This window comes from Ascaphus truei, chromosome 3 (genome assembly GCF_040206685.1).
Source record: "Ascaphus truei isolate aAscTru1 chromosome 3, aAscTru1.hap1, whole genome shotgun sequence".
Lineage (NCBI taxonomy): Eukaryota > Metazoa > Chordata > Amphibia > Anura > Ascaphidae > Ascaphus > Ascaphus truei.
Window position 1 is genome coordinate 420,267,828 of NC_134485.1, and position 72,089 is coordinate 420,339,916.

General features: G+C 44.5%; 1 protein-coding gene and 1 pseudogene across 1 annotated transcript; both read right to left on the bottom strand.

The window, feature by feature from the left end:
• Nucleotides 1-5,311: 5,311 nt before the first annotated feature.
• LOC142490813 (odorant receptor 131-2-like) lies at nt 5,312-8,974 on the bottom strand (annotated as a pseudogene).
• Nucleotides 8,975-16,495: 7,521 nt separating this feature from the next.
• Nucleotides 16,496-17,425, bottom strand: LOC142490814 (odorant receptor 131-2-like). Its single transcript, XM_075593237.1, has one exon. The coding sequence runs from the start codon at nt 17,423-17,425 to the stop codon at nt 16,496-16,498; it is 930 nt and encodes a 309-aa protein (XP_075449352.1).
• Nucleotides 17,426-72,089: the final 54,664 nt, after the last annotated feature.

The window sequence follows — 72,089 nt, forward strand, 5'->3', positions numbered from 1 at the left end:
CTGCCCGAGTGCATTGAGGTATTTTCCAGGCAGGGATTGAAGCATTTTATTCCCGCTGGCTGCAATACTGCACAGTATATATATATATATACTGCATTACAATTCATGAATTTATGCCATCTGGTAGACACGCGAAGCATTGCAGCCTATTAAATCCTAATCATTATCATTTAACAGATCAGCCGCCCGTCAGCCAGGCATGAACCCAGGCTGGGAAGGCAAACGCAACGGGGCTCGTCAGAGGTGAGGAGCGGCGCATTCCAGGTATCTGCCAGGTACATACTGGGTATTTGCTCGAATAAAGTGTGTCGGTGCAGTATTTAGATATTGTTTAAAAGACTCAAGTTCATCCATAGATCCCCTCCAGACACACAGCACATCATCGATATATCTTTTCCAAAGCACCAGGTTTGTACCAAATGGGTTGGAGGTCCATATGTTATCCTCCTCCCATATGGACATGAACAAATTTGCATAACTTGGAGCAAACCTGGTGCCCATCGCAGTGCCGCATGTCCGGAGATAGAAGTCACGGTCATGACAGATGAGGCAAATCTGGGAAGTATATACTCTAAAACAATATCTTGAGCATAAAAGAATACCCAGAGGGCTTAGGGTTCAAAAGCCTCAAACTTCAGACCAGGAGGATGAGAAATTTTTAAAGGAGTGGAATTTTATACTAGACGCCTGCTCGGTAGCTCTTATCCAATTGCTCTTTAAGCAAAGAGCTAACACTCTTGATAAATTGGATAAGGAGATTAATCTAATCAAGGAGCAATTGGAACCATTCATGGAGTTAGCCGAATATAAATTATTGGAGAAAAAGTCAATCTCTAGATTGGATAAGACAGAGAAAGAGGTCAAGCTTACCAAACTTAAATTTTTTTCTAGGACAAGCGTGACTATGATGAAAATAGGCAGAGAAACTGGAAAACTGAAAAAACAACCACAAATATTGAAGTGGAAACTAGTGATCAGGAAAAAGATATAGTTATAGTTAACCCTAGAGATAGGCTAGATTCCACTAAGAGTGAGAAACTTGATACTAGTGTTAAGGACACAAAGGGGAGGAAACCCCAAGTAGAAAAACCTGGTAAAAATCCACCTTCTCACTCAAATAAGAATAAAAAAAACCCTGCGAATCAGAATTGGGCGAACTCTAGTGACAATAGGGTCACATATACCGATCAACACCATCCTAGTAATCACTTTCGTGACAGATCTCCAGTGGACAGACCCCATGATGGTCAGTATGCCAATAATCATAGACAAACTTCTTTTTTAGATTATCGCCAGGGTCGAGCACCGTTTCAAGAAAAATGGAGGGGCCCCAGAAATTATCTGGGGAGACAAGACCCAATAACAATAGAAAGGAAAAGATCAAGACCGGAAGAGTCAGAGGAAAGAGAGGAGGGTCAAGGAAGAGAAAGAGAAAGAAAAAGATCAGACAGAGGAAGGGACTGGTAAAGAGCAATGTTTTTAATATAAGTGATGTTCATCTTAAGCAAGTGGAACTGGATGTTCTTTCCAGAGGTTTGAATTTTGCCCCTGTAAGTGGACCAAATAAGTTCAATACATTTGTGGATGTACATAGGTTCTTAAGAAAAATCACTTAAAAAAAGCAGTCATTTCACCTAGTTTAAATAACACGGTAGTTAAGACCCCGCTCACACCCTTTAAGAGACCTTCCACGTTTTACCCTAAAGCAATCAAAGGGAACTATATAGACACATTTGCGGAGATGGTAATTTCTGATTTAGAGACAGCAAGTTCCAATTTTAAATGTCCCAGACAAAATCTCAGTAAAGAGGAGAAATCAGCTATTAAATCCCTTGAGGGCAATAAAAGTATTGTTATCAAGGCAGCTGACAAAGGGGGGGGGGGATGAACTCCTCTTACTACAAAGAGGAGTCATCAAGAATTCTTAATGATTCAACAACGTATTCAAAATTGGATGGTAATCCAACTAATCACTTTAAAGAGGAGTTGGTGGTTCATTTTGAACAGGGATTTCGGGATGAGATAATTACAAAACAAGAACTGGAGTTCCTTATTATAGAGCAACCTAGAATCCCAGTTTTTTTTTTCATCCCGAAAATCCATAAAAACCTTACCAAGCCCCCAGGCAGACCCATAATATCGGGGATACGCTCCCTTACTTCAAATCTTTCACAATTCTTGGATTTTCTTTTGCAAAAATACGTAAAACAGGTCCCCTCATATCTCAGAGACACGTCGCACGTACTTACAACAATTCAAGAGCTAGAATGGACTGATGAGTATTGTTGGGTTACGTGTGACGTAGTCTCATTATATACAGTAATAGACCATGAGATGGGACTTGAAGCAATTAGGAGGGTTTTATATAAAGATATCACTGTTGATGAAAAATTAAGGCTATTCATCTTAGATGGAATCAGGTTCATCCTGACCCATAACTATTTCTGTCATGACCGTGACTTCTACCTCCAGACATGCGGCACTGCGATGGGCACCAGGTTTGCTCCAAGTTATGCAAATTTGTTCATGTCCATATGGGAGGAGGATAACATATGGACCTCCAACCCATTTGGTGCAAACCTGGTGCTTTGGAAAAGATATATCGATGATGTGCTGTGTGTCTGGAGGGGGTCTATGGATGAACTTGAGTCTTTTAAACAATATCTAAATATTAACAACTTGAACTTGCGGTTTACGTTCAGTCAGAGTAGATCTAGTATCAACTTCCTTGACCTTTCTCTCTATATAGAAAATAACATCATTCAGACAAAAACTTATAACAAAGAAGTAGACGCCAATACGTATCTATTGGCGTCCAGTCACCATCATCCTAATTGGCTCAGGAACATCCCTAAGGGACAAGCATTAAAAATTAAACGAAACTGTTCTAATAATACAGTTTATCAACAGCAGGTTAGGGATCTTAAAGACAGATTTCTGGAACGGGAATATAAAATGTGTGATATAGATTCTGCAATCTTAGAGGTAAATAAAGTTGATAGAAGAAGCATTATCTGTAAGGATCCCTCAAAAATCAAACAAAAAGAGCATGATCCTTTTCCAATGTTTATAACCCAGTACAGTGGTCTGGCGCCCGTTGTTTCACGGGTTCTTAACAAGCATTGGGGTATCCTCAAGAGGGACCCGGTCCTTAAGGAAATGATTCCAGATAAGCCAAAAATAGTGTACAGAAGGGCGAAGAATCTTAAGTCCCAGTTGACACCCAGCTGTCCTCTTGACGGCCTTCGAGACCGCCATGTTACATGGTTAAATGACCTAAAGGGATACTACACTTGTTCCAAATGTATAGGGTGTAGAAATAGTGTGAAAGGAAAATCTTTTAAGTCTAATGTAACAGGAGCTGTTTATAACTTAGAAACGTTTATCAACTGTAGGACAGATTACTGTGTTTATTTACTTCAATGCCCATGTGGGTTGCAATATGTTGGGCGGACTGGGAGACCCCTCAAGCGGCGGTTTGCCGAACATATATACAATATCAAGAGGAGTCTTGAGACCCATAGTGTCTCCAATCACTTTAAGCTAGTGCATGATCAAAATCCGGAAGGCCTCACCTGCATGGGCATTGAAAATTTGAAGCCAAATTGGCGTGGGGTAGTTAGGTTGGGCATGCTGTCCAAACGAGAGAGCTATTGGATTTACGTGCTCAAAACCCTGTCTCCTCTAGGCTTAAATATAGACTTTGATTTGGCATCATTCCTGAAGGATCTTTAGGGATTATAATGTCTATAACCTTAAATCTATGTACCTGTATGAAATCCAATATAGTATGTTTATTCATTTTTATTAGAGTTTTAAAGTTCATAAGGAGTGAACTACTATCACTCAGTTTTAGTGTAATTGAATGTCTTGATTGTTATTTAGGACCGATCTGACCCCATCAGCTTATCACTCAGTGTTAGCTGTTTTTTGTCCAGATACTACCAATTACGTTTTATTAACCCCGCCCATTCGGGGGCGGATATTTGTTCCTTGCCTGTACTTAAGCCACTAGTGTACTAGGCTCCCACATCCGCTGAGGAAGTGACATATCGTCACGAAACGCATAGGGAGGAGGAGCCTAGTACAGTGCATGCGAGCCGGTCACCTTCTGTTTTCCTTCTGGTGTGGGAGAAAGCCACGGGCGCTGCGCTGTTGACGTCATCAATCGGCGCGTGACTGTGTGTGCTACAATCCCACGGAGCTGGTTGCAGGGTGCGGACGGCATTCGATAGCGGCACGTTTGCCCTCACAAATTGTAAGTGTGAGCAGTGCTGCTTTTTATTGTTATTAAAGTGTTTTATGCGGAGTACACTAGGCTTTTTTATTTCTCTCACCAACGACCGCTGAGGTGTATGCTGCTCCCGCGAGGGCGCCGGTCGATGTGAAGAGAGACATCTTGTGAACCACGAGGGGTCCGTGGAAATCGAGGTGAAGAAGGAGCCATGTACAGATTCTCTCCCCTGAACCAACAAGATTATATCTTGTAAGTAAGGATTTTCCACCTCTGGTTGGGGCTGTTGACCTTTGATACTGTGCAATGGTGTTTTTGTCTTTTTGTTACAGAAACCACCTGGGTATCATAATCTGAGGACCCATTAATCTAATAGAACATTGGCTGGTGCAGTACTCTATTATCAGGACTGTCACTCTATCCAGGACTGTCTTTTTGGATATGGTATTGTGACCATCAATTTCTAGCGGCGGGGACATTTTCTTTGTATATTTATATTATTAATTAGATTTGGAACGGTCTTTTGTTAATTATCCCCTTGGCTGCATTTGAATTCACACTCATCACTATTTGTTTGGTGTATTCATATCTATTCACTCAAGTCACTTATATTAATTGGATCGAGCGCTGGTAGAGAGTTTTAGTTAGTTGTAGTATGAAATATTATGTATTTTAAATAATCTGGTGCTTCAGGGCTTAATGTAGCTACAATTTGTTCAAAAAATACAATATATTGGGTTTATGATAGGTCAAGACTCTTCCTGGGTCTGTGCAGACCTACAAAGAGGACTTAATTGGGGATGCTACCACTAAAAGTGACATACAGTATACTGCTTGTTTAGAAGGCAATAAACGATCGCCAGACACCTGGGCTGTCAGCCCCAAAAGAAACTATCATTCCTAAGACATCCCTTGTGCATCACAGAAAAGGGGTTAGACACAGGTCACCGCTTATTCTATGCAGGGCTTTCGAAATCTCACAGGTCGTTTCCTCATGTGTATTGAAGCAAGTCTACTAACAGGCAAAGGTGTCACATTCTCTTGACATCATTGTACATTGTAAGGTTGCTGGTGGGTCTATTCTAAAGTGTTTGCATAAATGAAAGGTCTGAGATACCGAGGCAGACACGTGAATAGGAGAAAGTTGGTTACGGGCAAGAAAGCAAAATAATCTTTGAGGTGTGTCTCCGTAAAACGAGAGGTGAAAGCGGTCATGCATAGCAGGAGCTGGAAAGCGAGGAGTATGACCGCTTTCTCAGCCGTGAAGGCAGATTTTCTCAGCCAAGCTTCCGTGCAATCAGCATAATCCTGATGTACGTGTACACGATTATCAGGCCCACCATCGGGGGGCTGAGGATGATGGATTTTATGGTGTTTTGCACTGGAGCCTTCGATAGTCTTGCCTGGCTACAGAACACTTTAAGAGAGAAATACTTTGTCTCAACTGAGGAGCCCAGGGCAATGAAATCAGCAATATTAAGGATGAGTCCCACTGTCCATATGATTGCAACGAGAACTCTGTGGGGTGCAAAGCTCTGCATGTCTTGGTGGGTAGCAAATGGCAACAAAGCGTTCAAGGGCCATGTAAACACATGAAGTGCGCAGCTAAAACAAACTATAATGTGATAAATAGAAAAAAAGAGGAATGAACCCCAAATGCTGGTGCTCTTTCAATAGCAATAATAGAATAAATATATCATAAGGTAAATGTCCTCTTGATTCCCTCGGTTGTATCAGCATATAGGGTAATAAACTAAATTATCTTGTGAATGTCCTTAGTGTGTTTGTATATTGGTCTCACCAAGGGTGCGGGGCTAAGAAGCAGTATATCAGTCCATAATATCTGTGGGAACGTCGCTGCAGCACGTCCCACAAGATACTCACGGAGTCTTCAATAGCTTCCCTCTCAGCACCCTGTGTCTCATACTTTGACGATCAGCTGGCCGGCACTCCTGAAAGACTGTCTGTGTCCGCCTGGTGTTGCTGATTTGTGCCCGAACGCCCGCGTAGAACGCCAATGCTGCGTGCTCCAGCCGATGGGTAATGTAGAAAAAACTCTGACGCGTTTCATCTCGGTGAAGAGACTTTATCTTTTTATTATAAATATTATAAATTATTCGTCTTCACAGAGACGAAACGCGTCAGAGTATTACACTCGGTGTATGTCTATTTTCCTTTGGATGAATAAATCATCTTTTCCTTTAACTGTGCTTGGTTGATTCCTGACTTCGGATAGCAGTGACCGCCATTCCTATTATTTCTTTCTAGCGCAGTATGGCCGCGAGCAGCGGCCATCCTAGTACAGGCTCAGCGCAGGACTACATGCCCCAGCAGCCTCAGGGGCTGCACAGGCAACAGGGCTGTAGTATCCCTGGCGTGAAGGGTGATACATTTTGGCGTGCAGAGAGGCACCAGGCTGTCGGAGACAGGGAGCTGAAGAGACAGGTAGTGTCCGGGTGTCAGTGGCTCCTGGACTAGGCCTAGAGTTACCCCGCAGGCCACAGTTAGGCGCCGACCATTAGTAGTTTGTTACTGCTACAGGGAAGGCCCCGAGATAGGGACACTTCCACCATAGCATCACCGGTGTTAGTACACCAAGGACAAGATGCCGCGTGGTACGTGCGCCCTGGGTATGGGACCAGACCCAGGCCATTGATTCAGAGACTCTAATGGTGAGACAATCCAGCGGGAGTTCCCCCCATGCGGTGGATTGGAGCACGCGGAGCGGAGGAATTCTGAGAGACCTCACATCAGGGGTTCAGACGGATCCTTCTGTTGGGTGGTACCTGTGTACAAGAGTGCCCAGGGAGGTAACGTGCACCAATCGTAATGTGCACCAATGGACCAATGGGACTGACATTGGGCGAAGGACACTAGGGATACAGGTTTTACTGCATCCAAAGTTCTATGGGGATACTCCCCTGTGTTATTATTGTGTGTACTGTGTTGTCTAGGTATTAGTAGAGGTACATGTCCAGTAAATACTCCTTTATCATACCATGTATGTGTATTTATTGCTGTATTGCCCAGGGAGGGGCTTTCCCACTGTGTTAGGATCTTTTTCAGGTGGAGCTCAGGACAATTAAATCAGCAACATTAGGGATGAGTCCCACTGCCCGTATGACTGCAATGGCAGCATGAGACCTCTGTGTGGTGCAAAGCTCTGCATGTCTTAGTTGGTAGCAAATGGCTAAATAGCGTTCAAGAGCCATGACTGCCAGGTTATATGGGGTACCAATAAATGAAATAGAGCCAATAGTCACTAAGACGTAGCATAATGACAAAGGGAGGTATACCATGTGTAGCCCTGTTTCCTAGTGAATACAGTATGCTACCAATGCTGTACAACCTGTTTGGCTCGCAGGGCCTAAGCCTCCGCCACGGAGAGCCTGGGGCGCTCGTAGGAATATTGATAACCTCTTACTTGGTGCAGCGCCTCCACCTGCGATGGCTCCCACCAGAGGGGGAGTGGTTCCTCGCAGGACAAATATATATCACTCCACACACACAGCATGTAAAATAACCAATGGCTTTACTCACACCACCATAACTTTGCATAAGATCAACAGGTGTCCCTCCCTAGAGGAGACACTCATCTACTGCGTCTCACAGGACGCAATGCCCCTTTCACTGGGTGCTCCCACCCCGTGTCCAGTACCCACACTCAGTGTTCCCCCACCCTCAAGTGAGATATGTGTGTGTGACTGCGCAGCCACTATGTCCTGATATAGATATATGGTATAGTTGGTGCACTTGATGATGTTACCTGCACAGCGCTCCAGCGCCCAGGCCTGCCAAGGTACTTCACAAAGGGTCCGACGACGGTTGAATGTCCGGACTGCCGTCCGGGGCGATCCCACCCGGTCGGCGGCTGCTGCGGCTGTTGAGGTCTGAGCCCAAACCTCTGGATGGCTATGACAACAGTCTCTGGGTATACCACTCTCCTGCAGATACTAACGGGAACTGTATCCTATCTGATGGCCTGTCCCTACTTCCGCTTCACTCTACGGGGACTCAGGGCCTAACTGGGCCGGGGTATGTGGCCTAGTGTAGGGGCTGTTGCCTCCCTACACATTGAGCTCCTTCTCCTTCCTCCTCCTAGCTCGGTTCTGCCCAGGCGTGCTCTCCTATGCCACCTCTCACCCTTCCTCCCATTATTACAGCCGCCCTATTGGCTCCCTGGTGTCACCTGGTCTCGCTATGGCTGCTGGGACTCGTAGGCCCGCGCGCTCCACCCTATAGGAACCGCTCCTCTTTCGCGGCCTTTGCAACCTCTTGCTGCGCATGCGCGACCTCTGCTCCCTCATCACCTCCACGGGCTCACCGCGCATGCGCGAATACTAACATGGGGGCGCCCTATCGCTCAGGTCACTGCGGAGCCTCCGATGCCCTGAAGCACTCCCTACACGCCGCAACCTTCCTTTACTCCCAACATGCGGAGATAAGGGTAACCTGGGGGACCTGGCTACACATGTATAAGGCAGCCACCAACAGAGTGAGCCCCAGGATGAGATACCTTGTGTCATTAATGAGCATATGGACAAAAAGGACATAGCGAGTGTTCTCTCGAATATGAGCTGTGGTAAAGTAGACACAGAGTATAATTTTAAGGAAGTACAAGAAGAAGCAGAAGCAGAGGACCACCGAGATTAGAAGAGCCACCCTCACAGTCTCAGCGTTCTTGATGCTATCGATGGACACTTGGGTGAAATTGCTGTACAGAGCCGTAGAGTTCGCCATTCGCCGTAGAGTTCAGCACTTACTTCCTCACCTGCTGTTTCTGTAAGTTTCCCATTAAACCTCTTAGATTGTAAGCTCTTTGGGGAGGGATTTCCTTTCCTATTGTCTGATTTTTCTGCACTTATTGTATAATTGTAATTACCTGTACTGTATTCTTTGTGAAGCACTGAGTACACTTTTGACGCTATATAAATAAAGACATACAATAAATACAATTTGCTGAATGACCGCGGCTCCATTTTCTTGAGGTTTTCAAACTTGTAACAACAACCAAAAAAAGATTATGATCAGCGCAGAACAAGAAATCTATTCCAAGGCATGAACGTGTTGAAACATCATTTTTTATTGCTCTGTTTGTTGTTTAAAAAACAAAACAACATCCATACTTGCAGTAAATAATTAAAAAGCAAAGACAGCTGAAAACAAGAAAACAAGTCCGCAATGTAAAAAGGACAAATCTGATTTGTACAGATAAACACATTATAACAATGGTGAGGACTGTACTGCGTGCGTGTGTGGAGGGGGTTGTATTGTGTGTGTGTTTGTATTTGTTTGTGTGTGTGTGTGTTTCTCCCACACTCTGCGCCCTGATGGCAGGGGTGGAGGCGTGGGGATCCTGCTCTCTTCTATGTGACACTCCCATACCCTTCCTATTCCTCCCTCTCTTGCTTTTCCCTCCTTTGAGGCTCACTGTCCAAATCTTCTCTCCTCTCCCTGTCCATGTGGCGGTCATCTATCGCCCACCTACCTCTACTCATCCCCCTTCTGCATTTCTCACTCACTTTGAATCCTGGTTCTCTTTCTTTCTCTCCTAAGACTCCCCTGTTCTTCTCCTTGTTTGACTTCAACTGCCATATTGATGACCCCTCTCTCCCTTGGGCTTCTCGCTTTATCTCTTTAACCACATCTTTTGGCTTTCAACAGTGGACTGCAGACAGCACCCACAAAGATGGCCACTACCTAGACCTGGTTTTCACTAAAAATTTCTCTCTCTCTCCGATTTCTCCATTTCCCCCTTTCCTCTCTCTGACCATCACCTCATCTCATTCTCTCTCTCTGTTCTCCCCTTCTCCACCTCCATCTACACCTCACTTCTGCAGAACCTGTGCTCTATTAACCTACCAGCTTTAATTCCACTATACACTCCTCCCGCTCCTATCTCAGCTCTGCTCAAGACCCTCACAACCTGGTCAGGAACCACAACGCTGCCCTATCCTCCTCTCTTGATCTACATGCCCTGCTTTCTCTCTACTGTTCTCGCCCTTTGAACCCCAGACCCTGGCTAAATTCCCACACGCGCATGCTACGTTCCTGGTTTCGTTCATCTGAACGCCTCTGGAGGAAATCTCACACTCTCGCAGACTTCCTTCACTACAAATTTATGCTATCCTTTTTCAATTCTGCCCTTTCTCAGGCTTAACAAACCTACTTTTCTTCACTAATCAACATGCACAAATCTAATCCACGCCGACTCTTCTCTTTCTTTGACTCTCTACTCATTCCACCCTCTGCTGCCTCTTCTTCCTCCATCTCACCTCAGGACTTTGCCAACTATTTTAAGGAAAAGGTGTAATCCATACGCCAGCCCATCCCCTCTGTATCCTCCTCCCATCCTACACCTCTTCCTAACTCTCCTCCTGCATTCCTTGACTCTTTATCCGCTGTCACGGAGGAGGATGTGTGTTGCTGATCTCCTCTTCTCCCTCTACCACATGCCCTCTTGACCCCATCCCCTCCCATCTCCTAAAACCTCTTGTTCCTACTATAATCCCTACGCTCACACACATTGTTAACTCCTCCCTCTACTCTGGTACCTTTCCCTCCTCCTTCAAATATGCAACAGTCATACCATTACTCAAAAGCAGGAAGCTTGACCCTACCTGTCTTTCTAACGATCGACCTGTCGCCCTCCTGCCTTTTGCCTCTAAACTCCTTGAACGTCTTGTATTCTCTTGCTTGCTCCATTTTCTCAACACATATTCTCTCCTAGACCTATACAATCTGGCTTCCTTACTGCTCACTCCACTGAAACAGCCTTCAGTAAAATAACTAATGACCTTCATGCTGCCAAAGACAGAGGTCATTACACTCTTCTCATATTACTCGACCTCTCTGCAGCATTTGATACTGTGGACCACCCTCTTCTCCTTCACATTCTCCATACGCTTGGCATTCGCAACAAAGCTCTTTCCTGGATCTCCTCTTACCTCTCCCATCATACTTTCAGTGTCTCTTTTGCAAACACCTCCTCTATTGATCTCTCTGTGGGGGTACCTCAGGGCTCTGTCCTGGGACCTCTTCTCTTTTCTCTTTACACACTATATCTAGGTGATCTAATCACATCTCTTCGGTTCAAATATTACCTCTATGCTGACGACACACAAATGTACTTTTCTACCCCTGACCTTACACCTGCGGTACAGACAAAAGTTTCTGAATGTCTGTCAGCTATATTATCCTGGATGGCCCTCCGCCGACTTAAACTAAACATGGCAAAAACAGAGCTCCTCATACTTCCTCTCAAACCTGGCCCTATTTCCTCCTTCTACATTGCTGTTGGAAGTACCATCATTCACCCAGTTGCCCAAGCACGCTGCCTAGGGGTCACATTCAACTCCTTTCTCACATTCTTTTCTCACATTCAAAATGTTTCTAAAACCTGTCAATTTTTCCTCCGCAATATTACAAAGATACGCCCTTCCCTCTGTTGCTCGACTGCTAAAACTTTGACTCAGGCCCTCATTTTCTCCTGCCTTGATTACAGTAACCTCCTGCTGTCCGGTCTTTCTGCCTCTCACCTGCTGTCTCCCCTTCAATCTATCCTAAACGCTGCTGCCAGAATCACTCTACTCTTTCCTAAATCTGTCCCAGCATCTCCCCTGCTGAAATCCCCCTCTTGGCTTTCTATCAAATCCCGCATCTCACACACAATTCTCCTCACTTTTAAAGCTTTACACTCTTCTGCTCCTCCTTACATCTCAGCCCTAATTTCTTGCTATACACCATCCCGGCTCTTGCGTTCTGCTCAAGGATGTCTTCTCTCTACTCCTTTGTATCTAAAGCCCTCTCCCGCCTTAAACCCTTCTCACTGATTGCCCCACACCTGTGGAATGCTCTTCCCCTCAATATCCGACTAGCACGCTCTCTATGCACCTTTAAGACCAAACTTAAAACACAACTGCCTAAGAAAGCATATTATTTATTTATAAAATGTTTTACCAGGAAGTAATACATTGGGAGTTACCTCTCGTTTTCAAGTATGTCCTGGACATAGTTAATATGACAAATAATACATGGTTACAAATACAGTTACATAAATGAACAGGTATACATTATATACAAGACATTGCATGCACAGTTAGAGAAGATGTATATTACAGGCTTACTGTATGTAACAGTTATAGACCAGATTAAAATGTTAGTTTTGAAAGAACTTAAACTGGTGGTGGATGTGAGAGTCTCCGGTAGGTTGTTCCAGTTTTGGGGTGCACGGTAAGAGAAGGAGGAGCGGCCGGATACTTTGTTGAGCCTTGGGACCATGAGCAGACTTTTGGTGTCAGACCTTAGATGATAAGTGTTGCATGTGGTAGGGGTGAGGAGCTTGTTCAGATAGGTGGGTAGCTTGCCCAGAAAGTATTTGAAGGCAAGACAGGAAAGGTGAACTTTGCACCTAGACTCGAGTGATGACCAATCTAGTTCTTTGAGCATTTCGCAGTGATGTGTGTTGTAGTTGCATTGGAGAATGAAACGACAAATTGAATTGTAGAGGGTGTCAAGTTTGCCAAGGTGGGTTTGGGGTGCCGAGCCATATACTATGTCTCCATAGTCGATAATTTGCATTAGCATCTTCTGTGCGATACGCTTTCTGACCAGGAGACGTAGGGAGGATTTGTTCCTGTAAAGTACACCTATAGTAGTTTGGCATAGGTTTTGGATGTCAGGGCATCAATGTACATTCCAAATGTTAAGTGGGAGTCAAACCATATGCCCAGGTATTTACAACTAGTAACAGGAGTTAGGGTGGTGTTAGTTGGTTCTGATCTGGAGCTCAGTCACTGGAAGGTTTACAAATGTAGTCTTGGTTCCAAATACCATTGTTACAGTAATGTCAGTGTTTAAAAACAGTTTGTTTTGGGAAATCCAGTTTTCGAGTCTCAAAAAGTCAGACTGAAGTATGTGTTCAAGGTCGGAGAGGCTATGACTGTGTGCATATAGGATTGTGTCATCTGCATACATGTGTATTGAAGCTTCCTTGCAAGCTGTGGGAAGATCATTGATGAACACTGAGAAGAGTAGGGGCCCCAGAACAGAGCCTTGCGGGACGCCACAGGTGATATCCAAGGGTTTGGAGTTAGAGCCTGAGATGGACACATGTTGCGATCTACCTGATAGGTAGGACTGAAACCAGTTTAAAGCATGCTTCCCTATTCCAGAGCTCTGGAGTTTGTTAAGCAGGATAGCATGATCAACAGTATCAACAACCTTTGCAAAATCTAGGAATATTGCACCAGTGAGTTCACCTTGTTCCATTCCACACTGGATTTCATTGCAAACTTTTAGCAGGGTAGTTACGGTGTAGTGTTTGGGGCGAAAGCCAGATTGGAATTGGCTAGGGAAATTTGTCTTGCTATAGTAATCGCTTAATTGGGAGTGGACACATTTTTCCATGACTTTGGATAGGATTGGGAGAAGGGAGATTGGCCTGTAGTTTGAGACCGTGTTTTTGTCCCCACTTTTGAAGATTGGGACAACTCTAGCAGTTTTTCAGGTCTTAGGGATATGGCCTGCAGACAGGATAGAGTTGACTATGGAAGCAATTGGTTTAGCAATTGCTGGGGCACCAATGCTTAGGAACCTAGATTGTAGTAAGTCAGGCTATTGGCTGCTTAGTTTAAATTTGATGAGCGCTTGTGTAATCTCCTCTTCGGATACTGGGCCAAATTGAAAATTGTGGGCAGTGTTGGGAGGGGGTGGGGTTATATGGATACTCCAAGGATGAGATTCAGGTTTGTGGTTTGGGTTGCGTTTCGCTACTAAGTTAGTAGCACACCCCACAAAGTAATCATTGAATGCATTTGCCATGTCAGTGGGGTTTGTCAGAGTAATATCCCCCTTAGTGATATTACTTGGTTGTTGATGGTTAGGAGGCTGAAATATATTGCTGATAACCTTCCAGAATTTAGCTGGGTTTGATGTATTCTGGAGGAGATTGTCAGAGTAATATTGTGCTTTTGCATGCCTTGTTTGCCTTGTGCACATGTTCCGCAGGCATCTGTAGTGATTGAGATCCTTGGTAGTGCCAGTTACTTTGTAGCTTTTCCACAAGGTATCCCTGAACTGGTAGAAAGCTATAAGGTCAGTTGTAACCCACGGAAGGTGGGCCCCCATACTCTTATTCTGCGTAGTGGAGCATGGGTATCGCAGAGTTTTAAGAACTCGGATTGGAAATAGTTGAGTGCAGAATCAGGGTCTGGAATTAAGTCGATTCTTTGCCAAGGGTAGTTGGTAAGGTCAGCCAGAAACTGTTGTGGGTTAAAGTTTCTAAATGTTCTAGTGAGGAGAACTTTAGGGCTTGATTGGGGCGGTTTAATTTTTCTTACACAGTACACTATTGCATGGTCACTGAAAATGTCAGGAAGGATGTCAGAGGATTGGATTCTGCTGGGATTTGAGGAGAGAATCCAATCAAGCATATGAGTAGCTCCATGGCTGATAATTAACACCTCATACTTTTCCTAAATGTTTCATTTATGTCTGAAGCACTTCTTCCCCTTGTGTTATTTATATCTTATTATTTATATGATTGTCACTATTACTGCTGTGAAGCGCTATGTACATTAATGGTGCTACTGTATATAAATAAAGACAGACAGACAGACAGACATTTATACATGCATACATACATACATACATTGACAAACTACAATAGATTGGGGTTATGATAGGTCAAGACTCTTTCTGGGTCTGTGACTGTGCAGACCTACAAAGAGGACTTAATTGAGGAGCTACCACTAAAAGGGACATATGCGTTGTTTAGAAGGCAATAAACGATCGCCAGACCCTGGGCTGTCAGCCTCAAAAGAAACTAACATTCCTGAGACATCCCTTGTGCATCAAAAAGAGGGAGTGACACACAGGTCACCGCTTACTTGGATGACTTTATTAAAAATTAGAATTTCATGTGATGTCATCTACTGTGCATAATAAGAATTACATATGTGTAATCGTTGCAAGAAGACAAATCAAAACATAGCACACACTATATGGGTAAGAAGTGCTAAGGATAGATATCTATTTGTCATTCAAATTTAGTTGCCTTAGTCTATTGATATGATTCACATGTGTCTAGGTGTTAGAGAAGGGTATGAGTGTATTTATATAGCAAGGCACCTTTTAAACGTCTTTTTTGAGACAGGCTTTTTCTAAGTCGAAAAAACGTCAATATAGTAGCTGAACTATGACAGGGGTGTGCTTATGCATTTTCGTTTGCGGGTCACATGATCAGAGGTGTGTTGTACGTGACAATCAGGTTTTTTTATAGATGTATTATATTCAGGGCTTTTGAAATCTCACGGGTCATTTCTGCATGTGCAAGTCTACTAACAGGCAAAGGTGTCATAGTTACATAGTAGATGAGGTTGAAAAAAGACGTACGTCCATCAAGTTCAACCTTTGCTAAATTTAGACAACAGATACTTTATTCTATATCTATACTTACTTATTGATCCAGAGGAAGGCAAACAAAAAAACCCCTTAAGGGGAAAAATTAATTCCTTCCTGACTCCAAGAATTGGCAATCGGATTAATCCCTGGATCAACATCCTTCCCATGTATACTTATTTGGTATATCCCTGTATACCTTTCCCATCTAAAAAGATGTCCAACCTTTTTTTGAACAAATCTATTGTATCTGCCATCACAGTCTCCATGGGTAATGAATTCTACATTTTAACTGCCCTTACTGTAAAGAACCCTTTCCTTTGTTGCTGGTGAAATTTCCTTTCCTCCAACCTTAAGGGATGGCCCGAGTACTTTGTACTGCCCGTGGGATGAATAGTTCTTTTGAAAGCTCCTTGTATTGTCCCTGAATATATTTGTATATAGTTATCATATCCCCTCTTAGACGCCTCTTTTCTAATGTAAATAAATCTAATTTAGCTAGCCTCTCCTCATAAATTAGAATGTCCATCCCCTTTATTAATTTGGTGGCTCTTCTCTGCACTCTCTCTAGTTCCATAATGTCTTTTCTTAGGATTGGTGCCCAAAATTGTACTCCATATTCAAGGTGTGGTCTTACTAATGCTTTGTAAAGGGGCATAATTATGTTTACTTCCCTTCCATTCATTGCCCGTTTGATGCAAGATAAGATCTTTTTTGCCTTTGCAGCTACTGCATGACATTGGGCACTATTGCTAAGCCTGCTGTCTACAAGCACTCCTAAATCCTTCTCCATCAAGGATTCCCCCAATCACATGTCACATTCTCTTTACATCATTGTACATTGTAAGGTCACTGGTGCGTCTATCCTGAAGTGATTGCAGAAGAGTGCAACTTTTTTATATATTTGCGAAACACTTCGTCCCTAATACCATAAATTAAAGGACTAAGAAACCGAGGCAGACACGTGAATAGGAGGAAGTTGGTTACGGACAAAAAAGCAAAATAATCTTTGAGGTATTTCTCCGTAAAATGAGAGCTGAAAGAGGTCATGCATAACAGCAGCTGGAAAGCGTGAAGCATGACTGTTTTCACAGCCGTGAAGGCAGAAGATTTGCCAGAGCCAAGCTTCCGTGCAACCTGCATTATCCTGATGTACGTGTACACGATTATCAGCCCAACAAGGGTAAAGCTGAGGATGAGGGTGATTGATCTCATGGTGTTTTGCACTGGGGCTTTAAATAAACTTGCCCAGCTACAGATCACATTAAGAGAGAAAAACGTTGTCTCAACTGAGGAGCTCAGGGCAATTAAATCAGCAACATTAGGGATGAGTCCCACTGCCCATATGACTGCAATGGCAGCATGAGATCTCTGTGGGGTGCAAAGCTCTGCATGTCTTAGTGGGTAGCAAATGGCTACATAGCGTTCAAGGGCCATGACGGCCAGGTTATATGGGGTGACAATAAATGAAATAGAGCCAATAGTCACTAAGACATAGCATAATGACACAGGGATGTATACCTTGTATAAGACAGCCACCAACAAAGTGAGCCCCAGGACGAGATACAGTGTGTCATTAATTACCATATGGACAAAAAGGACATAGCGAGTGTTCTCTCGAATATGAGCTGTGGTAAAGTAGACATAGAGTATAATTGTAAGGAAGTACAAGAAGAAGCAGAAGCAGAGGACCAACAATATTAGAAGGGCCATCCTCACAGTCTCAGAGTACTTGTTGCTATCGACGGACACTTGGGTGATATTGCTGTACAGAGTCGTAGGGTTCGCCATTTGCTGAATGACCGCGGTTGGGTTTTCTTGTGGATTTGAAACTTGTAACAACAAAAAAAGAAAAAGTATGATCAGCGCAGAACAAAAAATCTATTCCGAAGGCATGAACATGTTGAAACATCTTAATTTGTTTATTGCTCGGTCTTTCGTTTTAAAACAAAATAAAATCCATACTTGCCGTAAATAATTAAAAAGCAAAGACAGCTGAAAATAGTCCTCAATGTGAAAAGGACTAATCTGATTTGTACAGACAGTCACATTATAAAGGGCAATAAAATGTCCTTTCTTGTCATTTTACGATTTTTGGATAATGAGTAGAGCTGGACACTTTGCCATTAAAAATTCCCAATAAAACACATGTATAAAAAAAAAGTCCAGTACATAACAAATAATAAAAAAAAAGAATTGTAACTATTAAACCATTAATTACCATGGTAGCTACCTATGCGATCTGAATGGGGATCTAGATAGAATTGGTAACCAGTAATAAAAATAGGATACATAATCAATATTAAAATACACTACCTACCCCCCTTCCAACCATTCTTACAATCACTGAAACCTGGTTAAATTACTTTATCACCGCCCTGCACAAAATGGAAACTGCCCTCTCTTATGGTGGCCTTTCTTTCTCCCACACTCCGCGCCCTGCTGGCAGGGGTGGAAATGGGGGGCTCCTGCTCTCCTCTCTCTGCCGCGACTGAACCCTTCCATTCCTACCTCTCTTGCTTTTCCCTCCTTTGAGGCTCAAACTGTCCAGATTTTCTCTCCTCTCCCTGTCCATGTGGTGGTCATCTATCGCACACCTACCTCTACTCATCTCTCTTCTGTCTTTCTCTCTCACTTTGAATCATGTCTCTCATTCTTTCTCTCCTCAGACTCCCCTCTTCTTCTCCTTGGGGACTTCAACTGCCATGTTAATGACCTCTCTCTCCCTTGGGCCTCCTGCTTTCTCTCTATAACCTCATCTTTTGGCCTTCAACAGTGGACTGCAGCCAGCACCCACAAGGATGGCCACTACCTAGACCTGTTTTTCACTAAAAACTTTTCCTTCTCTGATTTCTCCATTTCCCCCCTTCCTCTCTCTGACCATCATCTCGTCTCATTGTTTCTCTCTTGCTTCTCCCCTTCTCCTGACCTGTGCTCTACTAACCTACCAGCTTTTGATTCTACTTTACACTCCTCGCTCTTCTCTCTCAGTCCTGCTCCAAACCATGACAACCTGGTCAGGAACTACAACTTTGCCCTATCCTCCTTCCTTGGTCTACATGCCCCGCGTTCTCTCTGCCATTCTCGCTCTTTGAACCCAGACCCTGGCTAAATTCCCACATGTGCATGCTGCGTTCCTGCACTTGTTCCTCTGGACGTCTCTGGAGGAAATCTCACACTCTCGCAGACTTCCTTAAATACAAATTTATGCTATCCTGTTTCAACTATGCCCTCTCACAGGCTAAACAAACCTAATTTTCTTTACTAATCAGCACGCACAATTCTAGCTCACGCCAACTCTTCTCTGTCTGACTCCCTCTCACCTAAGGACTTTGCCGACTTTTTCAAGGAAAAGGTTGAATTCATATGCCTGGACATCGCCTCTTTGTGCTGTCACAGAGGAGGATGTGTCACTGCTGATATCCTCTTCTCCCTCTACCACTTGCCCTCTTGACACCATTCCCTCCCTTCTCCTAAAACGTCTTGTTCCTACTACAATCCCTATGCTCAAACACATTTTTAACTCCTTCCTCTACTCTGGTACCTTTCCCTCCACCTGCAAACATGCAGCCGTTATACCATTTCTAAGAAAATAGCAAGCTTGACCCTACCTGTCTTTCTAATCAGCCTATCTCCTGCTGCCTTTTGCCTCTAAACTTCTTGAACATCTTGTATTCTCTCGCTTGCTCCATATTCTAAACACCTATTCTGTCCTAGACCCTTTACAATCTGGATTCAGCACTGCTCACTCCACTGACACAGTCCTCACTAAAACAACTAATGACCTCCATGCTGCCAAAGACAAAGGTCATTACACTCTGCTCATATTACTCAACCGCTCTGCAACATTTGATACTGTGGACACCCTCTTCTTCACATTCTCCATACTCTTGGTATTCATAACAAAGCTCTATCCTGGATCTTCTCTTATCTCTCCCATCAGATATTCAGAGTCTCTTCTGCTAACACTTTGTAACACGTAGCTCACCACAAACGAGGCGCGACCGCTGGGCTGAGATAGAAATTGGTACAAAAACGCAGACCACAACAGTGAGAGCGCGTCTAGAGTGTTGGATAGTCTTGCAGGCCGGATCAGGGTAATAGAAGACAGCGTAAATTAGATACTTGCCGGGTCTTGGAGTATATAGTAGCGGATCGTTGGGGTACATAGCCGGAGTCAGGATTGGAGAGTGTAGAGTAGTCGTAGAGCCAATGCCAGGGTCAGTGCAGGAGAGAGCAACATCGTCGTGGTCCAATGCCAGGGTCAGTGCAGGAGAGAGTATAATAGTCGTACCCAAAGCCAAGATCAGTGCAGGAGAGTATCAGGACTGAATCCCTTCCAATGATCGAGATAATGTAAGGCGCCTCGAGAGAATTTGGAATCCAGGATAGATTGGATTTCAAATTCGGGCTGACCCTGTACCAATAAGGAAGTGGTGGGGAGAACGGGAATAGAGTGAGGGTTCTGGATCACAGGTTTGTGCAAGGACACATAAAAACTGAGGGAATTCTCATGGACGGAGGTAAAGACCAGCGATAAGCTACTGAATCGATTTTATCAGAAATAAAAATAGAAAATGGACCGAGAAATCTAGGAGCAGACTTCATTGACGGAACCTTTAGCCTAATATTTTTTGAAGACAGCCAGACTTTGTCACCAGGCTTAAATTTAGGAGCCGGCCTACGATGGCCATCTGCTAAACGTTTTTGTCGCTCGACAGCTGATTTGATGTTCCTTTGGGTCCTTCTCCATAGACCTTGAAGTTCCCTGATATTGTCGTCAGCGGCTGAGACCTCTGAGGTAGAAACTGTAAGAGGAAGAGTAGCTGGATGAAATCCATAATTGATGATAAAAGGGGATTCAGTGGTAGATTTGCTACGAAAGTTATTGTGTGCGAATTCTGCCCAAGGAAGGAGGTCCAACCAATCGTTCTGGGAATCAGATACGAAGCACCGAATGAATTGCTCTAAAGACTGATTAGTCCTTTCCGTCTGTTCATTAGTTTGCAGGTGATACCCCGAAGAAAAGTGAAGAGATATGCCCAAATGGAGACAAAAAAGCACCAAAATTAAGATATAAACTGTGATCCTCTTTCGGATACAATCACTGTAGGAACTCCGTGTAAGCAAAAGATCCCTTTGATTAATGTTTCAGCTTTGGGAGAGCTAGGCAAGCCTTTGAGAGATACAAAATGTGATTGCTTGGAGAACCGATCTACTGCAAAAAGAATAGTGTTCATACCTTTAGAATTAGGTAAATCCACCACAAAATCCATGGATAAGTGTGTCCATGGCCGAACCTGGACAGGTAATGGCTGAAGTAGCCCAGTAGGGAGGTTTCTAGAAGTCTTAGTCCTGGCACAAGTTGGGCACGCAAGTAGAAAGTCCTTGACATCCTTCTGCATCCGAGGCCACCAGAAAGTCCGGGAGATGAGATCCAATGTCTTTTTTTGCCCTGGGATGACCTGCCGATTTAGAAGAGTGTCCCCATTCCAGGATCTGTTTGCGCAAGGAAGGAAAAGTAAACAGACGGCCTTCAGGGCCCGTAAGATTATCAGGAATCTGATTTTGCTGAAGAACGATATCCATTAAAGCCTCAAAGTTAGTGGAAGAAAGAGTGAGTTTGGATGGAAGAAGAGACTTGAGTTGATCCTCAGAATTGTCCTCAGATGAAAATTGACAGGACAGAGCATCTGCCTTAACATTTTTAGTCCCAGGAAGGTAGGAGATAACAAAGTTGAACCTTGAAAAGAAGAGTGACCATATGGCTTGGCGGGCTCCCAGACGGCGAGCACCTTCGATATACAACAAATTCTTGTGATCCGTGAGAATTGTTACAGGCATCTCTGTTCCTTCTAAAAGGTGTCTCCGTTCTTCTAAAGCAAGTTTCATGGCCAAAAGTTCACGATCCCAATATCATAGTTACGCTCAGCTATGGAAATCTTTTTGGAGAAAAAAGCACAAGGATGCAACATGGCCTGAGGGTTTGTTCTCTGGGACAAAACAGCGCCTACACCGACATCAGACGCATCCACCTCAAGGGTAAAGGGGAGCTTAGGATCAGGATGCACCAGAACCGGGGCGGATATGAACGCTTTCTTTAAGAGATCAAAAGATTTCACTGCAGCGGAAGACCAAGACGAGGGATCTGCTTCTTTTTGAGTAAGAGCCGTCAGAGGAGCTACTAAAGAAGATAAATTCTGAATAAACCTGCGATAATATTTGGAAAGCCTGTTGAAACTCTGTACAGCCTTGAGCATGGTGGGTTGAGGTGAATCTTGAACTGCTTTGACCTTGGCAGGATCCATCGTGAGGCCAGAGTCCGAAATTATGTATCCTAAGAAAATGGTAGAAGATTGGTGAAATATTCTCAGCGATATACTCTTTCATGGCTTTAATCTCTGGCATAGACAAGGGATAAGAGGCCCCGGTAGGCGGTGTCGTACCTTGAAGTAATTCGATGAGGCAATCGTAGGGACGATGTGGAGGAAGTATTTCAGACTTGATTTTGTCGAAGCCATCCTTGAAGTCCATGTATTCCTCCGGCAGCTGTACCCTTTCTTTCTCTTCAGATACGGTGGTAGCACAAACGCTACTTGAACCTACAGGCTCAGAGTAGTGAGCTATTTAACCCTTTCATTACCTTAGCGGTTAGTCGCTAAGGTAATGAAACTGGCTGCAATTTTATTTTTGCGGCACAGGATTGATACCGTATCTCCAGGGGGCCCTGCAGGTCCCTGGTGGGCCCTGCCGGCCTCCGGTATCAATCATGTGCAGTAAAAATAAAAGAAAATGTTTTTATGCATCTTGCAACATCTTTAGCACCAGCCTTTAGCTGGCACCAAAATATTGCAAGATTTTAAAGCTCGATATGCTTATCACTGCTTAGCGAATAGCAGTTTTTGACAAAAAAAGTGGTTTTGGCCTTTTTTTTTGGCTTCTCGTATGACTTTTTTTGGTCAGAGTGTTAAAGCTCATTATAAAGCCGTTAGTGCACGATAGTGGCCTCTTATCACTGTTAGTGAATAGTAAAACAGGCAATATCATGCTATAAGATCATTTATAGTACTACTGTATAAGCCACTTATCACTATTAAGTGAATAGGCCTCTAAGTGTACAGTAATATAAGAGTTAGGCACGAGTGTTGCAGGAAATTAGAAAGTTGCCCCAGGGTGGGTGGTGGTATGGAATGAAGAAGAGCTGTTCTAGGTGAGGGCAGTGCATCAATAATGTGTATTTCTAATGTTCATATTATAAATGCATAGTTTAAGTGTAATATAAGAGTTAGGCAAGAGATTGGGAATGGATTGATCCTTGTATTCTTGATCAAATAATTTGACTTCAACTAGGCCCATCTACTGGCAGCTTTTGAAATCCTGTATTTCAACTCTACTAAAGTAAGGTGCACAGCCCTATACTTTGTATCTACCTTTCTGATAATGAACCTGCTAATGTAGTGTAATGGGTTTTCCCCCATCCAATCGCATATAGAGTGTATGTGAGGGGGAACCTATATGTTACCAGGTGTGGTGCAGTATACCTGTCAGCTCACAGGAGGTCTGAGCCTCCGCTAGTGAGAGCCTGGGGTGAATCCTCTGGAACGATCTTATTCGGTCAGCGCCTCCACTTGTGTAGGATTCTAGGAGTGTAGAATGTCCCCTACACAGGACCCACATATAGTAACCACGTACACAGGAGTATTAGTATAACCGTTTACTATATGCAGAATCAAACATAACACAATACACATAGCAATAATAATAGTCACAGTGTCCTTCTATGACACTCACAAGCACAACTACCCACAGGCACACTATCTCACAGTGCCTTAACCCCCACACCTTATACCTTCAACAACACCATGTACTCAGAGTCCCACGAGTCCACTTAACAGACCCAGAACCTATAGGCGGAATCAGCGCCTGATGTACCGGTATGTTGGTGCACGATAAATACGATACCTGACCCAGTGCTCCAGCATCTGAGGCTGCAGATTCTTCACAAAGAATCCGCCGCTCTGCGATCTCCTCTGTGACGTCCTGCAACTCTGCCTAGCGGTGGGTGACTCCCGCATGGAGCGATTCACCTTTGGAAAGTCTCTTATCTCTGCAGCCGCAGAGAATGATTTCTTGTACACTGACCCTTCTTGTCAGAGCACACAGCACTGCAGCTGTGTCACTGACTGAACTGACTAAGCTGACTGATAACAGGGCAAAGTCCCTACCTAAGGGGCCTTCCCTAAAGCAGTCACAAGCTGAAGGGGAGTGGGGTCTAGATGGAGCGTAAGGGGAAACTTCTGGCCTAGTGCAGCAAGCTACTTTCCTCCCTACACAAACACACCATCCCCTCTCTGTGTCCCAGATCCTAACTGACACTACCTGTCTGCACACAACATTGTATCTTCTCCAATAGGAGAAGCAGCAAGCTCTATTGGCTGCCTGGCTGCCTGTGACCAGGGTTAAAGTGTAGTCCCCAGAGGCTGCTGGGAATTGTAGTCCTTGGTACAGCTCTTTCCTATGGGGACCATGTGCGGGATCTTTACTGCCCATGTCAGAAGTTGTAATGGCCGCCGCTACTCTTAACTGAGCATGTGCAACTTCCAAGAGCTCTTGCACACATGTAATGGCCACCTCTATGCTTGCCAACCTCTGTGCATTGCACTGCACAGGCGTGAACTCCCGCGCCAACCTCAACATGGCCGCCCCCGTAGCACCGCACACGCAAGTGGGATGGAAACGGCAGGCAGGGGGACTGGAGGGACCTGGCTACAGTAGGTTCAATTACTCACATTTCTAATTAAATTATACTGTAACTCTCTTTAGCAGGGGATATTGAACTCAATCCAGGCCCTCCGTTTTCAACCCTGTCTCATACGTAGGGTGACCACATTTTAAAAAGTTAAAACTTGGAAACCTTAAAAAAAAAATTCTAAAACAAATGACAGCACTTAAAAATATTTTTAATATTTTATATGGTGTATGGTATTTGTCTAATAGCGTTCACAATTATGCTGTATTGTTAATATATTTCTCTTTCCCAACCTCCCACCCCATCCTCTCTCTCTCATCTTCTCCTCCATCCATTCTCTATCACTTTTTCTGACACTCCCCATTCTCTTCCTTCCCCCTCCATTCTCTCTCCCTCCCTACCCATTCTCTCTCCCGCTCCCCCTTTTATTTCTCTCCATCCATTCTCTCTTCCCAATGCTCCCTCCATTCTTTCTCCCCACTCCTCTCTCCATTCTCTCTTCCCACTCTCACCCCATCCATTCTATTACCCCCCTCCTCCCTCCACCCTCCTACTCCTTTATTTTCTTTCTCCCATCCTCTATTCTCCCTCCCCTTCCTCACTCAAGTCTCCCTCCCCCCCTCCAATCTCCCTCCCCTTCCTCCTTCCATTCTCTCTCCCCATTCTCTCTCCTTTCCTCTTCTCTCCATTCTTTCTCCCGGCTCCTCCATCCATTCTCTCTCCCCCTTCCTCCTCCATCCATTCCCTATCCCCCTCCTCCCCCCATACCCCCTCAGTATAAATGAGACCATATGGACCACAAGAGTGATTCTCACCAACTCGTACACTGATATTCACTTATAACCAAACATCTCAGAATCTCTGCCTTTCCCCTGCCTGTGTGTCTCATTTCCTTTGCTACAGCTAGTGACAGTAACACTGAAAGTGACACACACTGATAGTGACACAAACACACTCACTGACAGCGACAGACATTCACTCACATCGTTAGACATACTCACTCACACAATGACACACACACTGACTGACATAGTGACTCACACTCACATATACAGAGACACTTACACACTCACAATCAGTGACACACACACAGACACACACAGAGTGATACACACTCATGCACACAGTGACACATACTCACAATCAGTGACACACACACAGACACACACACACAAACTCCCCTAACCATAACAACTCACTGCATTGCAACCAGAGAGAGAAGAGCTGTGTGATATGTGCAGAGCCACCTGTGGGCCGGAGGAGTCAGTGACCTGCACATAACCTGCTCCTCTCTCTGCTCCACAGAACCGGGACATTTAAAAGTTTGCCGGGACATTTCCTTAAAAACTCGGACGTCTGGTCACCCTACCCATACCGCTACTAATGCCACTTTGAAATTCCAAAAAGGGCTCTCTGTGGCCCATATCAGTATTTGAAACCTGCTGCCCAAACTGGATGAACAAAGCGCATGGTGCCTTTTGCATAAGCCTAAAGCCATAATTCTCCCCAAACATGGCTAACTTATAAAACTCCCAATGCAGCTACAGTATGTCTGTTCAGGGATACTCAATTTTTAGGAAAGAAAGGTCAAAGACCGGTGGAGGGATGTTATTTTATGTTGAAGACTCCTTACAATTTACGCTGCTAAATTGTCCCCTGCCTAAGCCCATCCTCTTTTGAAATCCTAGTTGATAAAATGTGCCTCTCCTTGCCTAAACCTGGTCTTATTGCTGGCAACTACCGCACCCTTGTGTAAGGTTCTGCACTTCTGCAGGTTCAAAATCCGAAGTTTAAAGACCATTCAGAAGTTTCAGTTGAACTTTAACTGAATGTTCGAATTTGGGTGAAAACACCCCAAAAGGTATTGTACGTGTGTGGGTTTTCTTCTTTATAAACTGGTCCAACTTTGAAAAAAATAACACATATCTGTATCAAAGGCTGTAAAACTGGGGGGGGGGGGAAAGCAAACCAGATTTAGCCAAGAAGAAAATACCATTGATTTCAATGGAATGATTTTCCTTTAAGTATTTTTGCCCCAGTTTTGCAGACTGGAGATTGGGTCTTGTGCAAAATCTGTCCCAAAATGTTTTAAGGGGAATTACATTTAAATAAACTGGATTTTTGTTTAATAGGGTGTTGCTTTATAAAAATGCTACTTATTTAAAAATTGTGAAAGATGTACATACAGTACCCAAATTTAAGCACAAAGAGAAAATAGGAAGGGGGTATGAATCGGGTGTTGCTTCTTGTTTTATTTGGCCACCAGTCTTGCCCAAATATTGGGTACAAAAAAAGAGAATCCTATATTTTATCAAACACACATAATTGGCTAAATTAACTTCTATGAATTACAAATTGGCAAAAGATCAATTTTGGATTAAAATAAAATTACACTGGGATCTGATTTTTCTCCGACTAAAAGCACCAAACGTGAATTTAGTTATGATATTTAATTTAAAAGCCTCTGACTCCTATTTTTGGTGAAATAAAAGTTATACTCACAGTGCACCTGTTCCGTTAGCATTTCAGCCCCAGCATACTGTACAGGTAGATATTAGCAGTGCACCTGTTCTGTTAGCATTGCAGCCCCAGCATACTGTACAGGTAGATATTAGCAGTGCACCTGTTCTGTTAGCATTGCAGTCCCAGCATACTGTACAGGTAGATATTAGCAGTGCACCTGTTCTGTTAGCATTGCAGTCCCAGCATACTGTACAGGTAGATATTAGCAGTGCACCTGTTCTGTTAGCATTGCAGCCCCAGCATACTGTACAGGTAGATATTAGCAGTGCTCCTGTTCCCTTAGCATTGCAGTCCCAGCATACTGTACAGGTAGATATTAGCAGTGCACCTGTTCCGTTAGCATTGCAGCCCCAGCATACTGTACAGGTAGATATTAGCAGTTCTGCGGCTGCAGGGGAGATTCTTATAGAAACGCTGCAGTTGTGTAATTTCCAGGTCATCCTAAGGTATTTATCTCCTCCTAACTCCCTATTGTATTCAGCATCATTTACCCTTTGGCTGCCAGACAGGCTGGCTTCACCCTGTTCTGCAATACGTTGCCCACCCCTCCAGCAGACGAAGGGTTACACATGAGTTTTCTCCGGTCACAGCATTACCAGATCTCCCAGATGACACACCGTGTTTTTACCAGCAGGTATTTCCTTACGGAGTATACGCAGCGTTTCACAATGTGTTATACATGACTGCGCTGATATAATACACTTGACTATGTCGCTCTCTCGGGGCTTTATACAGGCTCAGCGGGTTTTTCCAACTTCAATCCGTGTGGATTATTTAAAGTTCCCCGATGTTGCCCGGATGTCCGGTTTTAAATATAACCCCTCCCCCGCGGGATTAACGTAAATCTATCCCGCTGATTGTGTATATTTCTAATCCGTCGTAAATTAAGGAAAAGTACGAAGGTGGAGTAATTCATCGTTAAAATCCCACCTGGCTGGAAGTACAGCATGCCACGTGACGCTGCCATGCCCACGTATCTGTGATTTGAGAGAGAGAGAGAGAGGGTGAAACAGGTTTCTGGCTGCACAGGGTGAGAGAGACAGAGAAACACACACAGTCACAGAGACACAAGCACAATATGGAGACACACACAAAAACTATTTTTTATGTATAAAATGAGCGGTGGCAGTAGCAGCCAGGGTAGGAGGGGCTCTGCCCGTGCTGTGAGACTAGTGAGGTAATGGAGAACTGTTTCAGGCTCAGTTGGCAGTGCGCGCAGAAGAGCCTTGATGTACCAGCGACTGTTCCTGCAGGTACCAAGCGCTGGAGTATGCGAAGTACTGGGCCTGCTTTAACCCTGGTTGAATGTGGGCCTGCAGAACTGCCTGCTGTGGTGCCCATTCAGTCTGTGTCAGGGTGTAACGAGTGCTCGCCGCAAACAGGACGGGACCTCAGGGATGAGGTGGGAATATTGATATACCGACCTGAAGCCGCGTAGCCGCGTCCGGTGTGCAGGTTCGTTGTCGTGTAGCCGGGTCAGTGTTGGAGGGGGGCGGATCGTAGGGGTCACTAGCCATGGTCGAGGATAGGAGAAATCAGCGGAGTCAAAAACAGGTTAAGGCAAGGCAATATAAGACAAGACAAGGCAGAATACTTGCGACCAGCATGACGTCACAAGAAGTTTATGCTCAGCCAACTTCTTGGTGGAAGAGACTGAGCCTAACTAGCAGGAGCGACGAATCAGATGCAGGATTACACCTGCAGGCAGGAGAGAAGCCAGGCCCAATCAGGCGACTGGAGCTTGACAGAGGCGGAGCCTGTGCCCAATCCTCACACAGGGGAACAGGTTGTTGTGGAAATTAGCCCTGTTTAAGAGGAAGCAGGTTGTACTGTAGCATTGATTTGGTTTTATTTTGGTTCTTTTTGCTTTAAACTCTGCTGTCATTGTCACTTTTGTCCTCTGCTATTTCCTTATTGTCATCATAGATCTCATGTAATTCCATTCTGACAGTGACAGAGACTGTTGAGGCTTCCAGAACACAGGATCAACTTGAACTGTTGCGTAAGGAGCAGATGGATCCGGACATGTTTATGCACTAGCAGGTCAGGCTGGTTGTCACGGGAGGGGGATTTGGCACGGTAATAAAGGGGTTACACCCCGGCTGGCCACCCCTACCATCATGTGGGAGGCGAGGGGTTAACTGTAATAATGATTACATGTGTTTTTATTCCCCTGCCTGAATACAATATGTGTCCCCCCCTTCAGTTGTAATGTATGTTCCTGAATAATTGTGTTTCTGCTTCTACACCGTATTCACCAAGCACATACACTAGGATCAGGTCGGGAGGGAAAGGGTTAACAGTGTTTGACTGTTTATGGCCCTTTGTTCCCCTTCCCGCCTTTTTACCCACCATTTGCAGTCCGGTCCCATAAGTCGCCATTGGAGCTCAATAGAAGTCTATGGAGATTTAAAGGTTTTTGCCCGATACCTAGGAAGACCAGCAGATGGCGCCCGAGAGGATGAGCGGAGCTCCCCATTTAAATGAATGGCGCAATGCTTTTCAGTGGGAATACCTCGAATCCGCTCTCTAGAATGAGTTGGATGCCTGCCAACCCGCAGTATACAAAAACAGCTACTGTTTCAATGAAAAGAGCTTGATCACTGAATTGCCGTGGGAACTAGGTTACGGCCAAGTTCACCATCAATTAAAGTGTGTAACTTTTGTTCTAGGGCAGCTAACAATAAAATTATTTTTGCCCCTGGCTTGGGGGGACCCCCTCACTCGACCCCAACAGGGTCCGACGGGCAATGACCGTGAGAAAGGGTCGTGTCCGCCACGAGGGTCACGCCATTGACCACAATGGCGGAGAAAAGCCGCTAGGTTAAAACGGCTAAGTGTAAAAGTGTATAACTCTGATACTCATATCTCCGGTACGGTAAGGGCTAAAGGGCTGGGATTTGGACATCATGCGGACACACTTCCGGCATGATTGCATGGCAATTTCCAGCCCTCTCACCCGAACAGAGAGGATTTAACTGTATAAAGTGTGGTTGCCATTGACTCCAATGGCGGAGTGAAATGCACTGATTTCCCATTGACTCCAATGGCGTATAAAGCCCCATTGTTCCCTATGGGAATTAAAAGTGAAAGTCGTAACTCCGGTTCGGTGGGTCATACAAAGCTGAGATTTGGCCACAATTTAAAGTCACCTCCGGCATGGGGGCATGGCAAATTTCAGCCATTTTGGACCCACCAAACAGATTATATTTAGGTATAAAGATTGTGAAATATGTACTGTATTCCATGCCTACTGTAATGCCCACGAAAGTTACTGACCCATGAGGTATGTTAATGGCCAGGGGGCGACACTATGTCTACAGGGAATACCCTGAACAAAGGCTCTTCCACCCTGATTAAGTAGTCTACGGCGGGGAAGAGCAGGACTTGGGTACTTGTATTTAGTGCCATAATTCACACTTAAAGTCAGAGTTTTCTTGTCCAGATCCCCATCTGGAAGACTTGGAGGCACCAACTCTTTAGAGTGGGGTTAGGAAAATGGGACCCTGGCTGAAGGATTGTTCGCATGTGCCAGCTACCTGGGGGCAGGTACCAGATTGCTTCCCACGTTATCTGGCAAAAGGTAATTGGGTCCAGGTAATTGTCATCCAATTGTGAAAAACGGAAAGTGAATCCCTGCGCTTCTGCCTAATGGGTTATCAATATATGTGAAATAAATATATTTACATGATGTGCAAATCTATGAGATTAAGGTGTAAATATATTTGGCCTAATTGCCTGCAAGTGAATATGTAAGCAACTTGTGGGAGACTAACCCCTCCCTTTTCTAGGTATTTTCTCATTATGGTCCCTGGATTACCACCTTTCACTTCACATGTAGCTCATATTCCAAGTGGTCCATTATAAGTGGCAGGACTACTGAACAACTCAAGTTTAAAAGGAAGGAACTCTTTATCTAATGGATCTTATCCTTCTTCTCTCCTCAGGTAAAAACCATCTCTAAATCCTCTCATTGAAGCCTTTGCTGTGTGTATTATATAGTATATGCAAGTGACAATGCTAGGTAAAAACCATATTTGAATGCTGTTTTCTGTCTACCCCTAATCGAATTAAGGGCCTCATGCAGTAAGCGTTGATAAGGTATTTTTCGGCATTTTATAGCCAAAATTGGGTTTGAGATTCAGTAAGCGTCGATAAGTGCTTGATTTCGGCAGGTTTCGGCGCCGATAATTTTGTTATGGCCAGTCGGCTGCCGATAAGCCTGTTTTCGCCACTGATCGCCACTTTTTTAAATCGGCTGGATTCAATAAAAAAAATCAGCTTATCGGGGCTGATCGGCACTACGAAATTGAGATGTTATGGCCAATTTCTCCCGCCAACTAAAGTTGGCAGTTTGGACGGGAGAACGATCGCTAAGGCTGCCGGAACGGCACTTAGAAAAAAAAAATCTTCTGTACATCAATGGAGTCAATGGAGCGGGGACGTATAACAGTATAGTACTGTTTACGTTTCATTGCTCACAATACAAACGTCATTTGCATTACAGTGTGGGGGGCATTCCCTGCATTGTGTCACAGCTGACGTGTATTATTTGCATAACATTCTACTTTTACATGTTTTCAGCATTTGCGGGTCACATTACTCATCATGTGATGGTGTGGCAAGGGAAAATACTATACTCAACTCTTAAAGGAGAACCTCACATCATATCACACATTTTACTGAACTGAGCGACAATTATTTACATGATGTTACACATGTCACACATGTCACACATACACCGTATATTCATGTTCCTTTACATTACACAATGCTTGTAATGTGTCACGCATCTTTAAACGTTCATGTACATCTGTCTTCTCATGTTTACATCTAGTTTTGGGTACTCCCTATTTTCATGACGTCACTTATTGGACGCTCAATCACATTGCATGTTTACATTGTAACCGTAGCATTACAAGCACTTCAACCTAACTTATACACACATGTACAGTAATTCATCATTGGGACACCTTGTAAACTCATTCTATAGCAACTATCCTCATTACAGAAATGCATGCATATGCACACGACTATTCATTGTTGTCAACATGTGACAATAACATGGCTAATTACACGTTACACCAAACTTTTCCCACGTCAATCTCAGCCTTTTTGTCTAATTACATGACTGACTCTTGCGTTCACAAGTGTTACATGCATTGCACATTACACTATTTATTTTCAAGCAATCTTTGTACAAAGCTTCACGTCACATCATTGGCAAATATCATCATTCCCTGCAGAATACACACAACAAATACTTCTAAGAACAACTGCACACAGCTTGCCACACAAGTACTTTATTATGTTAATGTAACACCTTGCATTTTACTATGTCACCTGACATCATCACATACCTATTTAAAGGACGCCCATTACCTGCTCATTCATTTCAAAATGTTGCGATTGTTTAGGAGACGCAGGAACATTCTTTTCTATGACATGCTTGATGATCAAGAGAATGATATAGGGCAAGGGAGGGACACACCGAGGGATAGTGACAGGGACAGTCACGCGGATACGACAGGGACAGGGAGAGGGACAGGCCGAGGGACAGGTAGAGGGACAGGAGATCAGAGGAGAAGACAGAGGAGACAAGTTGTGCCTCGTCCGCATCTGTACAGGGAGAGAACCCTGTTAGATGGGATGAGTGAGGAGGAGATTGTAAGTCGCTATCGTTTGAGTACAGCAGCAATCTTATCTCTTTATGGGGAGATAAGGGGAGATTTAGATTTTTTCACAGCCAGAGGTCGTGCAGTCCCTGGGCTTGTTAAAATGCTGTGCTCATTACATTATCTTGCTTCCGCGTCATACCAGACAACTGTGGGCATAGTGGGCGGGGTCTCGCAATCTACATTCTCGCGGGCCTTTACCCAGTTTCTCTATGCACTCAATAGACGCGCTAGGAATTATATTCATTTTCCTACAGAGGCAACAGAGTGGCTGGAAGTCAGGACTGGCTTTTATAATATAGCAGGGATACCATCTGTGCTGGGTGCAATCGATTGCACACATGTTGCTTTGATTGCACCTAGTCAGAGTGAGCATGTGTACCGCAATCGTAAGCACTACCATTCACTCAATGTACAGGTGGTATGTGATGCGACGATGAGGATAATGCATGTGGTACCCAAATTCCCTGGTTCCAGTCACGATTCCTCTATCCTGAGGAACTCTTCAGTCTTCCATGCGTTCGAAGAGGGACATTTTGAACATGGTTGGCTGCTGGGTGAGTACAGATTTACATGTTCTAACACAAAACACATTTTTATTTAGGAATGTTGGCATTGTACAATTTGATAACTAATGTCAGCTTATGTGTGCTCCATTCATTATAGGTGACTCAGGATACGGAATTAGGCCGTGGCTCTTGACTCCGGTGCTAAACCCTCAAACTGAAGCAGAGGAGAGGTACAATGCAGCCCATATATCTACAAGATCTGTTATAGAGAGGACATTTGGCCTACTCAAGACCAGATTTAGGTGTCTGGACAGAACTGGTGGGGCTCTTCTATACAAGCCTCAAAAAGTGTCTGATATTATCCTTGCCTGTTGCATTTTGCACAATGTTGCACTCAGGCACAATGTACAATCAGACCTAGCTGAGCCTTTGGTAGACGAGCATCCCACCCATGTAGCTGCTGAAAATGAACAAACAGCCAGTGGTGGCCAGACACGCCAGAATCTCATCAATTCATTTTTTTCTTGTAAGTAAAAACAGATATGTTCCTAGTACTACTTTTATAGTTAAATTATGTTATCTTAACAATAATGTTTCTTTATATAACCTTCTGTTAGGACACAGATGAATATGGGTTGCACACCTTTCTTTTCTCTGCTGTGTGCACAAAGGGATGTGGCACCGGTATGTTATTGTTGCACAGGTTATATAATCCCTCTTCCATTGTACATTAGTTGTGTGTATGTGAATACAACTGGGGTAACAAAGCACTAATATTTTAGCATTGTGTTGTTCCTTATGCAAACACAATACCCATAGTATGCCCATACTCACTCATTCTTCTAGTATGCTTAAATACAATGTTATTGGTGCAGTGTAACATGTACATCCATATGATGTGTACACCAGGCTGCTTAACATGTTGAATGTCATTAAATATACATGGTGTTGCACATTTAACACCAAATACACACTTTGCTGTGTTGCTTACGGTACTGAAGATGGCATGTCAATGTTTGCAATTTACATATTGTTCCATTGCATTATAGGTATATCTCCAGTATGACTGATCACGGTATGTATATTTGCTGACATCTCTCATAAGATGTGCCTACCTCAATCTTCCTATAATTATTTGAAGTAAAAACCCAACATATTGGTTTAAACACAAATGTCATATACATGTACTTTCTGTATCATGTATATGCATTTAGCTACTCTTGAGGTTTCATGTGCATTGTATTAGAAAATGATTACTCACATTTCATCACATTTTATGTATGTTTCCTTATAAATTCCATTAATGTAATATAGAGGTGTTTGGAGAAAAGGGGATAACTGTACTTATTTGTTTACTTACGGGAGATCATTCATCACGGATGAAATTGACTGATCATAACACTCCATGCATGAATGCCTGTAATCACAACAATGCGTACTACATCTTTTATTTAGCAATGTAGGTGTTTATTAATGCTAGGAATTAATAGTCAACATTAATTTAAATTTGTGACATGTGTATGTATAAGTCACACGTGTGTGGATGTGTCCTACATGTACCAAGTGTAAAACTGTTAACAGAAACCACAATTTTGTTGCAAATGTTAATGTAATTTAGCATTCCTAATTTCCCAATATGACAATGTTGGTAATATTTTTGGAATGTCAATCACGTCACTTCATCATTATCATGATGATAATTATCAAGTATTCTTACAATTGTAACGTCAATCACATGCACATTAGCATAGACACACTTTTTAAGACAACTGTTTGTGTCTGTATCAATTTGTGTAGGATCCATGTATAACACCGACAAATGATAACAGCAGCTTTATTATGGTAGCTCATATCATCATATTTACTATACTATTTATTTTTAGAACGTTTAATAAACACAGTAAACAATAGTTAGTTAGGTTAATGAAATATACACAGAAACGTACTTCATTACATGATGTTGATGTAATATTCAGAACATCATGAATTGTAGGGGACCACAACATCTGGCCAATAACATTATTTGCTACAGTCCCAAACCATTTTATCAACATACCCATGTAACAAGAGATTTTTAACAAGAAATGGCTAGTTGGTTGTAAGTGTCCTTTACATTGGGAGAAGGAGTGGCTCAGTGAGTAAAGACACACACTGGCACTGAGAGTTTGAAGCAGGGGAGTCTGGTTCAATTCCCGGTGTCGGCTCCTTGTGACCTTGGGCAAGTCACTTTATCTCCCTGTGCCTCAGGCGGCCAAAAATAAATTGTAAGTTCCACGGGCCAGGGACCTCAGCCTGAAAAATGTGTCTGTAAAGCGCTGCGTACAACTAGCAGCGCTATACATGAACATGCTCATATTATTATTATTGTTACATAGTTTCGACAGTCATACGTTCCATTACACAATAGAATACACAAATGTGTTAGCAGAGTGGGAATGGTTGTTATATATAAAACACACCATGCCATAAAATGCTAGTAGCAATTAAAGAACACTCCATAAAAAGTCATGAGGCACTCTTTTGCAACATCATTATGTTAATTAAGTGCTTATGCAATATAGGCATAAGGGTATCACATTTTTAATTGTTTGTTAATAAGCGCTGCAAGCAATATAAAATTAGTTCCATATGTAGTATAGTAGTCGGTGGCTCCTCCTCACAATCACCTCATATAAAGGTAGACTCTTCTGAAATCATACATTGATCCGATTGTATCTTCCCCGACATCTCTGAAATACAGCAAACACATGATGGTCAAAGATGGCACCTTACTATATATGTATCCGTGACAACGCGTTACACAGCTCTATATGATTGTGTACATACACACGTCACTCACTTATATGTTAGAAGTACAAGTGTACATCAGTATGAAATGTTTCTTTAAATTTGTAGCAGGCATAACTATGTATATGAAGTGAACGTTGCCTGTATACTGACAAATGTGCGCGCACATCTTAGTGTGCGCACGCACTTCACGCTTGGCTCCACTAACTGTTAGCGCATGCGCAAAACAAAGCGTACGTTGTGCGTTCAATACATGTTGAAAATACCAGTAAACATAAAATCTTTATTTCAAATACAATGAGGACGAAACTACATTCGTTCTAAACGAGTACATCTGTATTCTTTTTAAACAGACGTGTTTGGACAGAAAGCACGGCCGATAACACAATGCGCAAATGCAATACGTGTGACGTCATGTTACGCCAGCGTGAAACACACGCTAACACTCCTCCCACTCAATTAACATTCGGCTAACGCCCAGTTGACGCCTACAAACAGTGAGCCGCACGCATGACACACTGCAGTTACCGTTACTATAACAAAACATGACAGCCAATAGGCTTTGAGGCGCACACGTCGCTTGGGGGCGGGACTTACATCCGTAATCCTTTTTAAGGACGCCTTGGCCCATGACAAGGGTCCCACGTCATACGTGGTGGACCCGGTTTTAAATGTTGTAGATGTTGCATGATAACAAAACAGGTATGTGTTAGAGTTATGGTAAAATGTTGCTAATATGTTTAAAGGGATAGGAAAGTACGTATATTTATTCCGTCAGCAATGTGTACTACTCTTTCAGGTTCTACTATATTGTATTAGGAAACAATTTCTTTGTGATCGCTACATGTTATGCAGTCTGCAATGTTACGCTGTATCCACGCATTGAAAGTGAAAATGGTGGTTACAAAAAAAAAAAAAATGTAAACGCAGAGTCAACGCATAACGATTGTTATATTTACCATTCTTCTAGAATTAACTCTTCGTCTGCCTGCAACTGGTCGCTCCAGAAATGCAAGGCATTTTCATCCACGCTTGACCCAAACGCTGAATCCAGTATGACACACATCTCCTCCATGAAGCGCTCATAGGAATCGCCACTGCTTTCTTCAAACAATTGGTCCGGAGGTAGGTTCATTTATTCGGGTACCCATTCCAATGCATTTTCAGCTGAAAGGCTTGCTACATAATCATAGTAGTTTTGTTCTTGTACAATGTGGGTTTCAGGAATGGAGGGTGCAGATATTGCAGCAGGTATCGATTCACACGGAACAGTAGTAGCGGATCCATTGCTATTGGCATTAGGAATAAATATGCCTTTAAGCACAATATGTGTGCCCTCTTTCACGGTGAAATGTTTTTCCTTCGCAATCTTCCAGAAACCATACTTGTCTTCTAGCTTATCCTGCACACGTTCAAAACAGTCATTAGTTGATAAAGTGAATCTTACTGAGGAATTAAAATTGCGCGCATGCCCACGGTCTTGGTAATAAGGATATTTTGCTCGAATCAAATCATAGATTTGGCGTGTGCTCGCTTTGTGTCCGCAAGTTGATAAAATTGCTTCTGATACCATGTATTTATACCCTAACTGCGGATTCTGATTTTTAACGAATTCATCAGCCATTGCAGATTAGCAAAAAAGATGTGTGCAGGTATCTGTCCTTTGCTCATAAAAATGAAACTGCTCAATGGCTAACAAATTGCTGTGTTTCCTTTTCAAGGTCAACAAAAGTATAAACTTTTACTCCTCATTTCAAACGCCAATTGGATCTGTAGTTTTAATTGGTTGAACATTTGTGGTTTCTGATAGCCGCTTGTGGGACAAACATGTATCCTTTTTTTTATCTCGTTTCTGAAAACATTCCTACACTTTTAATTAAGTAACATTGAGTTTTCTTGAAAAATAACAAAGAGCACTGTGTGAAAATAGTGCTTAGACAGCCATATCAGGAAATACACACACCTGCAAAATGAAATGTTTCTTTCCCGCAGACATTTCTGTGTGTATTTGAAAGTCTGGTTAACTCCCTGTCTGCAGGAGTTTAAATACATGTGTATCTATATATATATATATAAATATATCTCTCTCATAAATATATATATATAAAGTGTATATTGTACTATATGTATATTGTGTGTATATATATATATATATATATATTGTGTGTATATATATATATATATATATATATATATATATAGTGTGTGTGTTTATATATATATATATATATAGTGTGTGTGTGTATATATCTATATATATATAGTGTGTGTGTATATATATATATATATATATATATATATATATATATATATATATATATATATATTGTGTGTGTATATATATATATATATATATATAATGTTTTTTTTTTTTTTTTTTATATTGCAGGAGTACACACAACATATTGATGGCAGTAAGTAGGCCTTGTATGAAACCTATTTAAATGGTGATAAACATGAGTGAATTAAGTAATAAACATTTGTTTGCACCCAATACTGTTAGAGGCTCACACTTAGTATAGTTCTCAAACATTAGGCCTGTATTATTAAAATACTGTGTTTTCACAAGGAAGCATGAAGTGTATGTTTTTTGTAAATACATCTATACCAGTTGAGATAGTACTATATATACATACACACACACACACACACACACACAGTGTGTGTGTGTGTGTGTGTGTGTGTGTGTGTGTGTGTGTGTGTGTGTGTGTGTGTGTGTGTGTGTGTGTGTGTGTGTGTGTGTGTGTGTGTGTGTGTGTGTGTGTGTGTGTGTGTGTGTGTGTGTGTGTGTGTGTGTGTGTGCATATATCCATACATACTACATATATATATTAGTATACATTCAGAGATGTTCTTGAAACAAGAACACATAAATGATTAAAGGACAACATTACAATGCCCAAGCAAGGCAAAGGTAAGTAATATTTAACACATAATCCTGCTGTACACGTACAAGAAAGATGTTTGCAGTTAAATAGGTGTTTTTTTAATTGCATGTGAATAATATGCACATGCAATGATTACATCAAGTAACACACCCAAATGCAATGTTTTGCTGCAAAGTCAATGCCAGCTTCTCTAAACTTAGCAACTGGCTCCTGGTGGACCATTACTGAATACACGATTCATACATCAATATTAATAACACTAATCATTAATTATGACTGTTAACATTTCCAAAACTTCACGTGTACAAGAACATACTTGAAAGTTTGGAAACAACACAGTCTTCAGCATACATACAATATGAATTAGATAATCTGAAGTCAACAAAACAAGGCCAAAGACATATTTAGTGAATTATAACATTTATTTTTTTTGTTCCTTTTGAGAGCGAGTAACAGGCCTGCTTGTTGTCTCTTGGATTTTCCTTTTTCTTTTTGCAACAACTTTAGCCACAACAGAGCCACTTTGAGTGGCCTCTGGCACTTCACGGGCAGGGCTTGTGGCCAGTGACTCACCTACAGGGCTTGTGGCCAGTGACTCACCTACAGGGCTTTTGGGCAGTGACTCATCTACAGGGCTTTTGGGCAGTGACTCACCTACAGGGCTTTTGGGCAGTGACTGCTCACCTACAGGACTTTTGGGCAGTGACTCACCTACAGGGCTTTTGGGCAGTGACTGCTCACCTACAGGACATTTGGGCAGTGACTCACCTACAGGGCTTTTGGGCAGTGACTGTTCACGGACAGGGCTTGTGCCCACTGACACATGTGAGCAAGTTGCTAGACACTGCACAAGTGATGGTTGTTCTGTTTCATGTGTGTCTTTTTTTGTTTTTGACCAAAAACTGGTCAGTAGTAACTGCTTGTGCTGTTTTTTTTTTGTCGCCTCCTTTGTAGGTGTCATCTGCTGATTTTGTACAGATGGCAGCGGTAGGATGTCGTCAGGAACCTGCACAGCAATGTCTGCTACTTGACCGGTAACATTCGGACCTGGTGAATGAAGATCAGATGCATGTGGTGAAAACTGACCAGCATGTACAGATCCTGCCTGTGAGGTGTTCAAGTTGAATTGTGGTACATTAGTCATTCTCAAGTAATTTGCTTGGGTTTGCTGAACAACTAATGCTTCGAATGAGGTGTTGATTTTTTGCAACTGTTTAGGCACTTCAATGAAGACTCTGTGGAGATGTGCCAATTGTGATACTGTTTCTTCCTGCAGTGCAATCATCCTTTCCAGCACTGTCATCAGGTCAGAATGGCGACGATTTTCTGCTTCCACAATTTTTCCCTCAGAAGCTACAATTGCATCGTATGTGGTAGTTGCTGGACGATTTGGCGGTAAAACAGTTTCAATTGGAACCTCTTCATGGTCACTTGCTTGTATTTGTGTGTCTATGGCGGCATCATCATAATCCTCATCATCATGTTCTACAAATAAATGTACACATTTTTAAATGGCATGTTAATGTCTGCTGTGTTACTATGTAATTGTACTGTGTCATAAGTAACACCTAACATGTTTCCATAAGTTTTATAACCTCACATTAAAAACTACCTTGACTTACGAATAATGTTTGGACTCAGTATGAAATATGAATGAATGAAAACTTGCTCTAAACTCAGAACTCCTACATGATAGTTCACATCACTAACACAATACATGTTGCCTTACACTTCATTTTCACTGACACTAAGTAATCCTATTTAAAGAAGATGTGCAAAACAAATAATGAACATGACAACATAACATATAGAAGTGCACATATTATATGGCCACCAACTGATACACTCACCTTCTACGTGTGTTGAGCTGCATGACACAGGTGAAGACACTTGTTCCATCTCAGGTGACACATGTCTTCCAGGGGCAACTATATATAACAATAACATTAGTTTTACATTTACATGTGTAAATATTGAACAAACACTTATTGTATGTTCTGTATTTATGATTACCTAACAACATCAGTTCCTTAACCGAAAATGTGTGTGTGAAAGTGAACATAAATAGTTGTAATAACACTGTACATGCCTGTGTACTTAGAACTTTTGAGTTCCCTAACATACAACATACTATGTTTCTGTAGTAATGCGTGAGGATAAATAGATTAAATTTGTACATAAAAATCATATGTTGTGTAGTGATATCAGTATCATAATGTACATAACTATCATGAGATGACCATTCACAATGGTTATCATGAAGGTGGTCATATTGGAAAAAGTTTTGTTTTTGGTACAGGATATGTGTGGTACTGTACATTAATAGAAGATGTGGCACACCTGAATGTGGCTGTCACTCAACAAGACAACACATGCAGTGTGTAATAATGTGTCGTTGATAGTAGTTCAACTATAGATATGAGTGAACTAATGTGTGACGTACGGTTTGATAACTAATGAGTTGTTGGGGCATTTAGTAGCTAGAGTTAAGCTTTCAAATGAGTGTGATTAACTTCAGTTGTGCTAGTCAGGTTGTAAGAACGGTATTCCCTTCCCCAAAAAGACTAATGAGCCACACCTTTCAATTACTTCAAACAGGTGAAAATGGTGTGAACTAAGTTGACCCTCAAATGAGCCTGTAATTTGTGTGTGTGCTGAACCCCACCCCCTCTGTTGAAGTGTATGCTGTGATGAGATATTAATTGCAGCTGCTTTAACACAATGGTAGAGGAGCTAAATAGTTGTCTGCAGTGTTTAAGTTATGAACAGAATGACATACCATATTCTACGTGTGCCTCATTATGCTGTCTGTATATGACATTAAGCAAAAATGGACCTTTTCATAAACAACTATAGATGTGTTAGTGCAAGTGATGTTTGTAGGCCGTTGCATGCAATATATTTGATGCATGTTTAAAATAGGCAGTAATGTCGTGTTTGTAGGAGTAAAATAAATAAAATACACAATAATATTATACATATTTATGTTCTGTATCTGTAGGTAGTAATAATTTCTCATTATCATGTGTTACACATGTGTGCTACCCTGTTGTTCCCCATCTTCGCCCACCATAAATTGCTTCCAATGCAGCAAAGCATTGTGGGAATTCACATGCAAATGAGCACGCAATGCAACGTGATATATTAGTTACTGCTTTTAGTAGGACTACAACAGATATGTCTAATTTGACACACACACACACACACACACACATATATATATATATATATATATATATATATATATATATATATATATTTATATATATATATGAGAGACAGAGAGAAACAGACATATACATATATAGATGTAGGTATGTTTATATTGGGAAGACACTATAAAAAGCTGCGTAAATGTGCAAAATAACTGTAAACAACGACACGCCTAGTACAGTAATATTTCTCACCTGGTGGAAATTGTGAGGGATAAATTCCAATATCACGGTCACCAGGCAATCCCTCCACGACGACGGGAAGTAATTTTGCCCGAAGCAGCTCCTCCAATGGAGTTAATATCAGACGTTGTGGTGTGGGCCCACCTCCAGTGCCAGTAGCATGCACGCGTTGGTCTTGTATTTTCTTTTTCAAGTTTGACCTAATATCATCAAATCTTTTCCGACAATGATACTTGTCCCTGACAGTATTCCCACACGCATTGACACCAATGACTATTGTGTCCCACATTTCTTTTCTGCTTGATGAACTTGTCCGCCCTTGAAAAACATATAAAATATATGAGGTTAATTAATAATAATACAAGCACCAGTTTCCTACACTGCTAGCTGTTCCAAGAGATAGCAAACATGCTGTTTTAGGTGTAATATGTGAAGCACATGAGCATTCACTACTAAACCTATACATGTAAGCAAGCTTGCATTCATATTGTATGCAGTTATGGCAAATTGACCGCCTGTGTTTAGTTGTCCTTGTAACGCATGATAAAAAGCTGTGTTTCCACACTAATTAACATAGAAAGATATTGTGAACCCATATTTGCATATGAACAAAACTCAGATGACCTAGGATCACATGTATTTGAATAATAAATGTAAACGTACACTTACCTAGTAAATGTCCATAGATACTGTCATAGTGCTCCAGAATCCCAGTGACAAGAGCTCTATTTTCCTGGTCATTGAAGCGAGGATTACGTGGCTTCTCCACACGTTTCTTCCGAGCAGGTTTAGGGTCAGAGCTTGGCTGGTGCTGACTGGACTCTCCTTCTTCCAATGGAAGAGCCTCCAAAAGCTGGCCAGCAGCAAGCACGCCACCACCAGACACCCCATCAGCAACTGCGCCACCAGCAGCACTCCCAGCACCAGCACTCCCACTCCTAGCACCAGCACTCCCACTCCTAGCACCAGCACTCACACTCTTAGCACCAGCACTCACACTCCTAGCACCAGCACTCCCAGCACCAGCACTCCCACTCCCAGCACCAGCACTGCCACTCCCAGCAACAGCACTCACACTCCCAGCAACACCACTCCCACTCCCAGCAACAGCACTCCCACTCCCAGCAACAGCACTCCCACTCCCAGCAACAGCACTCCCACTCCCAGCAACAGCACTCACACTCCCAGCAACACCACTCGCAGCACCAGCACTCCCACTCCCTGCAACACCACTCGCACTCTCAGCAACATCACTCCCCTGAACAGTACGTTCACTCCGACGCGTACTCGCACGAGTAGCACTCCCACTCCCACCAGCATCACTCTTCCCACGCTTTGCTGGCATACTTACAGCACTCACAAAAAACAGACAACAAATGTACAGGCAATCACACGAAACACTTCCACATATAAAACAAGACAAAGATGTAAACAAAACAACAAAGGACAAAGCTCTCCCAATACACAACAAGTCTCTCAGTCAATATGCAAATCTTAAATCACCCAGCTCTGTGCGTCTCTCTCTCTCTCACTCCCAACAACACAGAGAATGATTAGCAGTACACGTTGCCTTTAAATATGGCGCGCTATACAATACATGCTTGTTTCGCCTGATTCAGCAAGATTTGTGATTGGGCAACCTAACAGCACCCCGCCACGCACGCCGATACACCTGTGTGTGATCGGCTAATCATCGTGAGAGTGGGCGGATTTTTTTTCGGCTTGATTTTGAATGTATTCGGCACTTACTGCATACGGAGAGGAAAAATTGCCAATAACATGACTAATCGGTAAGCTTGCCGATTTCACATAATCGTCGCTTACTGCATGAGGCCCTAAGTGTTGCCACCTAGGCAGGGAACACCCTGTGTAGAAAACCATCTGTTGGAATGTGCCTCAGATGTGCTAATTAAGCAGACAGAACCACACTGTCAGGTGACTTTTTAGGCCTATATAACCCCAGATAGAACAGCCTTATGCTACCTGCAGCCCATATTCAAAGTGGCCCATTATAAGTGGCAGGACTACTGAACAACTGAAGTTTAAAAGGAAGTTCAAAAGAAGTGAGGAAGAAGTGGACACCCCATCTGGCCCTGATTCCTGCATTTGAACTACGCTGGAAAGGAGGATATCATCAATACCAGACTGCATCATTACTGCTGTGATGCTGCCTTTACCATTTATATTTGCTGTGACTTCACTTCTTCTCAAATTATGCACTTCTTTTTACCAGCCTCAGTATGTCTCTAACTCTATTCATATATCTCCATCTCTCCTTCCTTCCCCACTTCTCTGTTCACATGAACTCCTTTCTTATCTGCGTCCTCTGACACCACACAGCTATATCCCCTGCACTAAAAAACACCCTTACAAATCACCCGCACACATCCTCTTTCTATCCATGCTTCTCCTCCTTGCATTTGGGGATATCTCAAACAATCCTGGTCCCTGCCTTATTTCTACATGCGCTCGTCCTCGCCTGCCAATTGCAACCTCTACTCCTTCTGGTGTCAACCCCCCCAACCTCATACCCATCCCATGCCACACTCCCTCCTCTCTCCCTTTCTCCTCTGCCCTTTGGAATGCTCGCTCCCTTTCTAACAAGTTCCTCTCTGTACATTACTTTTTTCTCTCTCACTCTCTGCTCCTATTTGCTATAACTGAGACCTGGCTCACTCAGTCTGACACTGCTCTGGAAGCTGCCCTCTCCTATGGTAGCCTTTCCTTCTCCCACACTCCACGCACTGATGGCAGGGTTGGAGGTGTGGGGCTCCTGCTCTCCTCTCTCTGCCGTTACCGAACCCTTCCTATTCCTACATCTCTTGCTTTTCCCTCCTTTGAGGCTCACACTGTCCAGATCTTCTCTCCTCTCCCTGTCCATGTGGCAATCATCTATCGCCCACCTACCTCTACTCATCCCCCTTCTGCCGTTCTCTCTCACTTTGAATCCTGGCTCTCTTTCTTTCTCTCCTCAGACTCCCCTGTTCTTCTCCTTGGGGACTTCAATTGCCACATTGATGACCCCTCTCTCCCTTGGGCTTCCCGCTTCTTTCTCTAACCTCTTCTTTTGGCCTTCAACAGTGGACTGCAGCCAGCACCCACAAGGATGGCCACTACTTAGACCTGGTTTTCACTAAAAACTTCTCTCTCTCCGATTTCTCCATTTCCCTTTTTCCTCTCTCTGACCATCATATCATCTCAAACTCTCTATCTCGCTTCTCCCTTTCTCCACCTCCATCTACCCCCCAGTTCTGCAGAAACCTGCGCTCTATTCACTTACCTGACTTTGAGTCCACTTTACGCTCCTCCATCTCCTCTCTCAGCTTTGCTACAGACCCTGACAACCTGGTCAGGAACTACAACTCTGTCTTGTCCTCGTCTCTTGATCTACATGCCCCGCTTTCTCTCTGCCGCCCTCGCCCTTCTAACCCTAGACCTTGGCTAAATTTCCACACGCGCATGCTGCATTCCTCCACTCGTTCCTCTGAACGCCTCTGAAGGAAGTCTCACACTCTCGCAGACTTCCTTCATTACAAATTTATGCTATCCTGTTTCAACTCTGCCCTCTCGCAAGCTAAATATGCCTACTTTTCTGCACTAATCAACATGCACAAGTCTAACCCACGCCGACTGTTCTCTGTCTTTGATACTCTACTCAAACCACCCTCAGCTGCCTCTCCTTCCTCCATCTCCGCTCAGGACTTTGCTGACTATTTTAAGGAAAAGGTGGAATCCATACGTCAGAACATCCCCTCTGTTTCTTCCTCCCATCCTACACCTCTTCCTAACTCTCCTCCTGCCTTCCTTGATTCTTTTTCCACTGTCTCAGAGAAGAATGTGTCGCTGTTGATCGCCTCTTCTCCCTCTACCACTTGCCCTCTTGACCCCATTCCCTCCCATCTCCAAAAAACCTCTTGCTCCTACTATAATCCCTACGCTCACACACATTTTTAACTCCTCCCTCTGCTCTGGAACCTTTCCATCCTCCTTCAAACATGCAACAGTCATACCATTACTCAAAAACAGCAAGCTTGACCCTGCCTGTCTTTCTAACTATCGACCTGTCTCCCCCCTGTCTTTTGCCTCTAAACTCCTTGAACGTCTTGTATTCTCTCGCTTGCTCCATTTTCTCAACACCTATTCTCTCCTAGACCTCTACAATCTGGCTTCCGCACTGCTCACTCCACGGAAACAGCCCTCACTAAAATAACTGACGACCTCCATGCTGCCAAAGACAGAGGTCATTACACTCTGCTCATATTACTCGACCTCTCTGCAGCATTTGACACTGTGGACCACCCTCTTCTCCTTCATATTCTCCATACTCTTGGTATTCGGAACAAAGCTCTATCTTGGATCTCATCCTACCTCTCCCATCGTACTTTCAGTGTCTCTTCTGCTAACACCTCCTCCTCTATTGATCTCTCTGTGGCGGTACCCCAGGGCTCTGTCCTGGGACCTCTTCTCTTTTCTCTGTACACATTCTCTCTAGGTGACCTAATAACATCTTTTGGGTTTAAATATCACCTCTATGCTGACGACACACAAATATACTTTTCAACACCCGTCCTTACACCTGCTGTACAAACCAAAGTTTCTGAATGTCTCTCTGCTATATCATCCTGGATGGCCCTCCACCGCCTTAAACTCAACATGGCTAAAACAGAGCTCCTCATACTTCCTCCCAAACCTGGCCCTACTACCTCCTTCCATATTACTGTTGGAACTACGATCATTCAACCAGTAGCCAAGCACGCTGCCTAGGGGTCACACTCGACTCCTCTCTCACATTCGCCTCTCACATTCAAAACATTTCTAAAACCTGTCGCTTTTTCCTCCGCAATATAACAAAGATACGCCCTTTCCTCTGTTGCTCGACTGCTAAAACTCTGACTCAGGTCCTCATTCTCTCCCATCTTGATTACTGTAACCTCCTGCTGTCCGGCCTTCCTGCCTCTCACCTGTCTCCCCTACAATCTATCCTAAATCCTGCTGCCAGAATCACTCTACTCTTTCCTAGATCTGTCTCAGCATCTCCCCTCATGAAATCCCTCTCCTGGCTTCTGATCAAATCCCGCATCTCACACTCCATTCTTCTACTCACTTTTAAAGCTTTACACTCTTCTGCTCCTCCTTACATCTCAGCCCTAATTTCTCACTATGCACCATCCCGACTCTTGCGTTCTGCTCCAGGATGTCTTCTTTCTACCCCCTTTTATCTAAAGCCCTCTCCCGCCTTAAACCTTTTTCACTGACTGCCCCACACCTCTGGAATGCCCTTCCCCTCAGTACCCGACTAGCACACTCTCTATCCACCTTTAAGACCCACCTTAAGACACACTTGCTTAAAGAAGCATACGAATAGCACTGTGAACATTCTGAACACATGATACATAAAGCTTGGCCCCCTGCAGACGCACTTACCAGAACTCCCTCCTACTGTCTCTGTACGTTCTCCCTACCTACCAACTAGATTGTAAGCACCTCGGGGCAGGGACTCCTCTTCCTTAATGTTATGTTTGTCTAAAGCACTTATCCCCATGACCTGTTATTTATATTATCTGTTATTTATTTGATTACCACATGTATAACTACTGTGAAGCGCTATGTACATTAATGGCGCTATATAAATAAAGACATACAATACAATACAATACCTCAGGAGGTGGCTCCGGAAAATTCAGTGTTAGACCTGCGGAGTCCATGCTTCGTACCAAGCCAGGACCAAGCCGTGAACACAAGCCCCTCAAGGGAAGAGCTCAACGTACCAGATGTAGATAGTCACTCTCCCACGGGAGTAACCAAACAGCTGTTAAGGAGGAGTCAGAGAAATGGGCAACCTCCAATGAGAATGGCCTATGATCAGTTTGGGGCACACCACTATCAGGCTCAGCAGTGGGCTCGCAATCGAGTGCATTCAGTTATTGTGATGTTTAGCAAGATGTACAAGCTGATTTAGAGGAGACCCTGTATTAGACATTTTTCATTATATAATGTGTGTCTGTTTAGCGTTGTCCAAGCGGGGTCGTTGGAATACACAGGGGGGAGGATGTAGACGGGGCCCCTTTTCTCGCCCTTGTTGTGAGGTGAGGGTGTGCTGCAGTAGAGTACTCCGATATGGAGGCTCTGCGTCATGCAAGACGCCATGTTTGGTTGGCACCCGTACAGACCTGACCTAGACAGAGTTTGCGCATGCGCAGGAGTGTGTGCCATAAGCCCGCAAAGGAGGAGAGTGCTAATTGGAGGGAAGTAGCCAGACACCGGTCCCAGCAGCCCCGCGGGGCCCTCATGATAGAGCTGAGCCAATGGGCTGGGAGTTGGGAAGGAAAAGGAGGGGGTTGCGCGCACGTGTGTTCAGAGCTGGCTGGAGAGGAGAGCAGACGGAGCTTCGGTATAGGGGAGGCCAACCGCCCCGGCATAGGCTGAATGCCCAAGGCCCAGTTAGGCCCTGAGTCCCAGTAGAGACAAGCGGAGCTAGGGACTTGCCATACAGAGGTTCCTGATTCCCGTAGTGTCGCAAGAGTTATAACAGGACTGTTCTGTCTGGTGGGAGGTCCGGGCTCAGACCCCGCTAGCAAGCCACCACATGTCTGGATGGGATCGCCCCGGACCTCCACGTGGATGGGAGGACGACTTCTACATCTCGCGGATCCTTTGTGAAGATCGTAGCAGTACCGGGTACCGGAGTACCCGGCAGGTAATTCTACAAGTGCACCAACGGTACCTTCATTTCATTCGGGACACAGTGGCTGCGCAGTCACACTCACACTTATAGAGATCTAACTCACTTGAGGGTGGGAGGACTTCTCCCCAAGGGGAGTGGACACAGAGTGGGACCACCCGGTGAGGGGAACCGGGAGTGTTGGCGTTCGCCGTGACGCTGCTTAGAGTGTCTCCTCTAGGGAGGACCGCTGGTATATGTATATGTATATGATATTGCATGCAAGTAAAGTCGATTGGTTAAGGTATCCTGCTGTGTGGTCGTGTTTGAAGTATATACGTCCTGCGAAGACCCACTTCCCCTCGGGCGGAAGCTGTCGCAGGTAGAGGCGCTGCACCCAGTATAATTGTTGTGCGAGTACCCCAGGCTCTCCGTGGCCGAGACTTAGGCCTGTGAGCCTACAGGTGATACAGCATATAGTAGTGGCCTGCATTCGATAGGAAGCAGGGCTAAATATATATAGCCAGGTGTGTCCCCGGGTCCTCCGCTCTCCTATTCCCAACCCCTTACTTCCGATGCCAGGGGGATGGTGCAGGGAGGGCGACATGCAGGTAGGGTCCAGGGGAGTAATGCTCCCTTGGGCTAGGCCAGAATTGTCCCCAAAGGCCCCACATAGTTCCCTAGGTCCCAGTAGTACTGTGAACATTGAGTGCTGTAAGGAAAGGCCTTAGATAGGGACCTTTTCACTGTAGTAATAGTGAGAGAGATGCTGCAGGACATTGCCTGAAGAGAAGTGGAGCCTGTTGCAAAGGAGCATACCCAGACTCCTGGAGAAAGACTATTTACAGGGGTACACTCCAACGGGAGACCCCTCCAGAGGCATCCACCTAAGGATCCACCCGGTAGAGGAGCAGCAGGTTGCGGCGTGGAACCACGCCGTTGATCTACGGAGTTCCATTGTTTGTCCTGGTTTGGACTGAGACCAGGGAGGCACTCTTTGGGGAGGGACTTGCTTGTGGACACTCAGGGGTTAAGTGCCCAGGCACTCCAGTATTTTGGGGTTTCCACCCGGGAGGTGTTATTGTGGGGTGATATTCTGCTAGCTATGTTATGTTGATGGTGCATGAATAAGGTGTGTTCAGTAAATACTGTTTTATATAAAGGTGTGCAATTATTGTGTATATCGGTTCCGGTGAGAGACTCCTCCCACTATGCTGGGATCCCTCGCTGGTGGAGGCGCTGCATCAAGGTAATAAGTATACCCCAGGCTCCCAGTGGCGGAGGCTCAGGCCTCATGTTAGCCGAACAGGTGACAGCAGCACAGGTAGTTTCAGTACCCAGGGGGGGTACAAGGGCTACATATATACAGTATATACACCTATTTTGTATTTTTGTATTTCTGTCTTTTTTAACCTTTTTTGTATTGTCCTTTTAAAGAAGTGAAATACATTTGTTATACAGTATTTAGGTACAACATTTTGTTATATTTTGGTACACCCGAGTGCTTATATGGGATACTTTTCAGTTTTTCTGTTTATATATATATATATGTTCAAAAAACAAAATAGGTGCGCAAAATTACAGTATAAGACACAAAAAACAAATGACGAAAAAGTGCTGCCACAGTGTCTTAGTTCTCACAAAAAGACCAAACTAAATATAGAACCAACAATTAGACAAAATGGACAAACAGTAAAGTAAATACTGTGGATACAAACGGTCATAAATGTTCTAACGGCCATGAATGTTCTGACTGTGTGTGATAGTGAAGTCCCAACTGTGACTGGTTCTGTGAACAATAGATAAAAGCCAATAACTGTGAGGTACTGTTGAGATACGGTTTATATGTAAAATACAAGGGCTACTTTACAATGTAGCAGGTAAAATATGCATTGTGGGTGTGTGCCACCACACATGCAATAAAGATGGAAATACCGGCGTCTCCCTCTCCTCTCTGGTGTAGCTGTGTGATCCGCTCAACTCCCGTTGTCAGATCACGCGATATTCGCTGAATCCCGTCCCAGTGACGTCAGAGGAAAGCAGAAAAGTTCGTCGGCCACTCCAACAGCTAGAGCTGGCCAAATACCGCAATAATAGTCCTCTTGGGATAATAAAATACACTCGGGCAGGTAGAGAGGGGTGATGCACTGCAGGGGTTTATCAGAAAATCGCCTCAGCTGCATATAGAGCTGCACAGAGAGAGACGCCTCTCCCGGCGCATATCTCGCAAGCGATCAAAAGTTTTTAATATAAAATGTAATACTAGTGTAGATGAGCAGGGGGGCTGCAGAGCAGAATCACGTTGATTTCAGGTCCGGAGACCCCTTGCTTTCCGAGATACAGTAACCTACTCCTTGATAAAGGACACTCGTGTCTGAAACGCGTAGGAGGATTTTTTCCACCTCCTTGGGTGATGTTTTTGTATTTGTGCTGAATAAATAGAACTTTATTTTTATACCACCTGGCTCCCTGGCAGTGCTCTGTTTTCTCTCTTTTTCACTACTATTGGATCACCCCATAACAGGGCCTGTATCTCGGAAAGCAGGGGGTCTCCGGACATGAAATCAATGCAATTCTGCTCCGGGGACCCCCTGCTCATCTACACAAGTATTAAAATGTATATTAATGTAGCCAGGTCACCTGATGGCTACTCTTCTGCCCTTGGGCTGGCAGTAAACCCTGGTACAATCAGGTTGCCAGTAGTTGATATGAGGTTTTCACCCTACTGCTGCGGCCGAGTTTATTCGAGCATTTGCCCATTCTCGGCCGCAGCAGTAACCTGGCGCGCGCCGGAGGGTGCCGGGCGCGCACCGAAGCAGCGGAAGAGCGCCCTCCGATCGGGGCGCTCTCCCTCCCGCTGCCGGGTCCGCCGGGTCCCCCGGAACCCCCTGCCGCTGTCCCCCACATGGCGGGACACCAGGGCTCCCTCGGGGAGCCCTGAACGCGCGTGCAGGGGGCGCTGGCACCCGATGACGCGTGACCGCGCATCGGTGACGTGCGGCACGCCGAGGGAGTGGGGCTAGCAAGCCGGGGCATCCCCCGGCTTGCGGAACTAGCCCTGCTCGAATAAATCGTGTCGGTAGTGTACTTGGTACTGCACTTGAGTGACAGCGGGAGGCGGTGACCTCAGACCTGGGCATGACCAATCATGAGTCAGATCCGGTGCCCTCCTACTGGCTGTACATAAGGGCAGGTACTGCCCAAATTCGGGAGTGCCTTTCCCCACTTGAGGAAGGCAAGTCACACATTAGAGAGGCTGATTATTGGGCTTTCTCCAGTCCTCTTCCCTTCGGGGGAGAGTGTGTATGGACCATACCTCTGTCTCTGCTAGGGAGGCAGGGAAGAGCTAGTATGGCTGCGGATGCCCTTGGCCTGTAGTGACGGTCAAGGAACCATCCTTCAGTGGTAGCTGTGAGACTGTATCGGGCAGAAGTATGCCGTTGTTCCTGTACTGTACAGAAGAGTAATATACTGTTCCTGTTTGCATATACCTTCTGCCTGGTGTGTGACCTTACTGGGGGGAGAGGTAATAGTTCTATAGTGGGAGATCACCAGTTCCCTGGAGCCTACAGCAGATGGAGGCGCTGCACTGCTGAAGATATATGTGGGGTATGAACCCCAGAAGCTTAGTCCTGTGTTCCCACTACCACCGGTGGATGACTCAGCCCTCCTGTTACCAGCAGATATCATTTACCACATGACCAAGAATGGCCAAATCTTCCACCGGGTGGGGGAAACACTGTTACATTAAAAATGCTTCATTACCTTAGCGGCTAGCCGCGATGGCAATGAAGGGGTTAAACCTCAGAAGCCTGTTTCTTGGGGCAAATGGGGTGGATGAAGGGGGTAGTAGTCCCAGGGTGGGTGATTAGCCCTACTTGGAAGGTTGCGGGAGGAATTAACCGCTTCACTACCCCTTCACCACCCGCCTGACTTGCTGGCCACTGCAGCGGAGGTAAGGGGTAGGAAGGGGACCATGGGGTAACCTAGCTACATGTGGAAGGGGTTGTAGTGTGTGTGTGGAGGGGGTTGTTGTGTGTGTGTGTGTTATGTGTTATATTTTAGCAGAGTAGCGTATTAGAAATTAGTGCAGAGAAATTAGATCAAAAGTTAATTAGGAGATCTACTTTTGTTGATTGTTTTGGTATCTTTTAATGGATCAGTGTCATAATAGCATAAAATATTATGTATTTTAAATAATCTGGGGCTTCAGGGGTTAATGTAGCTACAGTTTTGATTTACAAAATATAATAGATTGGGTTTATGATAGGTCAAGACTCTTCCTGGGTCTGTGCAGACCAACAAAGAGGACTTAATTGGGGATGCTACCACTAAAAGTGACATATACAGTGTGACGGGGGAGGGGTGCCAAGCGAGTAATAAAGTGGTCACCCCCATTAGGCACCCCCTTCCACTATCTGGGAAGTGAGGGGTTAACCCAAAATGTACTTACATTATATGTTTCCCTGCTTCACAACCAAAAGGTACGTCCCTTGGTTATCCTATTCCCACATTTAGAGAGAATTAATGAATTTTTATTCCCCTGTCTCATGGCAAACTGTTTTATTTGCTAGATGTGTATATTGGTACAATTATTGGTGTTTGTACCTTTGCAGTGTATGCAGCAACCACATACACTGGGATCCAGGTGGGAGGGAAAGGGTTAATGTTAATTTGGTGTTTATAGCCCTTTGTTCCATTTTCCCGCCAAAGCAGGCTCCATTTTGCAGTTTCTCCATAGGCCGCCATTGCAGCGCCATATAATCCTATGGGGATTCCGGCGATTTGGGCCTGTTCTCGTAGAAGACTTGCAGGTGGCGCCCGAGAGGAGGAGCAGCGGTTCCCCATTGAAAGTCAATGGGGCCATTCATTTCAATGGGGATTCCTCGACTCGGACCTCCAGGAACGGGTTGGCAGCCATCCAAACCGCAGACCGCAAAAGCGGAAACATTATCTTGAATAGAGAAAGATACTGGCTCTGCTAAATGTTAATGCTAAAGGGGGTGACCATTTGTCTACAACAGACCCCCTGATCAAAGCCTTCCCCACTCTGATTGTGTACAATTGGGCGGAGAAGCGCAGGGCTTGAGTGGTCTGTAAGTGCTATAATTCACACTTACAGACAAAGGATTTCCTGACCAGATCCAAGTCTGGTAGACTTTTAGGCGTCCTGACTTTAGTGTGGGGCTAGAGAAATGAGACCCCAAGGCCCATATGTGCGCATGTGCCAACTAATTGGGGGCATGATCCAACAATGCTTCCCACGTTAGCTGGCAAAGAGGGATTGGGTGCAGATAATTGTCACCCAATGGCTGGCACCCAATGCCAGGGTATAGGGCTGGAATCCCATATAAACCAGGGTTAGCTCTATGCCCATTGTCTTCTTTTTCTACAACTACTTGTTACCTGTTGCCTGAATGAATTGCCAATCCTGTACCCGATTGCTTCATTGTCCAACCGCTAAGTAAGTGCTATATTTTGTCTGTTATTTGTGCAATCTTGTGTGTTCACCTTCTTTAAGGAATAAACTTAATTTATCATATCCTAGTTGTGTTCAATTCAACCCAGATATTGGTGTATATTATAACCCTGCACAAGCTCCCGTGACAGCCTAACAATTAGATTAATTCTTCAAGGTCCATAACAGTGACACACAGGGTCAAAAATATCTAAGGCATACTAGTAGTAGTATCATAAGAATCACTCTGCAGTCAGAGATAAATATGGTAAGATATAACAGCCATGTGAACACAAAGCACTGGTAATAGCAAAACAACTATTGACATGAGGAATGTCACTCTCAAAGCACTATCACCCAATGGAAATGCAGCATGTAACTAAGAGAGACATGATCATAAAACAAATCAGAGGGTAAGCTTGCAAAGAGTCGCAATATCTACGTGTGTTCCATGATTAGGCAGAAGAAGTATCCTGTCACTGACTTCCCACTCCTACGCGTTTCGACTTAGCGTCTTCCTTGGGGAGTGGTAATTTACAATGTGAGCTGTGTTTGTATTTATAGCTTAAATCCGTGCCAAACATAGGTTTAAATGTTAATCATAAACATGTGTGTGTATATCAACAGAATCGCCCCTAGGGGTGTGCTCTAAAACAGTGTCCAGTCAAATTCATCTATAATCTGTGACGTCACTCTGTAGGCCGCGTCGTTGTCTTGGTGATGCTTGTAACATAGCGGAGCGGGGAGTTTTAGAGTCTTTCTCCTATTCTTGAATGTTGTGCTGGCATCCCCGCCCGATTGGCCGAAGTAACCGATGATAGGGGTGGATCGTAGTGGCATCATCACGTAGTGGCGTCATCATCATGGCAACCCAGATATGGCTTGGTCAGGCTGATGGAGAGCAGGAGCGCAATGTTCTATTAATATCTGTGATAACACGTGTAACGGGTTTCCCCCCCCCCCCCCCAATCTCACATTGGCCCGGGTTAGTTTACTTAATCCCCATTACGTGTTCCTGTCTGGTGGTGCACCTGCAGGCAACAGGGCTCCTGAGTCTCCCGCTTGATGGTGTTAGGGGATGTCTTCCAGACAGGCAGCTGAGGTAGTGGTTGCGAGTTCAACTTACATCATGTACAGCGCCTCCACCTCATCAGGATCTGTGCTTCCGCAGGGACATGGTCCTGGTGAGGAACTCCTTCTTGGTGGTGACTGCCACTGTTGAGTAATTTCAAACTCACACAGTGGGGGTTTCATTAACAAGGTCATCTTTATTGTACATTGGGATGTAGCAGACTGCCCCATGCAGCTGCCGGCTCTAGCCGCACATCTCTTGGTGCTGTCCCTTTGCCAGGTACGCCCTCCCGTATTGAAGTGGGATTCCCTCTTCTCCTAGGGAGATCACCTCTGCGCCAGGTCCCTGGACACAGAGTGGCTTAGACAGGCTGATTGGTCAACCTGGACCGCTAGTTACTGCACTAGGGTCACAAAGTGTTCCTACAATCCCTTATGCAGGAAAATACAACTTCCCAACAACTTCCCACAGCTGCTGGAACCAACTCACTAACTAACTGTGTTGTGCCTTATATACTTCAGGAGGCAGGCGCATCCCTGATGTCACTATCCAGGGACTCAGAGCATACAGCCACTCCCCTCCATACATAGGGCACCTCACCATGGTGTGAGGGAAAACCTCCATAACTACTGCTGGCATACCTGTACTTACAGTGGCGACACACTTTATTCTCGCTCGGCTAGTCCCGCGAATTTGGGTATACTCGGGTGTATTGAGGTTTGTGATCGTTTTCTGCCGGAGTGTATAGCGTTATTTTCCCGGCAGGGATTGAAGCATTTTATTCCGGCTGGCTGCAATACTGCAATGCCGTGTAAAAACACATGGGGGCGCTTGCGAGCTGTTCTCTTTGAAGCCGTCCCCTATAATGATTTGTTATGCAGTATATATACTATATATATATATATATATATATATATATATATATATATATATATATATATATATTTACTGTATAACAACAGCCCCTATTACCCCTAACATACATACTGTAAATTATACTATGGGCCGGCGGGGGCGAGATGTGTTTGCAGCAGAGAGAGATCCGCTGCTCTCTCTGCGCAAACAGCGGCACATTAAAACTTATTTTAAATACATTTTTATTTATAGTGTAGATGTGCAGGGGGTCTCGGGAGCTGAACAGCACTGGTTTCAGGTCGGGGTACCCCCTGCCCCCCGAGATACAGACCCCTTTATGAGGTGCCGGTATCCCTCTGCGTTTAAAGGTCCCGATCACGTGACCGCGACCTGTAAACCAAGCAGAGGGATACCGGCACCCCCAAAAGGGGCCTGTATCTCGGGGGGCAGGGGGTCCCCGGACCTGAAACCACAGCGGTTCTGCTCCAGAGACGCTCTGCACATGTACAGTATAAATAAAACACATATATAAATAAACACTCGTTCTTTACCTTAGCGGCTATGCGCTATGGTAAAGAAGCAGCATTTCTGTATTTTTAATAATATTGTACAGTGAGCAGGGGGTTCCCTGAGCCAGAAATCTAAACTCAGGGGGCCCCCTGCTCCTGCTCAATATTATTAAAAATACAGAAATGCTGCTTCATTACCATAGCGTATAGCCGCTAAGGCAATGAAGGGGTTAACCCACCGTGCCCGCTTTATTGTGGGTAGCGGGGGTGGGTGAAGGGGGTATTTGGCCCTTGGTGTGAGTTTAGGACTTGCGGGGGGGTTGCGGGTGCACTTAACCCCTTCACGACCGTAGCAGTAAATACCGCTACGGTCATGAAGGGGTTAACCACTCCCACGACCCCCCCACCCGCAAGCCCAAAACAACCACCGTTGGGGCTAATACCCCCTTCACCCACCCCCGCTACCCACAATAAAAAAAAACTCACACACAGCAGCCGCCAAAAAATAAATAAATAAATCTAAATAAATAAATAAATAAATGACTATAAATAAATACATTTGAAATACATTTTTATTTATAGTGTAGATGTGCAGGGGGTCTCCGGAGCTGAACCGCATTGGTTTCAGGTCCGGGGACCCCCTTGCTCCCCGAGATACAGCCCCCTTTATGAGGTGCCGGTATCCCTCTACGTTTAAAGGGCCCGATCACGTGATCGCGGCCTGTAAACCCTCTGCACATCTACACTATCAATAAAAATGTATTTTAAATGTATATATTTATATTCATTTATTTATTTACTTATTTAGATTTATTTATTAATTATGCTGCTGCTGCTGTGTGTGAATTTTTTTTATTGTGGGTAGTGGAGGTGGGTGAAGGGGGTATTAGCCCCATCGGTGGTTGTTTAGGGCTTGCGGGGGGGTAGCGGGTGCACTTAACCCCTTCACGACCGTAGCGGTATTGCTACAGTCGTGAAGGGGTTAAGTGCACCCGCAACCCCCCCGTAAGTCCTAAACTCACACCAAGGGCTAAACACCCCCTTCACCCATCCCCGCTACCCAAAATAAAATCTATGTACTGTAAAACCCCCTCCCCTATTCTCTCTTTTAAACTTCCCTGCCTTCACTGTAATCTATGTAAAAACCCCTCCCCTATTCTCTCTTTTATACTTCCCTGCCTTCACTGTAATCTACTGTATGTAAAACCCCCTCCCCTATTCTCTCTTTTAAAATTCCCTGCCTTCACTGTAATCTATGTAAAACCCCCTCCCCTATTCTCTCTTTTATACTTCCCTGCCTTCACTGTAATCTACTGTATGTAAAACCCCCTCCCCTATTCTCTCTTTTAAACTTCCCTGCCTTCACTGTAATCTATGTAAAAAAACCCTCCCCTATTCTCTCTTTTAAACTTCCCTGCCTTCACTGTAATCTACTGTATGTAAAACCCCCTCCCCTATTCTCTCTTTTAAACTTCCCTGTCTTCACTGTAATCTATGTAAAAAACCCTCCCCTATTCTCTCTTTTAAACTTCCCTGCCTTCACTGTAATCTATGTAAAAACCCCTCCCCTATTCTCTCTTTTAAACTTCCCTTCCTTCACTGTAATCTATGGAAAAACCCCTCCCCTATTCTCTCTTTTAAACTTCCCTGCCTTCACTGTAATCTATGTAAAAAACCCTCCCCCTATCCCTCTATTGTGTGTGTTAAGCTTCCCTGCAATCTATGTAAAAAAAAACCTCCCCCTATTGTGTGTTAAATCTCCCTGGCCTGTGTTTCTGAGTGCAGTGTACTGTATGTAAATGTGGGGAGGGGGATCCCGTGTAAATAACCACACCCACCCCCGCTACCCACAATAAAAAAAAATCACACATAGCATCCCCGCAATACATAAATAAATAAATCTAAATAAATAAATACAAATAAATACATTTGAAATACATTTTTATTCCTAGTGTAGATGTGCAGGGGGTCTCGGGAGCTGAGCCGCGTTGGTTTCAGGTCCGGGGACCCCCTGCCCCCCGAGATACATACCCCTTTATGAGGTGTTAACCCACCGTGCCCGCTTTATTGTGGGTAGCGGGGGTGGGTGAAGGGGTTTATAAATGTGAGTTTATAAATAAAATAAAGAATATTATTTCTAGGGGCCCTAGAACAGAAGTTCCCACGCCAATTGCGCGCTCATTGCTCTTTTTTTACAATGTTGCTGGTCTTGCGGCTTTGCAGTCTGGCAGCAAAAAGCAGTTTGTAGTACTGAGTGTGAGATAAATTAACCAGTTCTTTTATTGCTGAAGTCGCCACCAAAAAGTTTTATTTACAAATACAGTACAATACAATGGTGAAACATTTCAAGTGAACAGCAATTCAAAACATCAACACACAATAATACATACAGTACTGTATGATTATTTATTTATAATACAGTATACAGCTCTGTACTGTATATGCAATATACAGTATACTGTACTGTATTTGGGGCTTGTCTTTGGGGGTTTATTCATGCAATTATTAGGGTGACCTGCCTTTGGAAATACTGTGACAGTACAGTCCCAGCTATTTCAGCCACCCCACCCCCTCCCTTAGAGTTTTAAATCCCTCCCTGGCTGGCTCATTCAACCCTAATCTTCTGCCATTGTGTTGTTAATCCGCCCCTGGGCGGGCTACGGTAACAAGATTCAGCAGGAGGCCAGCGTCTGATCCCACCATCCCCCTCCAACAACCCTTAGAGGCCTGCCTGCTTTGGAAAAATCCCCTCTCGAATTGGAAATGTAAATCTGATGTGCATCCGTTTGCTTACAGTAACTGTACTGTTCAGAACAGCCACTTCTTCTAAATTAAATACAGTACATTCTCTAATACCTTTGGAATAAAAATATATATACAGTAATGTGAAATAATCCGTTCTGTGGGTCTGAGCGGGTTGAAAGTTACCAGGTCCTCATACAGTACATTCTCGAATACCTTTAGAATAAAAATATATAAATATACAGTATAAATATTGTACAGTATAATGTTAAATAACCCGTCCTGTTCTTTTTTCCTTCATAACAGTATCCTCATTGTGTCTGCGGTACAGTAGTTCATTGAGAGAGGAGAGGTTTTGTGTACATCATTACTGCTGTTTATATACTGTACATTTGACTGCACAAGCAGATTTGACGGGACACAACGCCCCCCTCCCCCTTGGGCATCCTTTTTCCTGGAACGACAAGAAAACAAAAACTTAGTTCAGTTACTGTACTGCAGAGTATGTGCATACTGTACTGTATTATGGCAGAACTACTGTAGGTGGCTGGTGCAGCTTTCTCTGTAAAGAAAAAAATGGAGCAGTTAGTAGGCAGTTACTGTAGTACTGTCAAACTACTGTATACTGGAACTACTGAATACTCTGACTACTGTTACAGTAAATTCAATGTACTGTACTGTAACCGCTGGTGCCATGGCTATGTACTGTAACCTTATGGCTGCTGCTGCTGTCTCTGAAAAGAAAAAATCTGTGCCATACTTACCTGTATCATACTGTGCTTACAATACTACAGCACTCTACTACTTTCCTGATGCTTGCCCATTGCGCGCGATGACAATGGGCAACACTGTGGCAAAATGGTCTATATATTTATTGCATCGTTCCACTCTGATTACATCGTTCCAAAAACTCAGTATGGCTTTCAACAACTCGTCCTTTTTGGAGGGTTTCGCCACTTTACGGATATGTTCCTTCAGCTGATGCCAGACCATTTCGATCGGATTGAAGTCTGGCGATCTGTGATTGGAAAGAAAGGACAATTGGTTTAAGAGCTAAAAACAGTGGGGAACAAAAATGGGACACGGTCTACTGCACTTAATCCGCTGGCGTCTTCACCCAGTTGATGCCGCGCTCAAGGATATGCGCCGTCGACGCGGTGTGCTTGGGATCGTTGTCCAGGTAGAAGCGGTGACCATTGGTGAAGTCACGTCTGATGTATCGCACTATCGCGGGCACAATGTTGTCTTGGAAGAAAGCTTTATTCATGATTCCTATAGCAAGAAAAGAAAAGTGCTCAATAGTACCGTACAGTGCATACGGTAAGGCAACAATAGTCAAGTACAGTGCATTAGGCGGCATTATATTTGAGAAATTGTACCTTCAAAGATGACAATGCATCCCAGTCCACGCCTAGAGATGGCACCCCACACATGCAGCATCACAGGGTGTTTTGGCCGCGGCTTCAAAGATATGCGGCCTTTTTTGTGGAACGCAAATCTTGCAAATCTCTCCAGCGACACAGTAGACTCATCAGTGAAGATGCAATCCTGGAAAGTCTCACCGCTGTCGATCCATGCCTGGGCCTGGAGCACTCTTTTGATTTTGTTTGCATCCCGTATCATGGGGTACGCTCTGTAATGACAATGAATAAAAAATGTTTGCGTCACAGCCCAGTACAGTTTGCAAAACAACACTTTTACTTTACAGTACCTCCTGTACTGTCCAGTACTAACCTCACACGTCCATATTTCCATCCAATTCTGCGTCTCATCTTCTTTATGCTGCTCTCGGATACAGTCAGATTGTGCTTTTCCTGCAGAGTGTTTTTAACCCTTAATGCACTCCTCTCATCATTCTCCTCACTTATTCTGTCCACCAGAAGAGTAGTCTCCCTACAATGCAAAGAAATTATATTATTTTATTAATATGCAGCAATATAAAATGTATACTGTATACTGTACATGTAATGTTGTAATATACAGTAAATATAAATATACAAAAAATGTATACTGCTGTACTATAAATATAAATAGACAAAATATACAGTATACAGTACTGTTGTAATATAAATATACTATATAAATATACTGTTGTTATATCATAATAAATACACATCATATATATTCCGTTGTGAGATGAATTGCAATATACTGTACGAAAAGTGTATACTGCTGCACAAAAAAATATAAATTGACCATACATACAGTATACTGTATACTGTTGTAATATAAATATACTATATAAATATACTGTTGTTATATCATAATAAATATACATCATATATATTCCGTTGTAAGATGAATTGCAATATACCAAAAGTGTATACTGCTGCACAAAAAATATAAATTGACCACACATATAGTATATACTGTTATAATATAAATATACTATATAAATATACTGTTGTTATATCATAATAAATATACATCATATATATTCTGTTGTAAGATGAATTGCAATATACCAAAAGTGTATACTGCTGCACAAAAAATATAAATTGACCACACATACAGTATACAGTATACTGTTGTAATATAAATATACTATATAAATATACTGTTGTTATATCATAATAAATATACATCATATATATTCCGTTGTAAGATGAATTGCAATATACCAAAAGTGTATACTGCTGCACAAAAAATATAAATTGACCACAAATACAGTATATACTGTTGTAATATAAATATACTAAAGAAATATTACATACTGTAGATGTACACTACAGTTTTCTATATATTTTTTTGTTAAGTTTTATAAATATACTTACGCGTTAGTTACCCTTGGTGCCTTTTGCGGTCTCTGTTTTTTCCTTGTGCATGATAGCACACGGTGTTTGATGGCACAACGAGGCCAGAAGCAGCTAACCAGCGTTGGATAGCAGCAATTCGGTTTCCGCTCGTGTACATCGCCTTAATTCTCATGCTGAGATCCTTTGAAATCTTCTTAACAGGCATTGCTGCGAGTAGAAAGAAATACAAACACAAGAATGTGTATTCGATGTTTAGTCGATGTGTATTCAATGTGCAGTGAATCCACAAAATGGCTGGTGTATTTATACGTTAATGACTCACATTACAGTACGCCCACTTTCAACACCTGTACCTGGCCGCCATGCATAAAAGGTTGCACACTTTGCATAGTCCACCACTCCAGGATCTTTATCTGAGCTTGCCCTTGTTCAGATACTGTACTGCATTGTGCCACCTGCTTCCATGGAGCATCCCCGTTTCTATGGATGCAAGAAAACACTCACCTCTGCCGTGCCTGTCATGCTGAAAAAGCGAAAGGCAGCAGCCGTTTCCAAGCCAAGGACAAAGCGACAGGCTAAGGCCAATAAAGAAAACCTTCTGCTGACCCCAAAGGCTAAGGGTTTTCCTAGACGTAAACCTCATTATGTGAAGAAGAAATACGGTGATGTGCTCTGTACGCAAGACGAATGGCAGCCATCCCACCGAATCCGCAGACCACTTCCTCCCATATGCTTCGACGACTCTGCTGTAGCTGTCCCGGAAATCTTCAGCCCGGCTTCTCCACCCCCATCTTGTCCGGTTCCATCCGAAGATGCTGCCGCCTCTGAAATCCACGGGTCACTGTCTCCTTTGTTCTTGGACGACTCTGCTTCTCGCCCGGAAATCCAACGGTCACCTTCTCCATCCCTCTTTGACGACGCTGCCGCTTCTCCTCTACCGGGTATCCACAGGCCACCTCCTCCACTCTCCATCGCTGCCGCTTCTCCTGTACCGGGTATCCCCAGGTCACCTGCTCTACTCTCCCTCGATGCCGCTTCTCTCCATGCAACCCCCATCTCATCCTCCGTTGCACCCATCCCCCCAGATGTCCAGATGCCATGCACAAGCAGCTCATTAGACCGGATCCTGAATGGGATAAGTGTGGATCTCCCCGGGAATTCTATTGTGCTGGCAAAGCTAGATCTGCTTCTGGAGTCGGTGCTACATGTGGAGCAACGGATGGACAAGATAGAGGCTGACATAGCGGGTATACATCGTTTGCTCGGTGTTAATGCCCCTGTTTCACCGACGCCGGAGCAGGAGGGTGACATGGATGTGATGCATGGTACCTTCGGCCCCCGTCCATCACCAAGCGCACCCCCCCCCACCCGAAGATGTAATGTACATGTATGCCATTGAGGAGGACATGACAACCCCGTCAAGACCACGCCAGGAGACAACCCGGCGACCACGACCGGAGGAAAGCTTCCTCCCAGACACCCTACCATCGCCCGTCGCCTCAAGTACACCCGCTCCCAAAAGACCTCCTACACCCGCTCGCATCGAAACGGTGCCCGACATCACCCTGTGCGATCTGCCACCGGGGCTCAGGGAGAAGTATAGGGTGATGAGTGCTGGTGTACCCCACAAGTATGCCTTGATCATTTTTAAGCACCATGTTCCCTACTCGTTGTACTGCGAGTGGGTGTTCAAAGTGAAATACGATGGGAATCGCCAAAAAAAGGCCCTTCCTGCCAATTTAAGGCTACAAATTGTGGAAGAAATGCGGCGCTTTTATGCAGTTACAGATCCTGTAATGAGAGGCGTTAGAGACTGCATTAATGGCGTTTTGCGCCATGCAAGGAATCGGCCATGGATGGACAATGTGGAGGACGTTCAGTGAGACCATACTGTAATGTTGTGCTGAACTGTATTGTGCTGTAGAGTACATGTTTTGACCTACAGTTCCTGCTGTACTTAAACAAAGGATACTGTATGTTGTTGTGTGTTGCACGGTTTTCAATGTGGCCCTGAAAACCTGCCCTGTTTGCTGCCCTCTAGGACTGAGCTGGTTGCGCACCATCCCACTGTAGAAGCATTTAATAAAGGCTGCAGTTTTGCACTGTACAGTACTGTATGTATTATTGTGTGTTGATGTTTTGAATTGCTGTTCACTTGAAATGTTTCACCATTGTATTGTACTGTATTTGTAAATAAAAGTTTTTGGTGGCGACTTCAGCAATAAAAGAACTGGTTAATTTATCTCACACTCAGTACTACAAACTGCTTTTTGCTGCCAGACTGCAAAGCCGCAAGACCAGCAACATTGTAAAAAAAGAGCAATGAGTGCGCAATTGGCGTGGGAACTTCTGTTCTAGGGCCCCTAGAAATAATATTCTTTATTTTATTTATAAACTCACATTTATAAACCCCTTCACCCACCCCCACTACCCACAATAAAAAATAATCACACACAGCATCCCCGCAATAAATAAATAAATAAATAAATACAAATAAATACATTTGAAATACAATTTTATTCCTAGTGTAGATGTGCAGGGGGTCTCGGGAGCTGAACCCCACTGGTTTCAGGTCGGGGGACCCCCTGCCTCCCGAGATACAGACCCCTTTATGAGATGCCGGTATCCCTCTGCGTTAAAGCCCCGATCACGTGACCGCGGCCTGTTAAACCAAGCAGAGGGATACCGGCACCCCCAAAAGGGGCCTGTATCTCGGGGGGCAGGGGGTCCCCGGACCTGAAACCAAAAGGTTTCTGCTCCGGAGACCCTCTGCACATCTACACTGTGAATAAAACACACACACATCATTAAAGAATCATTCTTTACCTTAGCGGCTATGTGCTATGGTAAAGAAGCAGCATTTCTGTATTTTTAATAATATTGTACAGTGAGCAGGGGGTTAACTGAGCCAGAAATCTAAACTCAGGGGGCCCCCTGCTCCTGCACAATATTAATAAAAGTACAGAAATGCTGCTTCATTACCTTAGCGTATAGCCGCTAAGGTAATGAAGGGGTTAAGGCATAATAACCAATAAATACATTCAATACACTACCCACTACCCATGGCAACCTCCGCTGCTGCTGCTGTAAAACAGAGAAAAGAATTAACACTTTCAAAGTAATGTCCCCTAACCCCTTAATCTCCACAGCGGTTATTAACCGCTACAGTCATGAAGGGGTTAACCCACCCTCACCCACCACTCGGGATGCCTACATACCCTCCCACTCTAACCCCCCACCCCGTGAGGCCTAACCACCCTCAACCCTCACCCACTAACTACCCACAAGGGAGGCCTACCCACATACCGTTGGGGAACCCCCCCACCCCCCACCCCCAGTCCCCGCAATAAAAACAATACACAGCCCCACAATAAACATCACTATATTTATTAAATACATTACCCACCCCCTGTGCCCCCCCATAAATACAAGATTTATTCTTTTACATACAGGGTTCATAACGCAGCCCCACGCGAGTCCCCGGTGGGCTGGCAGGGCACCTGGACAGACCTACAGTTTACCAGCAGCCCTTTTTACACAGGTTCTGGAGGCCTGCTGGTGGATCCTGCCAGCACCATGGCCCCCAGGTGGTCTCCTTGGGCCACCATGGGCCACAATTGGGTCCCCACGGTAGGCCCAAGGATGTCTGGGAGCCCCGGGTCAGACCCACAGGTGTCTGCGGGGCCTCGGGTGGTTCCCTCGGGGGTCTGGGGAACTCACGGGTGCTCACAACGGGTCCGCGGTGCCGCCACAGAAGTGGGACCACACATCATCATCCCCGCACCTACGGGTCGGCGGTGCCCCCACAGAAGTGGGACCACGCATCATCATCCCCGCATGTGTCACCCGTGGAACCACCAGCCTGATACCCTTGGGATACCCGAGAATACCCGCAGGTGGTCTCCAGAGGTCCCACGCAGAACCACCGAACCAACCCTGAATGTAAAAAAAATAAACCTGGCCTATACATTCAATACATACACCCTCCCCCCCAACACCTACAGTACAATAATGTGCAAAATAACTATTATCCAGATATGGATAATAGATTAATTGCCCATTATTAAAAACATTAACTAGCATATACAAATAAATAAAGTACTACTGACCTCATCAATACGAAGTGTCCGTCGCCAGCGCCTTCCTTCTCTTGCCCACACAAGACATAGCCAATACCAAGCCAATACATTGCAAGTACATTCAGATATTAATTAACCCCTTAAACACCTTATCGGATAATAACCGCAAAGGTGATTAAGGGGTTAAGCAACACAGGCCCGATACCTACCCTTCACCCATGAATTTGTACTGTGGCTTCATCATGCAACTATATATATATACTGTATATATATACAGAGAGACAGAGAGAAAGAGAGAGAGAGAGAGAGATATATACAGTATATATATATATATATACACACGTTATATACACACCCATGATAAACCAATATACAGTACAAATAAATGTAGAAGGGTTATCAAAAGCATACTGTCCTACAACCAAACACTTCTCCATACATACACACTAAATTAAAATCAATTTCCTTTAATATTCATAACTGATCTCTCAATCTAAATCATCACTAAACCTCTGAAAAGCCATTTAAACAACTTACATTCCAATATAAATGATGTCTAAATATCTATGCACCATATACATTCTGCAAATTAATCAACCAAGTAAACAAAAATCAATTAGCAATCATTATTTACATCCCTAAACAATTCACACTACATCCCGAACAATGAAACCATTAACAAATTCATGCCTAGAGCAGAACAATTAAGCCTTTGAAAAAATATAAGTACCGACAAAAATACAACCTTTACAACCAAGCCTATCCCTGACCTTCCTCAAACACACAATACAATACCAAGGAATACATCTATCTAATTTTAAAATACTTTAAACTCACAATAAAGCATAGCAGCATACACAAAATAATTTAAAACACATCTTATCCAGCTTTTAAAACAACATCATTTCTTACCCTGTATGTATATATCTCTCTAGACATATATACATACATACATACAGTGGCAAGAAATTATATACCACAAAAAAAAAAATACACATGTTAAAAAACCTTTTGAAAAAATTAACAAGTTAAATAAAATACATTTCTTTAGTTAACTTACCATTACTTGCCCCCACCGACTCCCGTTGCGCAGCTTACTCACGAACCAATCCACGAACAGGAACCCATAAAATAAAAAACCATAAAATAATAAACATTAAACTAAAAATCCAAAACAATCCACGGGTCTTCTATTTGTTATCCATCTTCATCTGTGTTCTTCTTTCTTCTATCTCCTTCCGGGCGGGGCAGGGCGTGGTCTTCTTTCCATCATCGGCCACGCCCTTGTCTTTTTTCTTCTCCGGAGGTCCTTCCTCCGCGGCGTCTGGCTTCAAAATGAGATGACATAGGCTTTTAAAGGCCTATGACGTCACATTTTGCGTCATGGTTCCACGGTCCTGATTGGACCGTGAAAACCATGTGTTTTGGCCGACAAAAATTAAAATGATGACGTCATCTTAAAGGCAATGAAAGCACAGCCAATCAGAATGTCTTTGCTTCAATTGCCTTTAAGGTGACGTCATTAAAAGACACATGGCCGTGCACACATGGTACTAGAGCCAATCAGAGCGTGGGAACTTTATCCCTACTGTGATTGGCTCTGGTATACCATGTGACAGAGGCTTGGGGGAGAAAGGATGTGATGTCAATGAAAACCTGTCACATGGTACGGTAGCCAATCAGAGCGTGGGAACTCCATCCCTACTCTGATTGGCTACCGTAGCATGTGACAGGTTTTCATTGACGTCACATCCTTTCTCCCCCAAGCCTATGTCACATGGTATACCAGAGTTAAACCTGATTCGGCGCTTTACAAGTCAGGAATTTATGCCATCTGGCGGACACGCGAAGCATTGCAGCCTATTAAATCCTGATCATATCATTTAACACATCAGCCGCCCGTCAGCCAGGCATGAACCGTGGCTGGGAAGGCAAACGCAACGCGGCATGCCAGAGGTGAGCAGCGGCGGATTCCAGGTATCTGCCAGGTACAAACTGGTAATTTGCTCGAATAAAGTGTGTCGCAGCAGTACCAGGACTTACTGCCAACAGAGAGGAAAATAGTATACCATTATTATGCATGGCTATATACTCCCCCTGGTGAATCCCCACCGACCCGGCTGGGGCCAAAATTTGGTATACCTTGCTCCAGGAAACACTGTAAAAGAACACACAAATTAAGCGTCAAACATTATCACTTTTACATAATAATGCAAGAACCCTACGCTCACTGACCAGCAGGAGCGTGAAAGAAAAGGGCAGACCACTCTATGACGGACCTAATAATAGTGTCGATGGTCTGGTTTCTTCACCTCCCGTCCCGCTGCATCGGTGACTGTCACACTATACTCTCGGGGCAGACCTCGCTCATTACAATACACCACTTTGTGCATGTAAATGCTGCATCCGATTTTCCAAACCCTCATCAGTTGGGAAACCCTCTGCTCAGCCTGAACTCCCTTAATGGCTCCTCCCTTATTGACAATGTAATATTCAATGTCATTACGAAGCCACCTCTCTCGATTGTCCTCTATCTCCCTCATGAGAGGTTCAGGGACATATGGGTACTCAAGCCCATGAGACAGTTTATATTTGGCTGTAATGGCCCGTTCAGCTCGGCAGGCCCGGGTTAATTTAGTTTGCCCAGCCTTTCTCGGTAACACCCATGACAGGGGCTCATCTGACTCCACCGGATCATCTAACCCTTCAGATCCCTTTGGGGTAATAAGACCCCCTTGAATTCGGTCCCACCTCACTCGCAGCTCTTGGAGGTATGCCTCATCGCTGAAATCCCCGGGAGCCCACCAATGGTCAACTACCCCATCTCTTTCTAGAATGAAACGGGTGCGGTCTATCCAGGCGACAAAACCCTCATATAGTGGTGCCCACCATCTAGTTTCCCGTACCTCCTCCGAGTTGGATTCTAGTGGCTCTTCCTCTTCAGGCCCGCCCGATGATACCCCTGAAGTACCCTCAGATTGCGTAACCTTTCTTCGACGCTGTGACCAGTGTCCACCCGTGATACCCAACACACTAGCACAATCACTGGGTACCGACCCTCATCGGGAAATCCTCCCTCCACCCTCCCATCCATCATCCGAAGTTCCCCAGTCCAGGCTTCCAGTCCGTTCCTCGGTAGGACCCCGGGAATCCCCTGACATCCCCAGGCTAGAGGTAGACCCGAATGAACAGGTGACAGGGACAGGGGATTTAACTAGGGCCTTGGGGCTAACTTTGGGGATGGACGGGGTTGGGGGACGGGGCCGGACGGTAGGTATCGGCAGGGTTACGGCCTGCTCTTCAGCAATACCTGACTCACTTCCGCCACAAAGTCCGTTCTTTCCTCCGGCAGCTGAGCTCCTTGCTCTCCGGCTCGAGCGCCCACTCCGTCTGTCAGTAGGGGATCGACTTCCACTGCTCGACCGCAGAGGCACGATCACCTCCCACTCGATGCCGCTCTGGTCGTCCGGAACCTCCTCCATACACGCACGTGCTTCGACGCCATCTTGGGTTGGGTCCCCAATCGAGACCTCTTCCTCCACGAGGACATCCGGCAACGCCCGTCTGCTACGCGGTCCAGCCTGGCCCTGGATCCGCTCTTCTTTCACCTCCACCCCCTGGATCTGTGGCGAGCACGGAGCTAGCCTACTGCTCCGCAGCGTCGGGGTTGATCGACCTCCTTCCGACCCGCTAGTCACCACGGCAGTGGGACTCCGGCGATCGGGTTGTCGCGGTATTGGGGACACTCGACTCCGTGTCTCCACACCACGAGGGATAGCATCCCGCCACGGAATACCACTGGTATGGCACTCCGTCAACAAGTCCTGTGCATCTGCCAGCCTGGCACACTCCTCGTCCGAGGACTCTAACTTACAGTTCGGGCGGGGCATTCCAGTAGGGGACCATCGATGGGCTCCTTTTCGGTCACCTCTCCGATGGCTAATTTTCTCTGACTTGAGAACCCGGCCTGATTCCTGCTCCGCAAGGCCTGCACTCTCACGCCACAGTGCACCCGGAAGCTCCGTCGCCGACATCGGGGTAGAATCTTTCACTCCCACAGCTTGTACCGGCACAAACGTCGTCATGGGCCACATATATTGCAGTCCACAGTGAGGGCATCGAGCCTCGCTGCCCACAGCTCCGCCCGGCAGTCTGCACTGCAGGCAGAGACAGACCACTGTCTCCACACCCTCTACGCGGATAATCAGGAAGCCTCCTGGAACCGAATAGGGATGGGTAGAGATCAAGGGACTCTGTTCCACTTTTTCAGAATGGTCAGCCATAGTCACCAATTGTAACGGGGGCACTCGTCCTAGAGGTCTGTATTGATCAATGGCTCTTCGCAACTGAAGGGCAGGGGATAGTTGGGCAATTCCTCCCCCTACTTCCTTCATCGGCATCCGGTGGAATTGCAGACCACTCCCCCTGGTTGAAACTAGGGGGATGTCTCGCAGCTTTGTAGGCTGACCCAGCACAGGGACGGAGTGAGTCATAGTCCATGAGGGCGCGGCTCCAGCTTTTGCGGCAAACTCCCCAACAGGGTGGAGTTATTTCGTTGCCGCCAATCCTGGCCAACAATTAGCAAACTGCAAAGTTGCAAGACTTTCTGCAGCTGGCCCACGCGGTGTCCCGGGAACGCGGGAACCGCCATTTTGGTGAGAACTGTCCTTCATATTTGAGGTAGCGTCTGGCTGTTTGTTTATTGGTGTATAACAAAGTCCATTTCGTTCCTCCCATCTCGCAAGACTGTCGTCCTCACTAGACTCGAGGGTACTTTCCCGAGAACATAGACAGGACAAACACGGCGCAGCCACGGCTTTCACGCCATTCCATAACAAGCTCACAAAAGTCTCTTCTGTAGCTTGTTCTGCTCCTTCAGTCCGGCATCCTGGACCTTCTGCACTTTGCAGATCCTCCATTCTGACGGTTGTTTCTCGATCACTGTATACTGGATTATTGTACATGGAGCTCCACTCTGCGGGGCAGCTACCACATCAGTACAATAAACATGCCTTGTGCACCACCTTGTGTACCTAACGTAGATCTGACTCGTGTTTGCACTACCTCAGGCTAGGCTCACTCTCTTAGTGTCTACTGTAGCTCCTTCCCCCCAGTCTGTGCTCCCTTCGGTAAGTGATCTGAAATGGGCTAGAGTACTCTATTTCTTCCATGCAGTACTTGGGCGTCTACCTCTCTTGGTCAGCCTAGTGCAGACCCTCTCCAGGAGTCCTGAACTAGTTAACAGGCTATCCCTTCAGGCATCCTACACCTAGCGCTACCTCAAGGTGACTCGGACAGCTATAGCCCCTCTCCAGACCCACTGACTCCTCTCAGGTTACTCCTGCGGTTCCATCCCAACACAGCACAAAGTGGCAGCATACACTTTCCCTGTTTCCTAGTGTGCCTAGCTAAAGCCTGTCCTGTTGACAGATATATATCTCAGCATCGCCTCCAATTGTAACGGGTTTTCCCCCCCCCCCAATCTCACATTGGCCCGGGTTAGTTTACTTAATCCCCATTACGTGTTCGTGTCTGGTGGTGCACCTGCAGGCAACAGGGCTCCTGAATCTCCCGCTTGATGGTGTTAGGGGATGTCTTCCAGACAGGCAGCTGAGGTAGTGGGTGCGAGTTCAACTTACATCATGTGCAGCGCCTCCACCTCATCAGGATCTGTGCTTCCGCAGGGAGATGGTCCTGGTGAGGAACTCCTTCTTGGTGGTGACTGCCACTGTTGAGTAATTTCACACTCACACAGTGGGGGTTTCGTTAACAAGATCATCTTTATTGTAAATTGGGA

Bases quoted from the DNA above. Each gene is read 5' to 3' on its own strand.
- LOC142490814 (XM_075593237.1), bottom strand. From the start codon at position 17,425: ATGGCGAACCCTACGACTCTGTACAGCAATATCACCCAAGTGTCCGTC.